Source organism: Arvicola amphibius, unplaced genomic scaffold, assembly GCF_903992535.2.
Source record: "Arvicola amphibius unplaced genomic scaffold, mArvAmp1.2, whole genome shotgun sequence".
Taxonomy (NCBI): domain Eukaryota; kingdom Metazoa; phylum Chordata; class Mammalia; order Rodentia; family Cricetidae; genus Arvicola; species Arvicola amphibius.
In genome coordinates this window covers 124,808-196,896 of record NW_024582317.1, presented here as the reverse complement: position 1 = coordinate 196,896, position 72,089 = coordinate 124,808, and the positions used below count along the sequence as shown (strand labels likewise).

Below are 72,089 nucleotides of genomic sequence, written 5' to 3'. Positions count from 1 at the left end.
CTTATGTGCACATTCCATTACACACTCCCTTTCCAGTGCAGCCATCCCATTGCCTCAGAGATGGGAAATCCTGCAGACAAACACAGATCACATTCATAATGTAACTACTGTTACTGTGTAATTGTTGTTAAAGAAAAACAGAGCAGGAATTGGAAAATAACTGGGTCATGTTAGGGCTTGGAGGGAGCAAAGAGAATGTGAGTATGATGCAAGTATAATCTCAAAAATCATTTTGAAAAGTTGAAACAGCCTTTTTGGCCATGTGCTCCAAAGACTAGGGATTTGTATTAGAGCCCATTAAAGATGTCCTATATATTTTCTCTAAGATGAACATCTTAATCCAGAAAAGTAACAGTTCTGTTCAGCAGGACCAAAACATTTTACCCAGATCTTCTATTTTGCATGAGCTACTATAAATATAGCAATTAGGTTTAAAGATAAGGTCTGTAACTTACCCAGATTCTTGATTGCCATGGACAGTGCATGGCAAACAACCGTCAATCAGGATAATCATACCACATCTACAGTGGACTGCCTGATTCCACATAGGTAATCTCAACTACTATTGAAGGAGGAAAGCCCTTGCCCTCCATCCATCCTCTCCCTTTCTTCACTGTGTCTCCACAGCTTCAAAGTTGGTCAATGAGCTCAATTCTTGCACGGGTCCCTCTCTTCTTCTTAGTGCTCAATAAAATTCAGAATGATCAGCAGCCACTCATTATCTGTTCTATTTTTCTTTCTCATTGCTAGCCATGGCCAAACCTGGAAGAAGTTGCAGGACTGTTTTCCAAGCACTGGGCAGCAGAGGCAGGGATTAGGTGTTCAAAAATGATTCTCAGTTACCTAACATGTGGCAAGCCTAAACTAAAGGAGACATTTCTCTACACACAGAAATCAACAGTCAACATCATGAGCGAAATCAAATGAAGCTAGTAATGACTTAGAAACATTAGAGAACAGAAACAAATAGAGTTAAGAGCAGCAATACACTTAAATTAAATTTTTTTTTTTTTTTTGGTTTTTCGAGACAGGGTTTCTCTGTGGCTTTGGAGCCTGTCCTGGAACTAGCTGTTGTAGACCAGGCTGGTCTCGAACTCACAGAGATCCGCCTGCCTCTGCCTCCCGAGTGCTGGGATTAAAGGCTTGCGCCACCACCACCCGGCCCAGCTGCTAAGTCTTTAAGAATAAAAATAACAACTTATGGCAGGGTGATATATCGAGATTACTTTGGGGAATTGAATTGCCTCTGCATGGTGGAAGTGAGATGGATTATGTCTGGAATGCAGCAAATCCTTTGGGGTGTCTTGATGTGACATTGTACCTGTGATTAAAGTTAATGGGAAATGACAACAATCTAATACAAGAAGTATGACAAAGGTCACATATCCATCAGTGATGAAGGGATAGGTGGCTTCTCTAGGAAAAGGCCCAGGACCATGTGAAGTGCTTGCAGAGGGTGAAAAAATAGAGCATGTGTAACAGAGATGGCAGTTCTGAATACCATCTAAGCCACGTGACCATTGCAGAAAGGAGAATTTTAACTTTTGTTATATTTTGTTGATTATGCATTTGTACAGTTATTTCTATGTTCTTATAATTTTCTAAACATATGTTGCAATATCAACTATGAGTACATCTGTGGTTATTAGAAATAATTTTGAAATAATAGAAAAAAAGTGCTCCAAGAGACATTGCCACTATTCTAAATAGATAATGCATTTGCAATTGTATTTGGTATACTTATGCTTTGCTTAGGCATAATTACAACCTGGTTATTGATTTTCATTTGGAAATTAATAGGTTGATATGACTGTATGTCAAGTTGACAAGTGATAGATTATGAAAGCTCTTTTCGGTTGTTAACTTTACTACATCTGGAATGAACTATAATTCCAAAATGGAGAATAAAACTGTGATCAGGACCTTAAGGGAAGAAAATATGCCTTCGATCCAGATACTGAGAATGCAGACTCCTGCCTTTAATCTAGGACCTTGAGGCTGGAGGGCATACGTTTTAATCTGGGTCACACCTTCTGCTGGAAGGAATATAGGCTGTCATTTCTCTCTCTGCTTTCCCTCACCTTGTCAGCACTGTGTACTCATTGCCATTGAGTCTACTTCTTGGGCTTCCAGTATATACACCAAACAGCAGAAACACTCAGTCTTGTGGGCCAGAGTAACTACTAGATCTTTCACTTTCCAGTCACTGAGAGTAATTGTTGGAGTGCAGCCTTTAAATTATTCCAATTAATCCCCATATGCACACACACATAGACAGACAGACAACAGACAACAGATATATAGATGGAGAGAGAGATTTAGTCCTTAAGTTCTGTTACTCTAGAGAATCCTAACCAATATTCTGTGATTTTTAGGCCATTAAAATTTTAAACTTCTAGTTCCCATTTTTTTTATGTGTCAATTAAATTTTTAAACTTCTAGTTCCCATTTTTTATTTACTTTTAGCAAATACTTCAGTATCACATTATATACATATGAAGAAAATAACGTTTCATGCAGTACTAGTTAAAAGGGTATGGGAAAAATGAAGGGTAATATTGAGTGTTATTTCTGATGAAAAATTTATCAAACAGTATGAGCCATTAGATCTTTGGCAAGATTTAATCATTTATTTTGATCAAGTTGAAGGTGCTTGTTTGTAGAAATCTATTTATCTTTCAATTTTATGTTGCTGTTGTTTATTCAAGTCCATTAAAATTTAAAATTAAGTAAATGGATGCTTGAAATGGATATACCACCATTAAAGCTTAAACCACAGTAAGGTAAAACCCACTGACATTTTGTATTGAATGTGTTGAATTAACAATCTGAAATTTATTTCTGAGATAGATTTTACTCATAATTTCTCAAGTCCCTAGCTAGTAAATCATTGTACATTTAATAAAAACACTTTAAGATTATTTTAACAGGCTCACTTATTTAAAAGAGTGAAAAGTGCTTAGATCATATTTCTCCATTTGAGAATTATGAAGTTAGAATCTACAATAAGTGCTAATCAGTTCTCCATTTTTATTTTGGGTATTGGTTTCAGCATTTCCAAACAAATGGGTAGATATTTGTTAGGTTTAAGAAACATTAAAAAGGTCCTAAGGCCATCCACCCAAAGGGGTCAGACCCTGGCCTCCAGGCAGGTCTGAGGATTCCTGCAAGGGAATGGGGCTCCTTCAGATTGTGCCACAAGGAATAGCTCCTGCTCTGACACTGAGGAGATCCAACCAGATTCAGTCACAGCAAAGATTGGTCTAGGACAACAAGCACCTCCTGGCTCCATTTGAAGGAAGAGATGGGCAGGCGCCAATGCAAGAACTCCTCCAACAACATGAAAGGCAACATGACATCAACAGAATCCAGACATCCCGAAACAACCAGAATTGAACACCCTACTCCAGAAGATATAGAAGAAACCGACCTTAAACTGTACTTTATGAAAATAACAGAGGACCTTAAACAGGAGGTAAAAAAACTGCCATAAAGGTCACGTGATGGGGCCATCATTTTAATAAAAATAAAATATAATAAAAATAAAAATTAAATAAAATAATAAAAAAAGAACAACCCACTAAAGCCTTGTTGGCCAGAGAAGGGTGATGTACACCTTTAATCCCAGCACTTGGGAGGCAGAGACGGGTAGATCTCTGTGAGTTTGAGGCCAACCTGGTCTACAAGAGCTATTTCCGGCCAGGCTCTAAAACTATCTGTAACCCTGTCTTGAAAAACAAAACAAAACAAAAAAAAAAAAAACCCAAAACTAAAACAAAAACAAAAAACAAAAGACTTCAAAGATACAAAAAACCCTATCTTGAGAAAGTGAAAAGTAAACAAAGCAATAAGTGAAGAAACATAAAAACTGCAGTTTAAGAAATATACTCATGATCCACTGGACCCTGAATTCTACAAGTTCCACTCTGCCCCAAATCTCCTATTACACCCCTACAAACACCCTGCCACAACCTCAATGGAACTCTGAAACACAGCTTGCTGCTACACAGAGGGGATGAAGAGGTGAGTGATTACCCATGCAGCAGGACGCCCCACTCTCTAGGCCCTCCACACAAGAACAAAACCCCAGGACCTGCCCTCAGCTTCCCTAGCCAGCTAGCCTGTGAGCTTCCTGAAAGGAGGCTGCTCCAGCACCCCCATCCCATCATTGAACCGTGAAAGCTACAAGTCCCACTCTGCCCCAAGCTCTCCTATCCATGCACCTCCAACCTAAGTGGTACTCTGCAGCACAGCCTGCTATTACACAGAAAGGACCAAGACGTGAGTGATTACCCACCCAGCAGGACAACCTCTCTAGGACCTCCATACTGGGGCAAAACCCTGGACCCAAACACCAAATGCTTCAGTTCTCTAGCCAGCCAACAGGCAAGTTTCCTCCAGGTATGCTGCTCAAACACCCCCACACCATCCATCAGACTCTGGAAGCTACAAGTCTCACTCCACCAACAAAACCTTCCATGCTACCTCCGAGGCCCCTGCAACTTCAGAGGAACATTAAAACACAAGATGCACCTTCACAGGGTGGACACAGACAGGGACCCTGAAGCATAAGCTGTGACTGCACACACTGTATCAAGAGAGTGACCAAAAGAGCAGGTGAAGATCGAGGGCAAAGACAGACCTCAGTGGCATTGCTTTCTGAAACACAGTGTAGGCCAAGGGCAGGTCTCAAAGACCAAACAGACACTTTAAGGATTGGACCAAGAGACAAAGACCCTGCTGGTGCCAATCGAAGGATGCGATGGGTAGGCACCAATGCAAGATTTTATCCAACAACATAGAAAACAGCATGGTAACACCAGAACCCAGTGGTCATACAAAAGGAAGACTTGATCATCCTAATGCAGGAGAAGCAAAAAACCATGATTTTCAATGAAGCTTTGTGAGGATGATAGGGTCCCCACTGTAACTTTAGGAGGATGATGGAGGAAATAAAAATTCCATTAAAGAAATCAGGGGAAAGACAAACAAAAATTGGAAGACATCAATAAATCTCTCAAAGAAACCCAAGAAACCAAGCAAAAAAACAATCAAACAGAAGAAACAAACAGCTGCTGAAGACTGAAATAGAGGCAATAAAGGAAACACACATGAAGGGAATCTGTATATGGAAAATCTGGGTAAACAAATGGGGAAATACAGTGGGAAGTGTAACCAACAGAATACAAGAGATAGAAAAATCTTAGATGCTGAAGATACTATATAGAAAATAGTTTAATTGGTCAAAGAAAACAATAAATCCAACAAATTCCTTACACAAACAACCCTGGATATCTGGGACACCATGAAAAAATCCAAACCTAAGAATAATAGGGATAGAAGAAACAGAACACCTATTCAAAGGCACAGAAAATATATTCAACAAAAAAAAATCATAGAAGAAAACTTCCCAACCCAAATAAAAATATCTCTATGAAGGTACAAGAAGCTTAGAGAACACCAAATATACTGTACCAAATAAAAAAAGTCCCCCAACATATAATGATCAAAATGAAAAACATATAGAATGAAGAAAGAATATTAAGAGCTGCAAAGGATAATGGTCAAGTACACTATAAAGGCAGACCTATCAGAATAACACCCAAATTCTTCATGGAAACCATGAAACCAAGAACACCCTGGACAGATGTGCTGAAGCCACTGAGAGACCACAGACACCAGACCCAACAAAGCTTTCAACCACCATCAATGGAGAAAACAAGTTATTCCATGTCAAAACCAGACTTGAACAATACCTATCCACAAATCCAGTCATACAGAAAGTACTAGAGGGAAAACTCCAACCAAAGGAAGCTAACTGTAAATACAGGAAATAGATAACCTCACACCCACAAACCCCAAAGAAGGAAAACACACAAATACCACTACTGAAAAATAACAGGAACTAGCAATCACTTGCTATTTATATCTTTTAATATCAATAGACTCAATTAACCTATAAAATGGCACAGGCTAAGAAAATGGATACAAAAGCAAGATCCATCCTTTTGCTTTACAAAAGAAACACACCTAAGCCTCAAAGAAAAACATTGCTGAAGAGTAAAGTGTTGGGAAAAGATTTTCAAATCAAATGGACCTAAGCAACAAGCAAATGTAGGTATCCTAATAGCTAAAGAATAGACTTCAATGTAAAGTCAATCTAAACAGATCATGAAGGACACTTCAGACCCACAACAGGAACAATCTAACATGATGAAGTCTCAATCTTGAATATCTAGGCTCCTAATATAAGAACACCCATACATGTAAAAGAAATATCACTAAAGCTTACATTTCACATCAAGTTTCATACAAGAATAGTAGGAGACTTCAACACCCCACTCTCTTCGATGGACAGGTCATCCAGACAGAAATTTAAGCAAAATAAGACAACTAACAGATGTCTTGACTTAAATAGTTTCAACAGACATCTACAGAACATTCCACACAAACAGAAAAAATATACTTTCTTCTCAGCACCTCATGGAACCTTCTCTACAATGGACCACAAACATGGTAACAAAGCAAACTCAACACACACACACACACACACACACACACACAAATGGAGCTCCTTGTGTCTAATCAGCTCACAATGTTTTAAAGTTAGGCTTTAACAACAACACTAATCACAGAAAGCCTAGCAACTCATAAAAAATGAACAATGTTCTATTAAACCACGCCTAGGTCAAGGAAGAAATAAAGAAATTAAAGACTTCTTAGAATTCAACAAAAATGATGGCACAGCATACCCAAATCTATGGGACACTATGAAAACTGTAGTAAGATGAAAGTTCATAGATGAAAAACACACCAGTGACTTAAGAGCACACCTGAAAGCTCCAGGACAAAAAGAAGCAGACTCACCCATGAGGAGTAGAGGACAGGAAATAATCAGATTGAGGGCTGAAGTCAATAAAATAACAAAATAAATCAAGACCAGATGAACAATTTAAATTAGCTTATAACCTGCAAGGAAAGAGAAGTTATCAAAAGCCTTCCAACCAAAAAAAATCCCAAGGCCAGACAGTTTCAGTGCAGAATTCTATCAGAACTAAGAACTAATAACTATGATGGAGGATTCCCATTGGCTAATAAAGAAACTACCTGGCCCATTTGATTGGCCAGCCCTTAGGTGGGTGGAGTAGACAGAACAGGAAGAAGGAAGTGAGGTAGATGGCTCAGTCAGATGCTACGCCTCTCCTAAGTTAGACAGACCGCTGTGCCTCTCCTCAGAGAGATGCCAGACACGATGAAGCTCCAGCCCAAGATGGACATATGCTAGAAACTAAACGGTAAGGCACCACTTCGTGGTGCTACACAGATTATTAGATATGGGTTAATCAAGATGTGAGTAAGAGGCTGAAAATAATGGGCCAGGCAGTCTTTAAAAGAATACAATTTGTGTGTTGTTATTTCGGGGTACAAGCTAGCCGGTGGCCGGGAGCTGGGCAGGATGAAAAGCAGGAAGCTGGCCCGCAGCTCCCCACTATATAACTATACTCCTCAAAGAGTTCCACATAATAGAAACTGAAGGAACATTGCCAAACCCCTACAGTTACCCTTATGCTAAAACCACACAAAGGTTCAACCAAGAAAGAGAATTACAAACCCATCTCACTGATAAACATAGATGCAAAAATACTCAACAAAGTACTGGCAATAAAATCCAAGAGCACATAAAAATCATCTACCATGATGAAGTCAGCTTAATCTCAGAGATGCAAGAATGGTTCAACATAAAAAAAAATCTATTAAGTATCCCACCATCTTTAAGTTCCTTCCCTGACACCCTTTAATAGTGAACAACAATATGGCAGTATAAGCCAAATTAACCCTTTTCTCCCCATCTTTCGTTTGGTCGTCCATCACAACAACAGAAACCCCAATTAAGAGACCATGTTTGGCTGATATGTGTATGAGAGACCTGCTCTTTCCTAAAGTTAAACAAAACAGAGAGATTTGGGGGAAGATTGGGACTAAGAGCAACAGTGGGAGGAAACACTGCAGTCAGGATGAAAGAAGAATAAATAAAAGATAAATGAAAGAAAGGAGTGTGGAAAACTGAGGGAAGATTGGGTCAAGAGCAGATACAAATTCAGCAGGGCAAACGACAAATCCTGTGCCTCTATCTCGGGTACATGGGCTTCATTTTCAAAGGTCTTAGAAAACTCTATCCCTGCTGAAGCATTAATCTAACTGACATTTAACAATAAGAAATCAGGAGTCAGAGAGCAGGGTAAGAAACTGAAAGATCAGAGAAGCATTTAAGCAGCCACCAATGACTAGTAGTTTCTTATTCTTTAGTTTCTCCATGTTAGTAAAGTGCTAATATTCTCTTAGGCCAGCCTTAGGAATCTTGACTCCTATCTGTCCAGAGTCCTCCAAACCTCTATGGTAATTTTTGGTCAGGTAGTGATTAACTCTGCTGTGACTCTAAGCAAGCTTTATTGTCAGAATATAATCAAAATATCACACTTTTCCCTATTTGTCTATTTAAAAAGTGAAGGTTTTAACTAACACAGTAAAGCTATATACACTAAATACAATAACTATATAATATATATATATATATATATATATATATATATATGGAAGATTTACATTAACAATATCCAATTCATTGCATTTGGTAAATTTCGAGAAAATGTTTTATCATCTATCCTATCTTAGTAAGCCCAAGTTATTGTACGTAAAGTATTTTTTGCTAACTTGTATGAGCAACCTTAAATAATCTTTCTGTCTCTTAACCTTATATACATTATACATTTTTGAGTGTATTTTTTTCAATTTGGTAGCATGCATAATTACAATTATTGAGTCTTTAGCTCCATCAGAGAACTCATAACGATACAATATTACCTGAGTAAACAGGAATTATAAAACAAACAACATTTAAAATGAAGAAACAACATCACCTGTCTATTTAAAATAAATTTTTGCCAGGCTGTGGTGGTGCAGGCCTTTAATCCCAGCACATTTACAGCAGAGGCAGGTATATCTCATTGAGTTAGAGGCCAGAATGATCTACAAAGTGATCCAGGAAAGCCAGAGCAACACAGAGGAATCTGTCTTGAAAAAAAAAAATGGAAACAAAATGTCTCTTTGTTTCACCTTGAAAACATACCTAATATGATAATAAGCATGATTATAATAAGTGATTGTTAGGCCAATTTATTGTTTTGGAGGAGGAAATTTTATTTGGATGATACGTTATTTTTTAGATGTCTCAGTTGTCCAGTGGTTTTTAGATTCCTTGGTTTGATGTTTTCATGCTTTTGTAAAGACAAAACAAAACTCCACCTCAACCCTAACTTTATGGAGTTTTATTTTTGGAAATTATATGTAATCAAAAGAAAAACATCTGTTCTTCTTACAAATTAATTAAGATTGAATGGTAATGCTCTCTGATGAACTATTGTCTCATTTATGCAAAAGATCTTTTTGTTTGAATCTAATCTTTAACGATTTTCATGGTCTCTATAACTTTATTCCCCAATTTAATACATATCTTGGTTTTTATTGTGAACTCAGCACATGCATAAAGCATACAGCTTGATTTAATTTAGCAGGTTTTCTTTATTATTTAATGCTCAATAGATAATAAAGCTGTCATTCAGCTGCTGTTTCCTTTTTATTAGCATTTAAAAATTTAAAAGAATAATCTATTCTGTAACCTATCTCTATGGGCCTTAATTACCCCCTTTCATTAACTGGGCATATATTTTAAGATGCCTGAGAAAGTGTTAATCTAATTAATCCTTATCAATAAAAGTTCAGATATGGGGATATGAACCTGAAGGATCAGGGAAGCAGCAGAGCACCACCACTGACTTCAACTTTCTCCATCTAAAAAACAGAAAGATCCCCTCTCAGCCCCACTTATCTACTTCCTGTCTCTTTTCAGTTCACAGTCCTTAGAATCTCTATGATGTTTTCTTCAGCTAATGGCTAGCTCTGATCTCTGACTACAACCAAAGTTTATTACCAAAATAAGGTCAAACTATTACACAACACCCTGCAACTTCTCATATATCTCACTCCATTGCTACTTCCATTCCTCATATGCAGGCCTCCATGACAGATGTCTCATATCTTGGAAATTTTAACATCCTGGGGTCTTAAATGTAACCCATCTTCATCTTCAACACTTAATGCAATGAACTCCCACATTCTCTTCAAAAGGGCTCTGAATCTCACAATCATACATGACTACAATTGTGGTGAAGAGACCACAGAAGAAGAATCCATGACCTTTACATTTTGCATCTTTCTTATTTCCAGAATCAGGAAAACATAGGTGATCCTGCCAAGATTTGATGAACCCTACCAAGCTTGGACTAAATTTACTGCAGGTTCAGTATGATGTTGCTCCTGCAACTGATGTGGGAGTGCCCTCTGTGTGCTGTGATTTCCATTAATGAATAAAGAAAATGCCTTGGCCTGCTTATAGGTCAGAACTTAGGCAGGCGGGGAGGACTGAACTGAATGTGGGGAGAAAGAAGAGAGGAGTCAGGAGATGTCATGGATCCCCCACCAGAGATAGATGTGCTGAAATTTGCTGGTAGACCATGAACTTATGGTGATATACAGATTAATGGAGACGGGGAAAATTAATATGTAAGAGTTAGCCAATAAGAATTTAGGGCTAGACCAGAAGAGCCATCCGGAGAGGTGAGTGTGTACCCGATTGGCCGGTGGGACTCCCTGGAAAGGGAGCACAGGCACCGTCCAATCCCCTAAACTTTCTGGCCATTCAGTGGGGGCTTCTCTCCTTTCTCTCCTTATCCCATCCCAGCCTGCCCCCAGGCACCCCTTCCCATCTGTGGGGTCATAGGATCCCGCATCTCAGCCTGCTGCAGGGCTGAGAGTCTGGAGACAAAGTGGAGAGGGCAACTGCTGCGGGAGTTTCTTTGTTGCACTGCGCCTGCACCCAGCAATGCTGCCCTTTTGTCTGCGAGTTCCCTGGCCAGCAAGTGGCCTGGATCCTGTAACAGAAGAGCCATCCAGAGAGTTCCCTGACCGGCAAGTGGCCTGGATCCTGTACCAGAAGTTCCATTCAGAGGACCTACTTCAGAGTGGAGAGGGACTGAGAGACAACTCCAGTGCTGAGGGGACCTAAGAGAGGGCAGACCAAAAAAAAAAGCCAAGTACACAGGTAACCACAGCAAAGATTGGACCAAGCTGCCAAGACTCTCCTAACAGCATTTGAAGGAAGAGATTTGCAGGCGCCAAGGCAAGAATTCCTCCAACAATCTGAAAAACCACATGATAACACCAGAATCCAGCGAACACACAACAGGAAATCTTGAACACCCTAATCCAGAAGTAGAAAAAATAGACTTTAGAGCTCTTTGCCATCCTTGCTCCGGCTGGGCGGCAGCTCTCATCATGAAGGTCGAGCTATGCAGTTTCAGCGGGTACAAGATCTAACCTGGACACCGGCGGTGCTATGCCAGGACGGACTGGAAGGTTTTCCAGTTTCTTAATGCAAAATGTGAGTCCGCATTCCTGTCCAAAAGGAATCCTCAGCAGATAAACTGGACTGTCCTGTACAGAAGGAAACACAAAAAAGGACAGTCGGAAGAAATTCAAAAGAAAAGAACCCACCACATAGTCAAATTCCAGCGGGCCATCACTGGGGCATCCCTTGCTGATATAATGGTCAAGAGGAATCAGAAACCAGAAATTAGGAAAGCAAAGCGAAAGCAGGCCATCAGGGCTGCCAAGGAAGCAAAAAAAGGCTAAGCAGGCATCCAAGAAGACTGCAATGCCTACTGCCAAGGTCCCCACAAAAGCAGCTCCTAATCAAAAGATTCTGAAGCCTGTGAAGGTCTCTGTTCCCCAAGTTGGTGGAAAATACTAACCTCGTAGATTATAGATCAAGTTTTGAATGAAGTCCATTTCAAAATCTAAAACAAAGAAATAGACTTTAGACATAACATTATGAAAATGTTAGAGACCATTAAAGAGGATGTGAAAAACTCCTTTAAAGAAATGGATGAAAAGACTAACAAAAACTTAGAAGAAATGAATAAATCCCTCAAAGATACCCAAGAAAACGAAGAAAAAGCAATCAAACAGGTAAGGGAAACAGTTCAAGACCTGAAAACTGAAATGGAGCCAATGAAGAAAACACAAACTGAGAGATGGCAGGAAATGGAAAATATGGGTAAACAAACAGAAACTACAGAGACAAGTATAACCAACAGAATACAAGAGACAGAAGAAAAAATCTCAGATGCTGAAGATACTATAAAGGAAATAAATGCGCTGATCAAATAAAACAGCAAATCTAACAAATTCTCATCACAAAACATCAAAGAAATCTGGAGCACCATAAAAAAAAAAACCCTAAGAACAATAGGGGTAGGTAGAAGAAGGAGAAGAATTACAGCTCAAAGGCCCAGAAAATACATTAAACAAAATTATAGAAGAAAACTTTCCCAACCTAAAGAAAAATATTCCTATGAAGGTACAAGAAGCATACAGAACACCGAATAGACTGGATTAAAAATAGGACAAAGAAAAAAAAAAAAAACATCCCATTGGCATATAATAATCAAAACACAAAACATACAGAATAAAGAAGGAATATTAAGAGCTGCAAAGGAAAAAGGTCAAGAAACATATAAAGGTAAACCTATCAGAATTACCCCTGACTTCTCTATGGAAACCATGAAAACCAGAGTCTTGGATAGATGTGCTGCAGAAACAAAGCGACCATGAATGCAAGCCCAGACTGCTACAAGCTTTCTTTCACCATCAATGGAGAAAACAAGATATTCCAAGATAAAATCAAATTTAAACAATAAGTAGCCACAAACAGTGTCTTACAGAAAGTAATAGAAGGAAAATCACAACCTAGGGAACTCAACAACAACCACAATAACTGAAACATCTAACAACCCTCCACCAGCACAACTCAAAGAAACAACTCAACTCACACACAAATTCTACCACACACAAAAATAACCAGAGTTAACAACCACTGGTCATTAATATCCCTTAATATCAGTGGATTCAATTCACCTATAAAAAGGCAAAGGCTAAGAGAATGGATGCAAAAAAACAGGATCCACCATTCTGCTGTTTACACCTCAACCACAAAGACGGATATTTACTCAGAGTAAAGAGTTGGTTAAAGATTTTTCAATCAAATGGGCCTAAGAAACAAGCCAGTGTGGCTATACTAATATTTAACAAAATTGACTTCAAACTAAAATCAATCAGAAGAGATGGAGATGGACACTTTATACTCATGACAGGAACAATTCATCAGTATGAAGTCTCAATTCTAAACATCTAAGCCCCTAATATAAAAGCACCCACATATGTAAATGATATGTAACTAGAACCCAAAGCGTACATCAAACCTGACACACTAATAGTAGGAGACTTCAACACTCCTCTCTTACCAATAGGGAGGTCAATCAGACAGAAACCTAACAGAGAACTAAGAGAACTAATGGAGGTAATGAATCAAATGGACTTAACAGACATCTATAGAACATTCCACCTAAATAGGAAAGAATATACTTTCTTCTCAGCATCTCATGGAACCTTCTCAAAAATTGATCACATACTCGGTAACAAAGCAAACATCCACAGATACAAAAATATAAATTTAATAACCGCATGTGTCTCATCAGATCACCATGGAATAAAGTTAGAATTTAACAACAATTTTACGTCCAGAATCCCTACAAACTTATGGAAACTGAGAAGTCAACTATTGAACCAAGCTTGGGTCAGGGAAGAAATAAGAAAGAAATTAAAGTCTTCTTTGAATTCAATGAAAACAAAGACACAACATACCTAGACCTATGGGACACTATGAAGGCAGTGCAAAAAGGAAAGTTCATAGTGCTAAGTGCCCACATTAAAAAAAATGGAGAAAACTCACATTACAGACTTAAGAGCACAGCTGATAGCTCTAGAAAATAAAGAAGCAGACTCACCCAGGAGGAGTAGAAGACTGGAAATTGTAGTGTGAAGCAGCGGGGCTGCATCCCGCCACCCGGCCGCCGGCTAGCTTTACACCCGAAATAATTACACGGAAACTGTATTCTTTGAAACACTGCCTGGCCCATAGTTTCAGCCTCTTATTGGTTAATTCTCACATCTTCCTTTAACCCATATTTAGTAAGCTGGGTAGCACCACGAGGTGTGGTTTACCAGGAGAGATCTTAACCTACGTCCATCTCGGAGAGGAGCTGCATGGAGACTCCCTATGGAGACTGCCTGAAGCGTCTCCCCAACTCTACTTCCTTGTTCCCACAATTCTGTTCTGTCTACTCCACCTACCTAATTTTCTGTCTCTTAAAGGGCCAAGGCAGTTTTCTTTATTAATCAACCAATGAAAGAAACATAGACAGATAACTCTCCTCCATCAGGAAACAATCAAACTGAGGGCTGAAATCAACAAAATAAAAAGACAGAAAACAATCCAAAGAATCAATGAAACAAAGAGCTCGTTCTTTGAGAAAGTCAACAAGATTGACAAACCCCTATCCAAATTAATCAAAAGACAGAGAGAGAACAGGCAAATTAACAAGATCAGAAATGAAAAGGGGGACATAACAACAGATGCTGAGGAAATTCAGAAAATCATTAGGTCTTACTATAAAGGCCTACATGCCACAAAGTTGGAAAGTGTAAAAGAAATGGACTTGTTTGTAGATAAATGCCTTATACCGAAATTAAATCAAGACCAGTTGAACAATTTAAATAGTCGTGAGGAAATAGAAGCTGTAATAAAAATCCTCCCAACCAAAAAAAAAAAAAAGCCCAGAACCAGATGGGTTTATTGCAGAATTCTACCAGAACATCCAAGAAGAGCTGATACCTATACTCCTTAATGTGTTTTACATAATAGAAACAGAAGAGTCACTGCCAAATGCTTTTTATGAAGCTACAGTTACCGTGATAACAAAACCACACAAAGACTAAACAAGAAAGAGAATTACAGAGCAATCTTGCTCATGAACATTGATGCAAAAGTTTTCAATAAAATACTGGCAAACCGAATCCAAGAACACATCAAAAAATATCCATGATGATCAAGTAGGCTTCATCTCAGAGATGCAGAGCTGGTTCAACCTATGAAAATCTATCAATGTAATCCATCATATAAATAAACGGAAAGAAAAAACCATATGATTATTTCATTAGATGCTGAAAAAGCATTTGACAAAATTCAACACCCCTTTAAGATAAAGGTCTTAGAGAGGTTAGGGATACAAGGATCATACCTAAATGTAATAAAAGCAATATACAGCAAGCCAACGGCTAATATCAAATTAAATGGAGAGAAACTCAAAGCCATTTCACTAAAATCAGGAACAAGGCAATGCTGTCCACTCACTACATACCTCTTCAATATAGTGCTTGGAGTTCTAGCAATAGCAATAAGACAACATAAGGAGATCAAGGGGATTTGAATTGGAAAGAAAGAAGTCAAACTTGTTATTTGCAGATAATATGACAGTGTACATCAGTGACCCCAAAAACCCTACCAAAGAACTCCTACAGCTGATAAATACCTTCAGTGATGTGCGCAGGATACAAGATCAACTCAAAAAAGTCAGTAGCCTTCCTATACACAAAGGGCAGAGAAACAGAAAGGGAAATCAGAGAAACTTCACCTTTTACGATAGCCACAAATAGCATAAAATATCTTGGGGTAAATCTAACCAAGGAAGTGAAAGATCTATATGACAAGAACTTTAAGGCCTTGAAGAAGAAAATTGAAGAGGAAAAGAAAATGGAAGGATCTCCCATGCTCTTGGAAGGATAGGATCAACATAGTAAAAATGGCAATTCTACCAAAGGCAATCTATAAATTCAATTCAATTCCCATCAAAATCCCAACACAATTCTTCACAGACCTTGAGAGAACAATAATCAACTTTTTATGGAAAAACAAAAAACCCAGGATAGCCAAAACAATCTTATGCAATAAATGAACTTCTGGAGGCACACATCCCTGAATTCAAACTCGATTACAGAGCTTTAATATTGAAAACAGCTTGGTATTGGCATAAAAATAGAGACATCAACCAATGGAATCAAAGAGAAAACCGAGATCTTTACCCACAAACCTATTAACACCTGATTTTCAACAAAGGAGCCTAAAAGTATACAATGGAAGAAAGAAAAAAAAGAAAGAAAGCATCTTCAACAAATGGTGCTGGTATAACTGGATATCAACATGTATAACAATGAAAATAAATCCATATCCATCATCATGCACAAAACTTACATCCAAATGGATTAAAGACCTCAATATAAATCTGACCACACTAACCCTGATAGGAGAGAAATTGGGAAGTGGCTTGCACAGAGACCACTTCCTACATATAACCCCAGTATATAGACAATAAGAGCAACATTGAATAAATGGGACCTCCTGAAACTGAGAAGCTTCTACAAAGCAAAGGACACTGTCATTAAGACAAATAGGCATCCTCCTGAATGGAAGAAGATCTTTACCAACCCTTCATCAGACAAAGGTCTGATCTCAAAAATATATAAAGAACTCAAGAAACTAGACATTAAAATTCTAAATAGCCCAATTAAAAAATCGGATCCTGATCTGAAGAGAGAATTCTCAACAGAAGAAGTTCAAATGGCCAAAAGACACTTAAGGTCATGTTCAACCTCCTTAATGATCAGGGAAATGCAAACCAAAACAACTTTAAGATTCCATCTTACACCTGTCAGAATGGCTAAAATCGAAAACACCAATGATATCCTATGCTGGAGAGGATGTGGAGTAAGGGGAACACTCATCCATTGCTGGTGGGAATGCAAATTTCTGCAACCACTTTGGACATCAGTGTGGTGGTTTCTCAGGAAATTGAAAATCAGCCTACCTCAGGATCGAGGAATACCACTTTGGGAGTATACTCAAAAGATGTCTAATCATAATACAAAAGCATTTTTTCAGCTATGTTTATAGCAGCATTATTTGTAATAGTGGAAACAACCTAGATGCCCTTCAATGGAAGAATGGATAAAGAAAATGTGGAATATATACACATTAGAGTACTACTTAGCAGTAAAAACAATGACATCTTGAATGTTGCATGCAAATAGATTGAAATAGAAAACACTATCCTGAGTGAGACCACCCAAACCCAAAAAGATGCATATGGTATATACTCACTCATTAGTAGACTCTAGGCATAAACAAAGGACATTAAGCCTATAGTTCACAAGCCGAGTGAAGCCAAATAACAATGTCAACCTAAAGAAAAACATGTACAGATCCTCCTGGAAATTGGAAGCAAACAAGATTGCCGGGCAAAAGTTGGGAGCATGGGGGGTTAGGGTAAGGTTGGGAGTGAGGGTAGGGAAAGGGGAAAGGGGGAGAAGGGGGAAGGGAAAGACTCGGGAGAGCTTGAAGGAATGGGAGGGTGGAGATGGAGGAAGGGCTGATATAGGAGCAGGGAAGAAGATATCTATGTTAAGGGAGCCATTTTAGGGTTGGCAAGAGACTTGGCTCTAGAGGGGATCCCAGGTGTCCACGGGGATGTCCCCAGCTAGGTCCTTGGGCAGCAGAAGCAAGGGTGCCTGAACTGTCCTTGCCTCACTATCACACTGATGATTACCTTGACTATCACCATAGAATCTTCATCCAGCAACCGATGGAGATAGAGACAGAGACCCTCATCAGAAAAACGGACTGAGCTCCCAAGGTCCAGTTGAAGGGCAGAAGGAGGGACAAGATGAACAAGGAAGTCAGGACCACAAGGGATTGGTCCACCCACTGAGACAGTGGGCCAATTCTAATGGGAGCTCACCAAATCCATCTGGACTGTGAATGAGTGAACATGCAATCAAACCGGACTCTCTGATTGGGGCTTACAATGGGGGCTGACTGAGCAGCCACTGATAAAGGCACTGGGACTTGTTTCTACTGCATATACTGGCTTTTGGGGACCCTAGTCTGTTTGGATGCAGAACTTCATAGGTCTGGATGTAGGAGGGAGGGCCTTGGACTTTGCACAGGCAGGGTTCCCTGCCCTCTTTCAAGCAGGGAGGGGAATGGAGGAAGGGGTGGAAGTGTAAAATTTTGAATGAAAAAAAAAAGAAAAACTGATAATAAAATAGTTAGTGCTAATGGGCCAAGTAGTGATTTAATTAATACAGTTTCTATATGATTATTTTTGCGGTCTGGGCAGCTGAGAAACAAGCAGCCAAGTGGCCTCCCTCCAACAGGAGACAAGGAATTACTTTGTGTGTTCATTCCATATATTAAGGACATAATTGGATAGATTCTTAGACTTAGGGTACCTTCCTAAACTTTAAATGCACAGCAAGGGCCTTCCTTTAATGGTGCTAAAATCCTTGAAAATCCCTGTTTATTTTTCACCACTGGACTGCCATCTGAAACTACCTAGTGCTTTTATTATCGGGGACACAGAAAAATTCAGATGGATTTTCAGCCAAAATATCACACAAATGATCTCTAGTTAAATGTTGTTATGAAGTCTTCTAAGCACCTGCACTTACTTACAGGCAAAGATCACGTAATAGAGCCACAATGAATGAAGCCAGGCTTAGGCTGGAGAGGTCATAGCAAGAAAACGCTATGACTGCTTATGGAGAGCAATCAGACTTTTTATATCTTTATCAGAAATAGAAGATAGTAGAGATTACCAGGATCAATAGAGTGCAGTTGCCAGGATATCATGAAGACTGCAAGCTATACAGGGAATACAGGATAATTGTCTCAAACCAATTGTCCCGTTGATTATATGTGTACAGAAATTAAATAAACACAAACTGTACAACTTTCACAAAGATATATCAAAGTGACCCTTACACTGTTGTTTCTGACCCCCAGTTACTGATGTGTCTTTTAAAGACAGAAGCCTCATAATATAGATGTTCTCTTTGCAAATAGAGAAGATCTCTTGCTATAGCTCTCCAGATCCTGTGCTATCTTCTGGTTGAAGGTAAACACAGTCCCACTGATGTCCAATCCCAAAACTACTTAATAAATGATTTAAGATCTGCTTCCTGATACATGGCCTATGGCAGAATATGTGCATTGTGCCCTATCTACCTATCTAACACAATGCACACCTGAGAAATCTCTGTAGATCAGAAAATCCTTTTGTCCCCTGGTAAGCTTCACTGGATCACACCAGTGTGGTGTGTGGCAGAATCATGTTAAAAACATTCTAATCAAGTATTGATCTACCAGTTCCTAAACAATTCGTAATCTTTAGAACAGAAACTGAAATTGGAATGCAATATTCAGAACATCTAGAAATTAAACCTTCAGTTTTTTATTCTCTCTTCCTACTGCACACCAAAATCAGTGCCCATGTGCATACTCTAGACAGAGATATGACCAGTATTATATCCTTCCATTCCAGCACTGCAGAGTCTTCTTTTTCCCAGTAAATCTAGAAACAAGGAGGCTCAGAGAATAAGGGCCACTGCCAACATGAATCACATGGACCAACATAACTACAGTCTGGTTCATGGTCTTTCCAAATCACAGCAGAAATGACAGTTCAACAGACCTGCTCTGGACACCCTCCACTCACTGTGGGATAGTTTGTGGTCTTCCTCACAACTCCCTACAGCAGTGACAGAAGAGAATCATGGAAAGAACCTACAAACTGTCTGCAACTAGTACTCTTGATTGCTAATGCTTCCCAGAATCTCTCATTGGCTGGGGCCTCCTAGCTGGGCCTCACAATATTAGCAGCTCCTCTACTGGAGGATCAGAGATCAAATGACTCAGCACAGTCCTCCAGTTCTTCCCTTCCAGCCGAGCAGAAGTGCCCCAGTTTAGAAAGTCTGTATTTAGTACACATTATTCCACTCTCCTACAGCACATCCTGTTCCTCATCCAAAGGACTGGGTCCTTTGTGTGCACATTCCATTGCACACTCACTTTTCAGTGCAGCCATCCCATTGGCTCAGACATAGGAAATCGTGCAGACAAACACAGGTCACCCTCATGAACTAACTACTTTTACAGTGTAAATGTGGTTACTTTGTATGTATTGTTAAAGAAAAACAAGCCATGAATTAGAAAACAATCCAGCATATTAGGACATGCAAGGAGAATGTAAATATGATGTAGTTTTTAATTTCAAAAATTAGTTTGAAATCTTGAAACAGCTGTTATGGCCATGTGCTCCAGAGAGTAGGGATTTCTATTAGAACACATTAAAGATTTCTCATATATTGCCTCTAAAGATGAATGTCTTAATGCAGAAAAGCAATAGTCCTTTATTTTACTTTGCTTTAGTAAAACAAAAAAAAAGTGCAGAGTGGCCGGAATAATAACCATAGCTCCATATGGTGGGAAGATTTGGGTTCTTATGATCTGTAGCAACCCCTCCAAAAAAGCTTGGCACCAGACCATTACCAGCTCTGCAAAGCATATTCCTGATTTTAGAGAATGATATCTGTTTTATTATCAATACATCAGGTCCTTAGGCAAATTCACAAGGCTTAGTTCCCAGGCTGTTACTAGGTCTCCCAAAATTGTTCCTCCTCCCTGCATAAGGACACAAATAAAAGCTTTGATTAATCACATTACTCCAACACACGAGTGTTTTACATTTCAAATATATATCACGTGGTGTCATATTGTACATCTGGCAGAACTGTGCTTTTCTCAAAAAGAAAACTGGAACTTTAAGGCACATCAGGCCTGAAGTAGGTTAGCTTGCTAGAGGTTGTTCTTTGATATGGGGATGTGCTTGGTGTCTGATTTTAAATCAGTGGTGGCTTCTCTATAATGGTTTGGAGGCAATATCTGGATGATCCAGTTGAACAATGTGTACCCTAGCATCCTAATCTAACAGCCCTGATAAAAATACATTTATCTTTGGGTGTTTTTGAGTCAGTCCTCCCTCAGCTACTTTGTGAGACTTAACTATTTCCAAGGCATTGGCAAATCCTTCTTTATATCAGCAATTCTACTCTTTTACATTGTGACTTAGAAGTGCAGTGCTACCCAACAGGTGAGATGCCTTGATACCATCCACATAGTTCAATATAAATGGAGATTGAATGTAAAGGTTAAATGCAAAGTGCTCAGTATCGAGAAGATACTGGAGAAACTAGGCCTTTCTGAGTAAGGCATATTGAAGTTGACAAGAAAGATGTTTTTACACAGCATCCTGCTTCCAATTCTCTAAGCAGATTAAGGCACAGCACAGAGTTAGTCAGAGTTTTGTCCATAGGTTTATGAATTAACAAGAACCGCATGAGACTTCACAACACAGGAAATCTGGTGGCAGTTTCCCATACAGATCCCAAGAGGACACACCATGCTATCCCTCACAACTCATCCTCTGCTCTTCCCCATCTGGAGACAGTATTCCCTTGCTCACCATTTTGCTGTTTCCCAGCTCACCAAAGTTCTCAATTCATTATCTCCAGCAACAGCAACTTCACTATAGTAAAGGAAATGGAAGGCGCCAGATTTTCTGCAAAGCAAAGTCTGAATGCAAGTGCCCGCAAAAGGCCTGGACCACTTCTGACCGGCAGGTCAGCTGGAGGGCCTGATTGGCTAGTGCGGTCTGAGTGACAAGAACACTGTCTGAAAGACTATAGTGTGCATAAAGACGCAGCACAGAGGTTCCTCGTCGCTCACTCCTTCCACCCCAGTCAAAGATCTTTTGTAGATTGGCTAAAGAATGCATTTCAATAGCACTTGCCCTTGGCTACAAAAGCAGACACTATCATAATCTTGCACTCCATGGGAACTTTCCCTTTTTCCTCCAGGACACAATGAGGCTAGCTAGCTTGTACAGTGCACTGTGCTGTGCTAGGTGGGTGCAGTGATTTCCTGTCCCACAGGGGAAAGAATGCCCAGAATATTATCAGCTAAAGAGAGTTTTAAGGTCACAAAAAGATGATTGTTCGGTAGCTTCATGCTGAGGTCAGGTGAGATGAAGGTACTTTTTAAAGGATTTTCTCAGGGATTTCACACAACAGAAAAAAAGAACCAGATGTCAAACCAGATCTTTTCCCCAACAGAAGGCTGGATGATGGCGCCATTGATTTACAGGTTTTATTACTGAGATTCAAAGCAAACTCCAGACAAATGAATAAAAATAAAAGAGTAGCATTCATGGAAATTTGAATACATAAAGAATAATGGAGCTAGGAAAATTGTCTTTATGAGCACTATTGTCAGTCAGCACATCTCCCTCCATGGTCAGGTGAATAAAATATACAACTGTAGTTTTCAAGATTTTCTACATGAACAGGACAGGTAGAATGAATCTCACCAATAAAAAGTGGGATTATTAGAATGTCTCACAAGCTCCGGTCCATGTAATCTAAAAGAAAGCTACTTACAAATGGCTTTTGAAGGATCTAGTAGATCACTTCTCAGCCTTTTGTCAAAGATCAAGTGAGTAAGTCAGTAGTTTATCAGCCTATGAAGGTTGATGTCTCAGCTGGTTATACATATTCCCCAAAGTTTCAAAGAAGTAGGTTGTACTGCTAGTAAAGGAATGAACTTGGTAGCCAGAGCCAGAGCACTGAGGCAAAAAAGACTTTTCTTCTTCAATGTACTTTATATGTGACTGCTGCTACCAGAAGGTGAGATGGTTAAAGTTAGATTATAGACTTTGTTTGATTCAGATTTTTCTCTTTTGGTGATTTCAAAACAGGATTTTTCTGTGTAGTTGTGGAACTCATTCTATAGGCCAGACTGGTCTCCAACTCAGAAAATCCCACTACCTCTGGCTCATGAGTCATGGTGTTAAAAGTGTACACTGCCACCAAGCAGCTAAAGGTGGTCATATCATCTCAAATTATATAGATTAATGGAGGGTTTTCCCTTTAAGTAAAATCTTTCTCAGGTATAACCAATTTTTAGATAATCCCAGGGGTAGTCAGTCAGTTTGACTACCTCAAATCACCATCTCAACAGCCAAGACAGAAGAAATGAGAATAATTTCTTGTCTACAGGAGTCACAAAGCACATAGTAGTTATTTTCAAAGCAGTGTTTTTCCTCAACAAAGGAAGCATGGAGGTTTTAGTTAGGGAGTCTGAATGTTCTTCCTTTTCTTAAGCATGCTCAGTTAACAAATCCACTTCTGAACATGATCACAATTTAAAAACAGAGATATCTAGAGACATTTTTACCTCAAAGTCATGTAGGAACATATGTACATTAGAAAAATGATGGAAATAATGCCTCTGCCATGTATATGTTTTACCATAAGGTCTAGGGAAAACTCAAGTAAATGACACTGTGAAAAGTAGATTGTCAATCTTGATGTTTGATCTGAAAGATAACTGTACCAACATCATAGTTCTCACACACAGAAAATATAGAGAACACAAAACCAAATCGTCAAGGAAAAGTCACCTTACAGCCCTCTATACAGTGTTCCTGGTGGAACCATTATGACAACCTCTATTACTCTCAGAGTAATTTTGCTTTTGCTCTGAGCAAGATGAATAGGCAGAAGGCCACAGTTGCAGACAAGAAGGAGTTCATTTTAACTAGACCTGGCTTGATGTCTGTCTCAGGGTTGCCACATCACTGTAGAGGATTTCTTTCTTTTTTCTAACTTTAAGAAACACTTAGTTATGTGTTGTTTTGCCTGCATGTGCCTGTGCACAGTATCTACAGAGGGCAGATGAAGGGATGAGATACCTGAGATTATAATTTGAACAAATGGTGAATTAGCATGCAGGGTCCACCAATGGAATCAGGGTCTTCTTTGAAAACACCCAGGGCTCTAATTGCTGGGCCATCTATCTAGCCACTCCTTTTAATTTAAAATTAGTCTTCAAAGATTGTTAGTTATAAGACAATACATCATTATTTTTTTTTTTTGCTTTTTTTTTCAAGACAGGGTTTCCCTGTAGTTTCTAGAGCATGTCCTGGAACTAGCTCTTGTAGATCAGGCTGGCCTCGAACTCAGAGATCCGCCTGCCTCTGTCTCCCGAGTGCTGGGATTAAAGCATTTTTTATTTTGATCTCTTCATTCCATCCCTACCACAAATCCCTTTTAACTTCATCCTTGTTAAGTGTGGGTGAATAAGTATGCAGAAATACATAATCACAACCTCCTGCTTTCATTTTTGTTGGTTGTGTATGTAAGGATAATGGGCCCAATACTTTTTATTAGTTAAACAGGGAGCTCATCCCTTCCTAAGGCTAATTCTCTCAAATAGAGGAGAAATCTACATTTTCATCAACTTTAGGTTTCTGAGTGTGACTAGGCAACCTTGGACAGAGAACATAATCAACAATAGTAATCTTTGGGTGGAAAATACATTAGCAGTTAAGAGTGTTGCATATTTTTTCAGAGAATCCAGCTCCCATTCCCGTACAGACAAAATCTCACTAATATTTGTACTTCCCGTATCAGGGGTTCTAAAACCATCTCTTGGATTCCCTGGCCACCATAAGAAGAGTAGACTTGCACCACAAAAATTATTTCTCATGCTGAATATGGTAGTACATTCTTTTACTACCAGTCATCTGGACACAGAAGAAAGAAGATCACTGCGCTGAAGAAATGGAACAATATAGTGCCTCTTAAATTCATGCAAGTGTCTGCTACTGCTGCCCATATAATCATTTCCATAAATAAATATACTCAACCATGTTAGCATGTGCCATTAATTCCAGTCACTGGAATAAACTGAACATTTGACGGTGGGTAACCACCTTATCAAGTAACCTGAAATGCCCATCATGAGCTGGGTATTATTGGATCCATTAAGTTATAAAGTAGGATAGGTACAGCTGCAATCTGTTTTCAAATGGAAGTGGTATATAAGAAATCTGGACCAAGCAGTTCCTGAAGGCCCATGGAAGCTACCTGAAGAAGTAGCCAAATGCCAATGATTTCTACTTTGTCACAATACCTCTTCCTTTCAAGCATACACCTATAGCCAATTCCCTATGATGGGTTGAATGAGGAAGAGAAGACTAGGCCCTGACTGATGGCTCTATACATCATCCTGGGACCACCCAGCATTGGACAGCTGCAGGATTACAAGCCCTTTCTGGGACAAGCCTGAAAGATACTTGTGAAAGAAAATCTTCACAGTGGGCAGAAGTTCAAACAGTACACATTTTCATACCATTTATTTGGAAGGAGAAATAACCTAATGTGCAACTAGCAATGCACTGAATTATGGACTCTATCCAGTGGTTTGATTAGTCAGGAATTAGTAAAGATCATGATTAGAAAATTGGTGAGAGAAGAAATCTGAGGAAGAAGAATGTGGATAATCTCTACAAATGGGAAAAGGGTATAAAGATCTTGTATTCTATGAAAAAAGGTGAATTCAACTGAGGAGGAGTTCAGTACTCAAGTAGGCAGGATGATTCTTCTATGGACAGTCAGCCTCTTTACCCAGCTATTCAGGTCAGTGCCCAAGGGGCCCATGAACAAAGTAGCCATAGTGCCAAAGATGGGAGATAGGAATGGGACCAACAACATGGACTTGCACTCAGCATGGCTGGCTTGGCTGCAGCTGCTGCTGAGTTGCCATATTGCACATCAGCAGAGACCAAAACTGAGCCCCAGATAGAACACCATTGATGGAGTGATCAGCCATCAACTTATTGCCAGGCTGAATACACTGGACAACTTCCTCCATGGAAAGGACAAGTCTTTGTCCTTATTGGAGTAGATACTTACTCTGGTTATAAATTTGCCTTTCCTCCATGCAATGCTTCTGCAAAACCACCATCAATGCATTTGTAGAATTTTGTACTCAGCAGCAGTATTGCTTCTGACCAGGGAACTCACTTCACAGCAAGAGAAGCATGAGAATGGGGCCACAGTCATGAAATCTACTGGTATTAATATGATCTCCAGCATCCCTAAGTAGCCGGCCTGATTATAAAATTGAATAAATTTTGTTCTTTTGAAGAAACAGTTACAATACCAATTAGGTTTCAGCATTTTGAGGCCTCGGGCAAGGTTCTCCAGAAAGCCCTATATGCTCTCAATCAGCACACACTATATGATATAATTTCTTCTATAGTCAGGATCAAAGGCTGAGAGGGGAATATTTCCACTCACTATCCCACTAGTGACCCTTTAGGAAAGCTTTGCTTCCTGATTCTGCCACCCTAAGTTCTGTTGACCTAGAAGTTTAGGTACCAAAGAGGAAGGACTCCTCTCAGGAAACAGAGCAAATATTCTATTGACCTTTAAAGGCACAATGTCCCTTGGTCATTTCAGCTTCAAATGTTCTTAAACCAACAGACTTAAACAGGAATAAAAAAACCTTAGGCAGGGTGATATATCCAGATTACCATGGGGAAATTGGACTGTCTCTTTACAATAGAGATAAGAAGGATTATGTCTAGAATGCCAGAGATATTTTAGGGCATCTCCTTGTGATGCTGAGACTTTTAATTAAAATTAATGAGAAACAAGAACAATATAATCCAATAAGTATCACATATCCATCAGGAGTGAAGGTATGGGTCGCTTCTCTTGGAAAATATAGAAGACCTTGTGAAGTGTTTAAAGAGGTTGGAAGAAGTACAGAATGGGCAGCAGAGGATGGCAGTTCCAAATACCATCTATGGCCATGTAAAACTCTAGGATAACTCTGAAGCCATTTCTGAAAACTCAGGCCTCTCAGCATTAATGCTCTTCCCTCCCCTGGGAACCAAGTACCTAACAACTTCACATACATGTACTGGAATGTTGGGGATTTTCCACCTCCCTGTGTCCTTGTGGATGTTCTCCAGATAGAACTCAGTTACTGGAATTGGGGCAAGATAACCCTTAGATGTTGAATCAGTTCCTCGGCCTTGGTCAGGGGATGTTGACTCAGTTCCTCGGACACTGTTAGGATGACTCACAGATGTTTCCCCCTTACCCTGCCTGATATAGCAACCACTCTCTCGCCATGGCTAAGACCAATCATTGCTAGTAGCCCCTTGAATCAGCCAATCCTAATAGTTGGAAAAACAACCCCCAGACTCCCCCCTTGTTTCTGGTGCTTTTTACTTTAAAAGTAGCCTGTACCAGCTATTCGTGGTCTTTTGGCTTCTCAAATGCTGAAAGACCCTGTTGTGACAGAATTAATTAAACTCCTCATACTTTTACATCAACTGCAGTGTGAGAGTGGTCTCTTGGGGAGACTCCTCCTCAGTGACTGGACTTCAGGGTCCAACAGCCAGAAATGAGAATTTTAACTGATATGAGTGCTTCTGTTGTATTTTGTTGATAATGCATTTGTAATGCTGTTTTTATGTTCTTTGAATTTCCTTATATGTTGCAACATCAAATAAGAGAATATCTGTGGTTATCAGAAGTAAGTTTGAGATAGTAGAAAGATGTCCTCCAGGGGACATTGCCACTATTCTAAATATATTTGTATTTGGTATACTTATGTTATGTTTAGGCATAATTACAACCTGGTTATTGATTTTCATTTGGAAATTAATAAGGTGATATGTTTGTATTCCAAGTTGACAATGGATGAATTATGATAGCTGTTTTTGGTTTCAACTTTACTCTATCTGGAATGAACAACAATTCAGAAATGGAGGGCACAGTTGTGATCTGGACCTTAAGGCAAGAAGACAGCATGCCTTTGATCCAAATACTGAGGATTGGACAACACTTGCTTTTTATCTTGACCTTGAAGATGGAAAGCACACCTTTTATTTTCATCACACCTTCTGTTGGAAGGACAATAGAAGAAGGACAATGGAGTGTCATTTCTTGCTCTATCAGGGGCCCTTAAGAACCAGCCTCGTACACTGAACATGATAGAAGAGAAAGTGGGAAGTACTCTACAACACATGGGCACAGGAGACCACTTCCTATGTATAACCTCAGCAGCACAGGCATTAAGGGCAACATTGAATAAATGGGACCTCCTGAAACTGAGAAGCTTCTGTAAAGCAAAGGACACTGTCATTAAGACAAAAAGGCTACATACTGACTGGGAGATCTTCACCAACCCTGCAACAGACAAAGGTCTGAACTACAAAATATATAAAGAACTCAAGAAACTAGAGTTTAAAATGCTGGTAGAACCTGACAAGGCTGTGCTCCAGAACAGATGAACTGACCCCAGAAAGAGCCAGCATTCAAGGGGAAATCCCTGACATTCCAAGCATTAGATAAAGTTACTAAACGCGCCTGAATCCTGGATTCACCCATTCTTCTTATCAATTCTTTTTGCTGATAACCAGCTTTGGGCAGGCCCAGATTTGTTTGTTACCAAAGGTGGGGCATGATGCCTTCCCAGTCAGTGCCTGCCTATTATAGATATTTCTATGGTTTCTGTTAGCAGGTTATTTTGTGGATTTGGCTCTATGTAAATTTGATGGTTAGAGCAAAGAATTAATGTTATCGCCATAAGGCCATCTGGTGTGGGGGAATGGAGCAAGGTTCCTCGGTGACCCTGCAGAAGTCACACTGCTGTGATATTTTGGGGAAAAACAATTCAAAGGGAAGAATCATGGCTTAAAAAGGTTTCCACAGAAATTACAGTGACTTTTCCAAAACACAATTGTTCTCACAGCTCAAAAAATGGGTTGCTCTATGTGGACATCGATGTATACACTTACTTCCCTTGGGACTGCCTATTGGTCTGTCAGCTGTGCATTCACTGTATAGTTATGTGGGCTCCTACATCTCTCTGCATTCCCTCACCTTGTCAGCACATATATTCCTTCATTGTCACTGAAGTCTACTTCTTTGGGATTCTAGCATGTACACACAACTGCTGAGATACCCTGTCTTGTAGGACTGAGCAACTACTAGATTCTTGAACTTTCCATTTACTTACAGTCATTTTGGACTACACTCTGGAAGTTATTCCAATAAATCCCCATATAAACACAGATAGATAGATAGGTAGATAGATAGATAGATAGATAGAGACAGATAGATAGATAGATAGAGAGAGAGATAGATAGAGATAGATAGATAGATAGATAGATAGATAGATAGATAGATAGATAGATCGATCGATCGATCGATCGATCGATAGATAGATAGATAGATAGGCAGGCAGGCAGATATAGATACATACATACATACATACATACATACATACATACATACATACATAAATGACTTGGAGATTTAGTCCATAAATTCTGTGACTCTAGAGAATCCTGACTAATATACTGTGATTTTTCAGTCAGTTAAATTTTTAAACTTTATTTGCTGATTTTTCTATTTATACTTTAACTACACATCTGAAACACTTTTAGCAAATACTTTAGTATCACATTATATACATTGGAAGACAATAACCTTTCATACTGTAATAATATAAAGAATATGCGAAACAGTGGAGCATAGTGTTGAGAGCAATTTCTTTTTTCCTTTTTCTTTAAATGTTTATTTATTGATTATGTATACAATATTCTGTCTGTGTGCATGTCTGAAGGCCGGAAGATGACACCAGAACTCTTTACAGATGGTTGTGAGCCACCATATGTTTGCCGGGAATTGAACTCAGGACCTTTGGAAGAACAGACAATGCTCTTAACCACTGAGCCATCTCTCCAGCCCCCGAGAGCAATTTCTGATGAAATATTTATAAAGCCATTAGATCCATGGCAAGATTTGGTCATTTGTTTTGATCAAGTTGATAGGTAACTGTTAGTAGAAAACTATTTTATCTATTAGTTTAATCTTGCAGTCATTTGTTCTTTAAGTCTAATAAAATTCAAAAATTAAGTAAACTGATGCTTAAAAGAGAAATACCACCATCAAAGCTCCAACCACCAAAATATGAGAAAGTAAACTCTGTCTCCATTTCTAAAGTAACATGTAGAATTGTAGTTGAGTAATGGGGCTGGAGAGATGGTACTGTGGTTAGGAGTACTGACTGCCCTTCTAGAGGAACTAGTCTCAATACTCAGGACCCACATGGAAGCTCAACCCTGTCTGTCACTCCAGTTCTAGGGGACATGACACTGTTACACAGACATCTAAGAATACAAAACATGAATGCATATAAAATAAAAATAAATAAATTTAACATACTGAATGAAATTCAACATTCCTTTCTATATGGAGGCATCTTATGCTAGTATCATTCTAACTTAATGGATTTTCAGAGGTATGTGTGTATGCTTCATCTGCTACACCTGATGTTATAAAATTGGAATACAAAAGCTCTACAGGTAAGTGTTAATAATGACATTGGACTCAAAAAAACAATATACACAAGAAAGTTGTAAGATTTTTGAAACCAAATGAATTAATGAAATTTATTTTACATGTCATTGTAGCACAAACCCTAATTGTTATTAATTATAAAAAGAGTCAGATATTGGGATAAATGCTGAAAGATCAGAGAAATAAAGGAGTCAAACACCATAATGATCTTTATGTCTATTGAATCCTCAGAATAAAGTGGACAAGATCCTGTCTCCATGAATACTCAGATTGTATTCCATGGGCTCCTGTCTTCTCCCACAATATACTCTTCTCTCTCCCAAGCTATATGCCTTCATGTCTCCACTTTCCCAGTGCTGGATTAAATATGTATGACTACCAAATCCTGGGATTAAAGGTACGAGAATGTGAGCCATCACCACATGACTCTTTTAGAGTTCTGCTTTTAGACTGGATCAATCTCCTATAGCCCAGGGTGGCCTGAAACCCACAGAGAACCACCTGCCTCTACCTCCCCAATTCTTGGATAAAAGATGTGTGTGACAAATACCTAGACTCTATGGACAACTAGTAGCTTAGATCCATATTCCGATCCTCAGGCAAGCTATATTTGTTAGATCACAAAGAAAATATCACCAAATTTCCCTTTTTTCCTAAAATAAAAAAGGAGTTTATAACTAATATAAGAAAACTGTATAAGTAAAATAGCTATGTATAATATATATAGACAATAAATAAATCAACAATGTGTAGTCTATTTTCATTTGACAAATTCAGAGAAAATACTGCACTATCTGTCCTACCTTTGGTGAGTCCAAAGTCTTATACCTAATTCTCTTTATGTCCTAACTTTCTTTACTATCAAAACCAATCTTTGTTGTCTCTCAAACTTATACAATTTACACCTCTGTAGTGAGTTACTTTTCTTAGTCTGGTTAACAAAAAGGTATACTATAACAATAACTATGTAGTCTTCAATGGCCTCAGAATCCCAGGAGGGAAATAATGTTAATTAAGTAAACAGGAAGTGTAAGAAAGCAATTTCCTAAAAATGTAAGAAATGACAGAAATTGCTGTTGGCATGGACAGTCACCCAAGGTTTGGGCATCCACATTTGGCCAATAGGCCTAGAATGTTTGACAGACATTTTTATGAAGCAAGATTAATGAAGGACTGTCCTACCTTGTCTTGGCAAGCTTTGGTAGTTCTGCTAGAATTCTTCATTGAAACCATTCAGACCTGGATTTTTTGGGGGGGGTGGGATTTTGATGTCTGCTCTAATTTCTTGCAGGTTATAGGTCTATCTAAATTGTTTACCTGGTCGTGATTTAATTGTGATATGTGGTACCTATCCAGACAATTGTCCATTTACTTTACATTTTCCAATTTTGTGGAATACAGGTTTTGAGGTATAACATAAAGATTCTCTGGATTTCCTCAAAGTCTTATGTTATGTCCACTGCTGTGAGACAATGGTCTGTACCCTGTCACCTGTATTTTAAATGAATGCTGAATGGCCAGTAGCCAGGCAGGTAGTATAGGCAGGGCAATGAGAATTCCAGAAGAGGGAAGTTTCAGTTGACAGTCATTACCCAAGACAGACAGGAAGCCAGACCCAGAGCAAGCAAGATGTGACTGCCATGCTGAAAATTGTACCAAGTCACATGGCTAACACAGACAAGAATTATGGGCTAATATATGTTATAAGAGTTAATAAGGAGGCTTAGATACTAGGACAATCAGTTTATAATTAATGTATATCATTGTGTGATTTCTTTGGGACTTAAAAACTGCAGGAACCAGGAAGGACAGAAACCTCAGTAAACAGTCCATCTTTTCATTTATGATTTTGTTAATCTAAATGTTCTCTTTCTGCCTTTTGGTTAACTTCGATAAGGGTTTGTCTATCTTCTTTATTTTTTCAAAGAACCAGTTCTTTGTTACATTGATTATTTGTATTGTTTTCCTTGTTTTAGGTTATTGATTTCAGCCCTAAATTTGATTATCTCTTTTCATCTACTCATCCTGGGTAAGTCTGCTTCTTTTGATCTGAAGCTTTTAGATGTGCACTTAAGTTACTAGTGTGAGATTTCTCCACTTTCTTTATGTAGGCACTTAGTGCTATGAATTTTCTTCACAGCACTGCTTTCATAGTGTCCCATAGGTTTGGGTATGTTGTGCTTCATTTTTGTTGAATTATAGAAAGTGTTTAATTCCTTTCTTCCTTATCTCCTTCCTCTCTCTCTCTCTCTCTTTCTTCTTTGACCCACTGTGATTCAACTGAGCACTGTTCATTTTCCAAGAGTTTGTAGACTTTCTGCAATTGGTGTTATTGAATTCTAACTTTAAAACATGGTGATTTGATAAGACTCAGGTGATTTCAATTTTTTGTGTCTGTTGAGATTTGCTTTGTTACCACATATGGGGTCAATTTTAGAGAAGGTCTATGAGGTGCTGAGAAAAACCTTTTTTGGATGGAATATTCTGTAGATGTCTGATGTTTCCATGATATATTAATTCTAGCCATCTTGCTTTTTTTAAAAAAATATTTCTTGTAACCACCTTCCATCTGCCTTCCTGATGACCTTTCCCAAGCTTCTGGTCACCATAACTATGTCCCCAACTGCTAAGGGAACTTTTTTGAGTACAAGTGAACTCATGTGAATTTTGTCTCTTCATGCCTGACATTTTACTTTATGGTATCCATTAGGCTCAAATACACTGTTGAACGTTGTAGGCTTTCATCTTCTACAAGATGTTACAGTATTACTTTTTGTTCCTTATTCTGTAAAATTGGGAATGGTGTCTACCATTTATTTTCTGATTCTAAAAACATGAGTCTTTTTCTTCTAAAGATTTGCAACCTGATCATGGTTTTCAAAAGAATCCTGTGGTCTTATTGATTTCTTCATTATTTTTTCTGTGTTATATTGTTGGTTTCTGCTCCTATCTTCTTCCTTGCTATTGTAGACCAGTGCAAGGCAGGTTCAGCCAGGAATAGAGGTATTTTACTTGGCCCTGCCTTGCTTTTACACAGCAAGAAATTAAAGATACCTCAGGAATTCCCTATATCTAAATTTTAGATCACCCCCAGCTCCAACTATATTTCCTGGAATTACCATGAAGTTATTTCCTACGTCCACTTTCATATGTTATGGGAAGAGACTCAAGTTCCTTCTGCAGTCTCTGATCCATTCTGCACCTCCCAGTGCTCACACCTCACAAATCTTCTTATGGTCTGATGAGCTTGAGGAACTCCAAGTACATAAATCGAAGTTTTAATTTTAAGGTTCATCTGCTCATATTCCTCAGCAGCTACAATTCCAAACCCAGAGATTCAACTGGAATTCTAAGTCTTTTTTTGGGTACTCACCCTGGAAGAGTTATACTGCTATAGCAATTCATGCTGAATTCCAGGGACAACTTTCAAGAAGGTCAGTAGACTGTGATAATTGAACATTGCTTTTTGTGTTTATTATGAGCATACAAATGTCCTGTTTAGAAGCAAACTTTCACCTGTCTGCTATCAAAGTTTCTCATACCAATTGGGCTCATGTGACTTAAATTCCAGATTTGCATTCGACATAAGTTATCATCTTCAAGTCTGTTTTGGAGTCAGGCCCAAAGTTATACTGTGAACAATTTAAAATGTGATGGGAGAACACAGACAGTAGTATTGAATACCTTTAATCCCAGCATTCAGGAGGCAGAGGCAGGTGGATCTCTGTGACTTCATGGCCATCCTAGTCTGCAAGAGCTAGTTTCAGGAAAGGATCCAAAGCTACAGAGAAATCCTGTCTTGAAAAATGAAACAAAACAAAAAACTAACAAATGAAAAACAGGACATGAGAAGGCATGTCTAACCACTTAGGCAGATGGAGATTTACAAACCAAAACTATTTTGATATATTATCAATGATATAAAACAATATTTGATAATGTATGATGATCAGAAATTCAAAAAGAACCAAGTCAAAAATTTCTGGTGCTATCAATTTTTTATTTCTTCTGAGTCATCAAGCCTGAGAAAAAGATGAATTATTATACCAGCCTTTCCCACATCACTGTTATTAATGACATGTTCATGAGACTGAATAGAAGACTCAGCACCTGAACATTGAAGACTCATCCACAGGGCCTAACATTGAGATCCAGTACCCACAACTGTCTGTACCTCCAGTGGCAGGGGATTAGACACCGTCTTCTGGTCACCATGGGTACCTCGGATACCCTTGGTATATCCACTGGCCAAACTTCTACATCTAAATTTAGTTTCATTCTTTTCTAAGATATCAGGCAAACAAAAATACCTATTAAAATAAAGAGTTAAATACATAAACTGTCCTTTTAGCATTCGCTTATCTTTTGCCTTAGACTAGAATAATGTACCAGATTTTCAATGTCTGCAATGACAGGGAGTTCTGACCATGCAGATGTGGTGCTACAACTTGAACGTGGGTACCAGAGGATCAGTACTACTGAGACAACTCTCCAGTTCCCACATGTGTCATAAAGCTGAAGGTGAAGGAGTCCCAGGGTTCCTTCTGTCTCCTAGCACTTGAAGGATCTAAATGTCCTCTAGATGGTTGTCAAATGATTTCATGGACTGAATGTGAATGGAATTTCAACATTGCTTGTGGTTATTGTTATCACAGTTTTCAATATATGAGTAAAGATTAAAAAAAAAAATGTTGGTTGAGATCAGTCTGAGTCCAGCCAGATTTTATTAGTAAAAGTTACATAATCTGAGATAGGCTTTTTTTTTTTTTGGAATTTTTTGAGAAAGGATTCCTCCATACAGCCATGGATGCCAGGAATTTATTATGGGGAACTAGCTGGCCTCACTAAGATCAGGCCCACCCATAATCCTGTGTGCTGTAATTATAGCCATAGACCTCTGAGTCCAGTTGAAATATGTGCTTTTAAGGACTTCTCATTGAATCATAGAAATAAAATAATATATAAAAAGGAGCATCATTGTTTTGATGAATAGCAATGTTTCCTGAAATTCTATAATTTAAATGGCCAAATCATTTCATATGTTTTCAATAATTGGTTATTTTCTTTGTGTTGTTAATTCCATCCATTTAAAAATGTCTGAAGTGTGACTGTGTGAATACACCTGTGCCATGATGTGTATGTACCACTGACAGCAAAATTAACAGGGGTCTATGATCTACTCCCGCTTTGTGAGTTTTAATGATTAAACCTGTGGAGACATTTGACTACAAACGACCAAAATGGCACTTCTTTGGGTTTAAATATTATTCATGAATGAGCTGTTGGAGAAGTGTCTATGTGTCACTGCTGAAGTGAAGAAATGTGAGAAAATTTGTACAAGTATTGGACATAACCCAGAAATAGATTCCAGGTCATCAGACTTGGCAGCAGTGAACTTTAACTTTACTAAATGAGGCAATTTTTCTGATGTATAGTTTTGATGCTGAGAAAGTGTTACAAATAAATGTCTACTCCTCAAAATGAACAAATGTCACTGTTGTAATATTTCTTCACATTGACTTTGAGCACCAGTGAAATGGCTCAGTGGGAAAGCACTGTTGTGACCAAGAACAGAAACCTTACCTCAATTCCTATGGAACATCAAGCTATTGTATTACATATACAGATGTTTGCTGATTTTCATAAATTATTACATCCATATCAGATAAATGAAAATACTTCATTGAATACACACATGAGGTATTTAAAGTTTCTTATAATTTTTTATCAGTCATTTTAACATTAACATTGTTAAAATCTCTCAAAAACACAGTACAATGGGTGTTCATCATTTACCCTGGATTTGTACTCAAGAGTAAGACAAATGAGCATCATGAGTTCAAACGTATCCCTGAATCATTACTGACATCCAAGGTAAGATGTATATTAAACAACAAAATTTCAAGGAAATTTGTGGAAAGATGAAAATCAAAACTAGAAACACAATCCACTACCCTTATGTGAAAAGTGAGATCAAACATGGCCTGATATTTCAATAACCAGTGGGAAAGTTATATGATAGGGGCTCCATTATATACATTACAGAAGAAAAAACCTATCACAAGGTACAGGCACAACAGAAGGGGAACAAATGTCATAGAAGGAATATAAGGTCTACAAAATAAACTTCACTAAGTGAGTTTGCCACACATACAGCACACTCTAGTAACTACCTCAAATGTTTCAAAAGAGAAACCAAAATGCAATTATCTCCTCCATCACTCTTGACTAAACATAATACATAATTTATTTCCTGCAAGATTATGATGCAAATAATTTTTCTTGAACCTAAAGAAATCTGTGATGTTTAAAGACATTAACAATTTTTTTGTTGTGAACAGGAATTTCTTCTTTATGTATTTGTTCCAATTTTAGACTTAAAAGTGATCTAAATAGAATTTAAAACATTTAAAACACTAGAGTTATGGTTACGTGACTAAGAAATGTTCATTCCCAAAATAAGGTCAGATTTTTAACAGCTTGCTCTAATTCCTGCTAGAAGAAGATTAAAATTCTTAATTTTCTCAGGATACAGAATTCACATTCAAATACACACACACACACACACATACACACACACACCACATAATTACACCTAAAATAACTTTTTAATCAAATAAGTTTTCACTTATGAACATTTTTCTCCTGTAAGCATTCATTACTGTAAAAGAGGAGTCGAGGCATCTGACTGCTCACTTACAGAGTTTTTCTTCATGAATTGATTCATGTAAAGAGAAAGCAAATTTAAGCTTGAAGTAAGAGAAATTCGTCCTTCTAAATTGATGGTATCATTTGGGAAGATTTAGGACATGCTGAAGGAAATATGTCACTGAGAGTAGGCTATGAGAATTTACATCCATACACCAGTTCCAGTTCCCACTCTATGCATCATGAGGAAGATTAAGGATGTGAGTTCACAGGCTCCTGCTTCAGGTGCCATGTCTGACAATTTTTGCCATGGAACTTTCATGGTAATCCTTTTATCGTTTAGGACCAAGGGCCAAATTAAATGCATTTATACATTGAAATAGAGATTATATCACAACTAAAACACCACAGTACACATCCATAAATAGTTGTACCTAAATTATGTATGCCTTGCAATTGAAGAGAAGTATAAAATCTAAAAGGGTTCCATTACCATTCAAATTCAAAGCACAAGAGATACAGTTCTGGAGGGAAAGGTACCCTTACTGCCTGACATCAGGAAACACCTACAGTTGTGAAGAGAAAGGCACCCCACTAGATGAGGCAATAATGTTCCTCTCTGAGAGAGAGCCATCACAGCTGGGATCAGCTCCATTCTTCTAAGAGAGTTTCCCAGCACAAATGTCTGTTACTGATCTGCTCCAGTCCCCTAATGAAGTGCCTCAAAAGAGGTATCCATTGCTTCTGTGCTCCTCTGGGTTAAATGAGTTTCCAAGTAGAAGTATCAATTACATCTTAGTTCAATTCCACTAGGGAGTTTCTGATCCATTCCAGTGAAAGAAGTTCTTCACAGAAATCACAATCAAGAGCTTTATTTGGGAGGGAAGAGAGTGACTGCCTCTGCTACGGTGGAAAGGGACAGCTGCCAACTGAATGAGCATATGGCACATATAGGGCTTCTTAAAACCAGATCTCTTCTAAGGAGATTTTGAAGGTGGGAACTGGTCAGATTTCAATCCCTGATTTTGAACAACCTGAGAGTTGGGCTGGATTTAGTGCGCGGAGATTCATTGGTTTTGTGCTCTGTTTAACAAGGGTAGAGTGTGTTTTTTTGGTTCTGATTTGAGAGCCAAAGTGTGTTTCCTTCACTGGCTCTTTTTTTTTTTTTTTTTTTAACTTTTTGGCTCTGTCTTCAGGGTGATGTTGTCTCTATATCCAGCTCTAGATTCAGGCACAAAGTGTTTTCCTTCGGATCTCATTTCAGTACCAGGGCGTGAGTTTTTGACTGGCCCTTTCTCCTGCCCATAGGTCTTCATAAATTCAAGAATTATAAAAATTATGTTTTGTCCATTAGTTTGCTGGTGCACATATAAAAGGTATCATAAGAATGATGTTAGTTATCAGACTGTAAATGTATTTGCATAGGATTTTGAAAAATAATTTAGAATATGCCCTCAGGTTCTTCTTCAGGTACCCAAAGGCTATTATAATTTTCAAGAGCTTTAACAAATTGATTACACATAAAAAGTTTTGTTCCTATATAAATTATAAAACATTACCAAACTGAATTTATTCATAGAGTTTCACTGCACTATGATATTTTTATGTTTTTGAAGCCTACAGTCATTAAATTCATACTTTCTCTCCTGTATGGTTTATTGTGCCAAAGGATTTACCACATAGATTTCAATCATGGTTTTTCTCCTGTATATGTACTTTTATGCATTTAATGATGAATAAGACATAAGAAGGCTTTATCATACTGATTACATTCATAATGATTCTTACTCTTTTAAGCCCCTGAACATTACTGTGATCTGCAAAGTCTTTACCACACTGAATACATCAATGGGGTTTTTCTCTTTTGTATGTTCTTTTATGCCTTGGAAGATCACTGTGTTGTTCAAAGCCCTTACCACACTGATTACATTCAAAGAGTTTCTGTCTACAGTGAGATATTTTTATGCCTTTTAAGATCACTGTGAGCTGCAAATGCCTACCACACTGGTTGTATTCATAGGGTTTCTCTCCAGTATGTGTACTTTTATGACTTTGAAGTTGATTATGTGCTACATACAAAGGCCTTCCCACACTGAATGAATTCAAAGAGTTTCTATCTAGGGTGAGAATTTTTATGCCTTTTAAGATGACTGTAAGCTGCAAAGGCCTTACCACACTGATTACATTCATAGGGTTTTTCTCCAGTGTGTGTTCTTTTATGGTACTGAAGAGCACTGCACTGTGCAAAGGCCTTACCACACTGATTACATTCATAGGGTTTCTCACCAGTATGTGTTCTTTTATGCCTTTGAAGATGACCGTTTGTTGCAAAGGCCTTACCACACTGATTACATTCATAAGGTTTATGTCCAGTATGTGTTCTCTTATGGGTTTTAAGATGACTGTTTGTTGCAAAGGCCTTACCACACTGAGTACATTCATAAGGTTTCTCTCCAGTATGTGTTCTTTTATGGTTTTGAAGATTACTCTTAACTGCAAAGGCCTTGCCACACTGATTACATTCATAGGGTTTCTCTCCAGTATGTGTTCTTCCATGGTATTGAAGAGCGTTGTACCTTGCAAAGGCCTTACCACACTGATTACATTCATAGGGTTTCTCTCCAGTATGTGTTCTTTGATGTTTTTGAAGAGCTCCTTTAACTGCAAAGGCCTTACCACATTGATTACATTCATATGGTTTCTCTCCAATATGTGTTCTTTGATGGGTTTGAAGATGACTCTTAGCTGCAAAGGCCTTACCACACTGATTACATTCATATGGTTTCTCTCCAATATGTGTTCTTTGATGGGTTTGAAGATTACTCTTAGCTGCAAAGGCCTTACCACACTGATTACATTCATATGGTTTCTCTCCTGTATGTGTTCTTTGATGGGTTTGAAGATGACTGTGAGTTGCAAAGGCCTTGCCACACTGATTACATTCATAGGGTTTCTCACCAGTATGTGTTCTTCCATGGTATTGAAGACCACTGTACCGTGCATAGGCCTTACCACACTGATTACATTCATAGGGTTTCTCACCAGTATGTGTTCTTCCATGGTATTGAAGACCACTGTACCGTGCAAAGGCCTTACCACACTGATTACATTCATAGGGTTTCTCACCAGTATGTGTTCTTCCATGGTACTGAAGAGCACTGTACCATGCAAAGGCCTTACCACACTGAGTACATTCATATGCTTCCTTTCTAGTATGTGTTCTTTTATGGGTTTGAAGAGTACTGTGAGCTGCAAAGGCCTTACTACACTGATTACATGCATAGAGTTTCACTCCAGTATGTGTTCTTTCTTTCCATTTAAGGTGACTGACATGTGTCAAGGGTCCACCACGTTGAATATCTACTGAAAGTTTTTGTCCAGTTTGAATTCTTTCAATCCTGCAAGGAAAATTGACACATATAAAAGTTTTACCACATTCTATACACTGTTGTGCTTAGACATTGGTATGAATTAATTTTATAATATATTCCAACTATAAAGAAGAATCAGATACTAAGTTTTTATAACTCTTTCTAAACTCATGTTTTGCTCTATAATTAGACACTGTTTTGCAACTTGGAAGATACCTCCAATGGTAAATTCCTTTCTTTTATGGCTTATTTTTTTACCTTCACAAAAACTTTTTTCTATATGATATTTTACACATATGTGAAGAGAACTAGATAAACTCAGAGCTTTAACATTCCTGAATTCTCCTATACTGTGAATCATATTGCATATGCTATGTGAACTAGGACACCCAGAATAATTTGCACAGTTCTAGAACTCATAGGGCTTTTTTGCAGTGTGAGTTTGTTCATCTATTAACAATGAGGGTGGAAATCAATTACTGCCATACTTGAATCAAATACAACAAGTATACTCAACATGGGGACTACTGGTTATCTAATTGTTCTTAGACAGTGGTATCCTACATCTCTCTACATCCCTATGCTCATACACTTGTATCAAGAGTAATGTATGGTATACACAGTAAAGAAGAAAAACAAATAAGAGATTTCCACATTGAATTCTCAGGGTTTGACTTGCTGTTCCTCACAGACTGGTGGTATAGATATCAAGGTTCCTACAGAACAACTGCCACATCACTCAACTCTAACTGCTTCTATCACTAAAGTTAGCACAGTCACAAGAAGTGTACGAGTAATACAAGAGTTAGTATGGGCTATTGGTTTAGTACAAAGTGTTGCAGATATACTTATCATCTCTTCAATGTGTATACCTTTTGTATTAGGAGTAGCAAGAAAGAAATTTACTTGCAGATCTGCAACATGAGAGATCTGCTCTCATGGTCCTATGCCTCAAAAGGTGATTTTTTTTTAGCCATTGCTTTCTTGATTTCTTTCTTAAAAGAATGTCTTTCAAATGTCTTTTCAAATATATTTCACATATATGAAATATGGATTTGTGAAAATTTGATAACTGTCAGCACACTTAAAACTGCTTATTCACAGTGTTGCTTTAGACTAAATCTTTCAGGATGAAGAAAAATTTCATCGGAGGCACATTGTCATAACCTTGCACATGAAAATTACCTTTCATGTCTTCTAGAACATGGATAATGTTCTTCAGTATTATGGTCTTCCCAAATGCATCCTAAAATATAATGCCAGAAAATGTATGTTATATTATTGAAAATTGTGCAATGTTTAAGCTGTTATCTTAAGGGACCCTTAGAACTATGACTGCTTTATTCAACTCATTCTTATCCTTCTAAATCAAATTACAGAAGAACATCATTAACCAAGAAAAAGTTGTCCCCTTATTTTAAAACATGAAGAAAATTCATTTTTACCTATAGTAGTGAGGTTCCTGTAGGTCTCCAGCATCACATCTTTGTAGAGATTCTTCTGGGAAGGATCCAGCAAATCCCACTCTTCCTGAGTGAAGTTGATATGCACATCATCATAGGTCACGGCCTTCTAAAATATTTCATTCATGTGTATAACAGAAAGCAGGATGGTGACAAAATTGTAAATGTATACATCTTTGACAGTACAGTCATAAAATTCTGGTGTTCCCCACTATTATTACATGACACAGATAGTCACTTTAGAAGGAAATTGAATAGGAGACACCTCTGTCATTACTTTACTCTTTGAATGGGATATCACCTTACGAAAGAACTTTCTATTAATAGAGAGAGCCAAGGTAACAGATCAACAGGACATAGTACCTGAGAAAATTATATGAAAAAGTACTAATTACAAAAATACAGTGGAAAAAGTTATGTATATTGACTCATACCTTTAAGCACAGCACTCAGAAAGCACGGTTGTGTATATTTTGTCTCTGTGTTGAATGCCAGCCAAGTCTATGGAATCATGTTTAGGACAGGTGGAAGTGTACATTAAGACCCTAACACCATTGCAAAAATTAGTGAAACAAACAAATCAGATTGAAAAAATTCAGAAATATTTACTGAAGTTCCTACAAAGCATTATGCATTCACTCCATTTCTGTATTCATATTCCAGACAGCTGAAGTGTCCTATTATCAATTGCAATATCAAAAACATTTTATGAAAAGGCACTTCATGTTTAAAATAATTACAGATGAAAACATTAGCAATATAAATGTTGGGCAAAACAAATTAACAGAGGTCTGCAAATATAGCTGTGTACTACTGAGCTCTTCTTGGTCTTAAAAAGAGGTGGGCACAATTGTGAGCACTTACATGGGGATCACAACTATTTATTATTTCAAGTTCAGGATTTCTGAGAAGCTTTGATCACTCTGATGACCAAGTACCCATATGGTGCATGCAGACACATAAAATAGTCAAATTAAATGAAAAATTAAAAGCAAGCACAACAAGCAGAAAGAAGTTCATGCTCCTGCAATTCAATGACTCAGAATGCTCAGGCAGTATTAATGTCATGAATACATGGCATCCTAGGAATCAGAATGGTATCCCCTGTCAAATTTAAAATTCAAGATATGTGTGAAGCTGAGCACAGCAGCACATGCTTGACTTGTAAAAAGCCTACACTCCAGGGTCATCATCCAACAACATAAAAACAAATAAAATCAAGAATAAAGTCCCCCTGACTTTACTTTCAGGAATTTGGAGCCACACAGCAAAGGTTACTCAGACAAGCAAACAAAACAATTAAAACTGCAGGCTACCGAAATCCTTAGCACTGAACATCAACTATTTCTTCTATATTTTATGTGATTTACAGATCAAGCCTATAATGATGGTAAAAGCAGTTCAGTATGAGTGGGAAGCTGACTGAATAATTCTAACCACAACACAGTAGACATAAAAATCAGTCAATTAGTTAAGGATATTGAGACTCATCACATACAATGAGCAATTTCATCTAGAAAGGCCTTTCCTACTAAAGGTTCATAGGAAATTGAAAGGCCTCCAAGGAGAGAAACTTGTTCAATTACATGATCTTTTCGGGAAGGTTGTTCATTCAATGAACTGCACAGACTGGACCAAGAGAGCAAGTGACCCAGGAGAGCAGAACAAAAGAGCAGGCCAAGACAGAGGGTAAAGACAGACCTCAGTAGTGTTGCTCTCTGAAACACAGACTAGGCCTAGAACAGGTCTCAAAAACAAAATAAAGATAGGACCAAGAGGCAAAGACACTGGTGGCACCCATTGAAGGATGACATGGATAGGCGTCAATGCAAGAATTTAGCAAACAACATAGAAAACAACATAGTAACACTAGAACCCAGTGGTCATACAACAGGAATAGTTGATCATCCTAACTCAGAAGAAGCAAAAGTAAATGATTTTCAGTGTAACTTTGTGAGGATGATGAGAAAATAAAATTTCCCTTAAAGAAATTGAGGAAAACACAAACAAAAATTGGAAGACATCAATAAATCTCCCAAAGAAACCCAAGAAAAAAACATAACCAAAGAGGTGAAGCAAGGAACTTAAGACTTGAAGACTGGGGCTGGTCAGTGGTGGCGCACGCCTTTAATCCCAGCACTTGGGAGGCAGAGGGAGGTGGATCTCTGTGAGTTAGAATCCAGCCCGGTCTATAATAGCTAGTTCCAGGACAGGTTCCAAAGCTACAGAAAAACCCTGTCCTGAAAAATAAAAAGACATGAAGCCTGAAATAGAGGTAATGAAGAAAACACAAATGAAGGGAATTCTGTATATGGAAAATCTGGGTAAGCAAACAGGAACTACAGCAGGAAGTGTAACCAACAGAATACAAGAGATAGAAGAGAGAATCTCAGGTGCTGAAGATACTATAGAGGAAAGAGATCCATTGGTCAAAGAAAACAATAACTCCAACAAATACCTTACACAAAACATCCTGGAAATATGGGACAGCATGAAAAAAATCCAAACCTACGAATAATAGGGATAGAAGAAAAGGAACAAAAGCTCAAAGGCACAGAAAATATAGTCAACAACAACAACAAAAAATCTTAGAAGAAATCTTTTCCAACCCAAGGAAGGATATACCAATAAAGGTACAAGAAGTTTAGAAAAAAACAGAAAGACTGGACAAAAAGTCCCCCTAACATATAATGATCAAAATACAAAATATATAGAATGAAGAAAAAAATATTAAGAACTGCAAAGGACAATGGTCAAGTACAATATAAAGGCAGACCTATCAGAGTGACACCCATATTCTTCATGGAATCTATGAAAGGAAGAAGGCCCCTGACAGATGTGCTGAAGACACTAAGAGACTAAGGAGTCTACTATAACAAGCAAAGCTTTCAACCAGACTACTATACCCAGCAGAGTTTTCAAACACTATCAATGGAGAAAAAAGGTATTCCATGACAAAACCAGATTTAAACAATACTTATCCACACAAATCCAGTCATACAGAAGGTACTAGAGGAAAAACTCCAACCCAAGGAAGCTAACTGTAAACACAGGCAACAGATAACCTGACATCACACCCAAAGAAGAGAAACACACAAACACTACTACTGCAACATAACAGGAGCTAGCAATCACTGGTCATTTACATCTCTTACTATTAATAGATCCAATTCACTTATAAAATGTCACAAGCTTAGAGAATGGATCCTAAAGCAGGATCCATCATTTTGCTTTAGAGAATAAACAGTCCTAAACTTCAAAGACAAATTACCTACGAATAAAGTGTTGGGAAAAGGTTTTCAAATCAAATGGACCTAAGAAACACACAAGTATAGGTATCCTAATAGCTAACAAAATATATTTCAAGGCAGGACTGTGAGGGGTGCATCCACCCACAGAGACTGTGGAACTGATCTCGTGGGAGCTCAGCAAGGCCAGCTGGACTGGGTCTGAACGAGCATGTGATCAAACCAAACTCTCTGAATGTGGCTGACAATGAGGCCAGATGGAGAAGCCAATGATAACGACACTGGATTTTGATTCTACTGCATGTACTTGTTTTGGGGAGCCTAGTATGTCTGGATGCACATCTTCCAAGGATGGAGTCGGGGCTTGGACTTCCCACAGGGCAGGTAGGGCACCCTGACTTCTCTTAGGATTGGAGAGCGAAAGGGAGTGGGAGGGAAATGGGAGGCGGGTAGGAGGTGGAAATTTTAAATTAATTAATTAATTAATTACTTAAAACAACAAAATAGCCTTCAAAGTAAAGTCATTCAGATTAGATGAAAAACACTTCATACTCATAAAAGGAACAATTCATTAGGATGAAGTCTCAATCCTGAACATCTATGCCCCAAATATTAGAACACCCACGTATGTAAAATAAACATTACTAAAGCTTAAAATGCACATCAAATCCCACACATTACTAGTAGGAGACTTAAACACCCTACTCTTCCTCAATGGACAGGTCAATTAGATAGAAACTTAACCGAGAAATGAGACATATGTCTTGACTTAAATGGACTCACCAGACATCTACAGAATATTCTACCCAAACACAAAAGAATATACCCACTCAGCACTTTGTGGTATCTTCTCTAAAATGGACTATAAATACGGTAACAAGGCAACTTTTGAACCACACACAAAAATTGGAATAACCTCCTGCATTTTATCAGATCACTATGGGTTTTTTTGTTTTGTTTTGTTTTGTTTTGTTTTTCGAGACAGGGTTTCTCTGTGGCTTTGGAGCCTGTCCTGGAACTAGCTCTTGTAGACCAGGCTGGTCTCGAACTCACAGAGATCCGCCTGCCTCTGCCTCCCGAGTGCTGGGATTAAAGGCGTGCGCCACCACCGCCCGGCAGATCACTATGTTTTAAAGTTAGAATTTAACAACAACAATACTCACAAAAAGCCTAAAAACTCATGGAGAATGAAGGGTGCTCTATTAAACGACCCCTGGGTCAAGGAAGAAATAGACATACTATAGAAAAAGCTGTTCCCCACAAAATTGGAAAGTTTAAACACATCTAAATAGGGTTAGTCAGCAAAATAAAATCAACCTAATGACAGCAGACAACTTATCCAATTGTTTTTGGCCAACTTCGATGAGACCTGATTTTGAAAATTGGGAGTCTAATTAAAAAGTGAAGGTTTTAACTAACACAGTAAAGCTATATACAATAAATAAAATAACTATATCTAATATATACTAGGAAGAATTCTATTGACAATGTCCAATCCCTCTGCATTTGGTAAATTTAGAGAAAATTTTTTATAATCTATCCTATCTCAGTAAACCCAAGGTATTGTTTGTAAATTTCTTTTTATCCTAACTTGTATTACCAACCTTAAATAATGTTTTTATGTATCTTCACATTATAATACTTTATACATTTCTTGAGTTCATTTTTTCAATTTGGTAACATGCATAATTACAATTATTGAGTCTTTAGCTCCATCAGAGTACCCAGAAGGAGATAATACTACCTGAGTAAACAGGAAGTGTAAAGCAAACAACATTTAAAATAAAGAAATTTTTATTTTATTTTAAATTTTCTTTTATTTTAAAGAAAATTTATATTCTTTATTTCTGTCTATTTAAAATAAATTTTTGCCAGGCTGTGGTGGTGCAGGCCTTTAACCCCAGCACTTTTACAGCAGAGGCAGGTATATCTCATTGAGTTAGAGGCCAGAATGATCTACAAAGTGAGTTCCAGGAAAGCCAGAGCAACACAGAGGAATCTGTCTTGAAAAAAGAAGGAAAATATCTTTTTGCTTTCCCTTGAAAACATACCTAATATGGTTATAATAAGTGACTGTTAGGCCAATGTATTCTTTGGGAGGGGATATTTTATTTGGATGATGTGTTATTTTTCTAGATATCTCAGTTGTCCAGGGGTTTTTAGATTCCTTAATTCAATGTTTTCATGTTTTTGAAAAGATAAAACAAAACTTTGCCTTAAACCTAACTGTATGGAGTTTTATTTTGGAAATTGTATTTAAGCAAAAGGAAAACATTTGTTAGTCTTACATATTAGTTAAGATTGAATTGTAATGCTCTCTGATTAACTAATTATCTTTTTTATTCAAGAGATCTTTTTGTATGACACTAATATTAAATGACTTTAATGGTCTCTATAATTTTATTCCACAATTTAATTCATATCTTGGTTTTTATTCTGAGGTCAACATATCTTTAAAGCATATATGTTGATTTAATTTAGTGGGGCATTTTATTATCTAATGTGTCTCCAGAATTGTTATTTCCTTTTCATTAGCTTTAAAGTTAATAATCTATTCTGTAACCTATCTCTGCAGGCCTTAACTACCCCTTTCTGTAAACTGAGCATATCTTTTAAGATACCTGATGGAGTGTTAATCTAATTAATTCTTATCAATAAAAAATCAGGAGTGAGATATGGGGGTATGAACCTGAAAGATCAGAGAAGCAGCAGAGCACCACCAGTGATTCTGACTGCCTCCATCTACAAGAGAGAAAGATCTTCTCTCAGCCTCAACTGTCTACTTCCTGTCTCTTATCTGTTCGCAGTCCTCAAAGTCTCTGTGATATTTTGTTCAGCTAATGGATACCTCTTATCTCTGACTACAAACAAAGTTGATTATCAAAATAAGATCAAACTATTACACCACCCCCTGCAATTTCTCATATCTCACTCTATTACTACTTCCATTCCTCAAATGCAGGCCTCCATGACAGAGGTCTCAATGCTTGGAAATTTCAACATCCTGCAGTCTCAAATGTAACCCAGCTTCATATTCAACACTTAATGCAATGAACTCCACAGGCTCTTCACCAGGGCTCTGAATCTCACAATCATAGATGGCTACAACTGTGAAGAACAGACCACAGAAGAATCCATGACCTTTACATTTTGCATCTTTTTTATTTCCAGAATCAGTAAAACATAGGTAATCCTGCTGAGAATGATGAACACTACCAAACTTTGAGTAAATTTACTGCAGGTAAATTTATGTATGGTGTTGCTCCTGAGACTGATGTGGGAGTGCCCTTTGTGTGCTGAGATTATCATTTATGAATATAGAAACTGTCTTTTCCTACTGAAAGCTCAGAACTTCAGCAGGCAGGGAGGACTGGACTGAATGTTGGGAGAAAGAAGAGCAGAGTCAAAAGATGCCATGGATCCTGCACTAGAGATAGATGTGCTCGAACTTTGCTGGTAGGCCACAAACTTGTGGTGATACACAGATTAATGGAGATGGGTAAAATTAATATGTAAGAGTTAGCCAATAAGAAGTTAGAGCTAATGGGTCAAGCAGTGATTTAATTAATATAGTTTCTGTGTGGTTGTTTTGGGCATGAAATGAACATGTGAAGTGGCCAAGTGGCATCACTTTAACATGAGACAAGAATTACACTGTATATTACTTCCATAAAGTAAGGGCATAGCTGGATAGAGTCTTAGGCATAGGGCACCTTCCTTTAATGGTGCTGAAAACCATGAAAATCCCTGTCTCTTTTTCACCACTGGACTGCCATCTGAAACTACCTAGTGCTTTCATTCTTCAGACATGGAAAAGTCAAGATAGTTTTGGGGCCAAATATCACACAAATGATCTCTAGTTAAACGTTTTTATGAAGTCTTCTAAGCACCTGCACTTACTAGCCCAAGATGACATAAGAGAGCCACAGGAATGAATCCCAGCTTGGGCTGGAGAGGCCACAGCAAGTTAAGCTATGACTGTTTATTGAGAGCAATCAGACATTTGATAACTTTATCAGAAATAGAAGATAATAGAAATTTGCAGGATCAATACAGGATAGCTGCTAGGATATCATGAAGACTGTAAGCTATACAGGGAATACAGTATTATTGTGTCAGACCAATTTTTCCATTGCTTCCAAACTTCCTTGACCACTAAGGGAATACTCAGAGAAACACAGATTAGCTTAGTGCCTAACTCAGCAACTGAAAGGCACACTGTGTCCTAGGAGCCATAGATTTTAAACTGAAAAAAAAACTAAGACAAACATCACTCAGGATGGATAGAACAATCTAACTCCTTTGTTCCCTGCAGAGCCTTTTGCCCACTAAAATGCTATGATCTTCACCTCCATTGTCCACCAGTACTCTCAACATTCCCATCTTTCAGGTTCTACAAAAACACTCAATTAAGCCGTGTAGAGTTTTCTGTGACTGACTTTTGCCATCTAAAGTCATGATATTTTGAAAATCCTTCCACAGTCAAGATTCCCACAACTTTAAGATACCATCTTACACCTGTCAGAATGGCTAAAATCAAAAATGCCAATGGTTGCCTATGCTGGAGAGGATGTGGAGTAAGGGGAACACTCATCCATTGTTGGTGGGAATACAAACTTGTGCAACCACTTTGGAAATTAGTGTGACAGTTTCTCAGGAAACTGGGAGTCACCCTACTTCAGGATCCAGCAATTCCACTCTTGGGACTATACCCAAGAGATGCTCAATCATACTACAAAAGCATTTGTTCAACTATATTCATAGCAGCACTATTTGTAATAGTCAGAACCTGGAAACAACCTAGGTGCCCCTCAATAGAAGAATGGATAAAGAAGGTGTGTGAGGGAAATGGGAGGATGGGAGGAGGTGGAAAGTTTTACTAAATAAATATAAAAAAGAAAAAAAACAATTAAGCTCTGTAGAGTATTCTGTGACTGACTTTTGCCATCTAAAGTCCCATTATCTTGAAAATTCTTCCACAGTCAATATTCCCAAGTCCACTGCAGCAATAAAATCACTTTTCAGGTACCTCTTTTGTTCCAACTTTCTTCTTTGTTGCTGTGATTAAATTACTTAACCGAAAGGAACTAACTCTGGTAATGAAGACATTTATTTGGTTATTGACTCCTATGTCAGGGTCCACCACTGTGGGAGCTTAGGATAGAAACTCTAGTTAATCACTGAAGGCAAAACATGCAGAACCATTCTTTCCTAATTTTCTCTTTTGCTTTGTCACCACTGTCTTGTGCTCAGTTAGCTTCCTTAATCAGCCCAGGCCCACTTGCTTAGAGACATTGCCAACTCAGGGGAAGACTCTTCTTCCAAGTCAATCATCAGTCAACACAATCTCTTTCAGACAGAAATCAGACATCTTGATCTAAGCAAAGACTCAATTGATGTTCCCTCAGATTACCGTAGGCTTTTTCATGTTGACAGCTGAGGCTAATTAGCACACAGACAATATTATATGGAAAGGTTTTTAAAAACCAAAAATAATGTATTATTCTTGTCAATCACTTGAGCAGCAAAGACCTAGACATGAGGATAACAACAACTGGAAAACACAGCTATGCCAGAAAATGAAAAGAGATAAGGATCTAAGATAAAGAAGAGAAAACTAAAACTGTCACTCCACAGAAACTATTCAAAACAAAAACTTAAGGTACCGATAATAGAAGGCATATTCTAAATACAAATTGGTGAAGGTCCATCATTTTTGGAAATTTAATGACATAATTAGATTACGGGTTATAAAATCCACAACATAGATGGCACCACTGACAAAACAGGCCTCAAAGACAGACCTTCAAATACATATTATGGTCTCTTAAACAAGAACTACAAGATTCTAATCAAAATCAAACTCTAAGAAATCACTGGCCGTCATTCATCCTGTACACTCCAGTTCTCTCCTTTACCAATAACAAAAAATGGGTTGGGGGAGAAGGGCTGTTCATCAAAATTTGCAAGATTCATTTGATGCCTCTGATATTTTTGCTTTGTGGAAAATAGTTTTGATTACTAAAAGTATCTCATTCTCTTATAATAAAGAAAATGATGTATGTTAGGATCACTTAGATACCATTTCATTTCCTACAATTGGGGAATGCCTCTAAGTCTGCATCAGAGTGAGGAATTAAAACTTTTTAAATAAAATTTCAGGAGAAAGATTTTTAAGGAATCAGTGTGCATGTGAAGTAACTTGCTTTACTCTGCTTTATAATCAAAAATAATTTTGAAGGCAAGGTTATTCCTAATTTTTGAGTTTGCTTAAGCATGAGACAAAATGCCTTACATATGTGTACATGTGATATACAAAAAAAGAGACTGTCAGATCCCCTGGATTGAGAATAGTACAGATTTCTTAATCTCCCAACATGAATGTAGGTTTAAACTCATGTCATCCACCAAAAAAATTGTGTTGAACTACCTGCTAAGAGACACAATACCTTTTACCAAATAAGCCAACTTTTTCTCAGATTAATAGAAACAAGAAAATCAAAAATAAATAAAGAAGTAAAGAAATGATCTTTGGGAACACGATGCATCAAAATTAAGATGGTTTGTAAGGTAAATTTACAGCACTAAATAAATACAATTCAATAACTTTGTCCAAGAATTTGTAACAGGAAAGCTTATCTCGAAGTTACATTCCATTGGAAACACTCAGAATGCTCATTGGGATTATGTGTTAATAATCCCAATTATTAAGTATAATACTTAATACTTAAGGAGCAAAGACTCAAATATGAAGACAGCAACAACTGGAACACAGAGATATGCCAGGATATGGAAAGAGCAGGAATCTAAGATAGAAAAAAAATAATCTCTGCATAGAAACTTCCCCAAAACCCAAAACTTGAGGAATTTATGATGTAAGAAATTTTCTGAATAAAATTGGAGAAGGTTCATCATTTTCTAGAAAATGAATAATATAATTAGATTACAGTTATAGATTACAGAAAAAATAGAATACATATTCACATAATTTGCTTTCTGTATTTTCCACAAAGATCCTTCAATCAAGAATGCGCCCAAAGTTTGTGAAAGAATAAAGGTGTTGAAGAGAAAAAGCCATGATCAAAAGCAGGAATATGTTGTCAATTTTTAATTAAAAGGTCAAAGTAATCCTAGGCAAGGAAAAGAGTGATCTTGACCCATGTTACCAAGCTATCTTTCATGATATGTCTATAGAAATTAAATAAACTCAACTGAACAACTTTCACAAAGATAACTCAAAGTGACCCTTAAACTGTTTTTTTTCTGACCCTCAGTTACTGATCTGTCTTCTGAGACAGCAGCCTCATGACACAGATGTTCTCTTTGCAAATAGAGAATATCACTTCCTACAGCTCTCCAGATCTTGTGCGTTCCTCTGGTTTAATGTAAACACAGTCCCAAAATGTCCAATCTTAAGACAAACAAAAAATGATTTAAAATCTACTTCTTACTACATGACATGTGGCAGAATATGTAGATTGTACCCTGTCTACCTGTCTAACACAATGCACACCTGAGAAATCTTTGCAAATAAGAAACTTCTTTTGTCCCCTGGTAAGCGTCACTGGATCACATCACTGTGGCATGTGGCAGGATCATGTTAAAAGCGTTCTGCTCAAGTATTTCTCTACCAGTTCTACAATTTGTAATTTTTTATTTTAAAAAAACTAAAAATGGAATGCAACATTCAGAACTTCTAGAATCTAGAACTTCACTTTTCTAATCTCTCTTCCTACTACACAACAAAAGCAGTGCCCATGGGTATATTCTGGACAGAGATACAACCGGCATCATATCCTCCATTTCCATGGCTGCAGAGTCCCACTTTCCCCAGTAAATGCATACACAAGGAGGCTCAGAAAACAAGGGTCACTGCCACCATGAACAACATGGAGCAAGATAACTAATGTCTGGCTTATGATCTTTCCAAGTCATAGCAGAAATGACAGTTCTACAGACCTGTTCTTGACACCCTCCACTCACTTATGGGATAGCTTGTGGTCTTCCTTACAACTCCCTACAGCAGAGACAAAAGAGAATCAAGGAAAGAACCCACAAACTCTCTGCCACTAGTACTCTTGATTGCTAATGCTTCCCAGAATCCCTCACTGGCTAGGGCCACCCAGCTGGGACTCACAATATTAGCAACTTCTCTACTGGAGCATCAGAGATCAAATGACTCAGACAGCATAGTTTTTCCATGCCTGCCCTTCCAGTCCAGCAGACAGGGCCCCAGTTCAGAAAGTTTGTATTTTAGTACATGTTATTCCACTCTCCTAGAGCACATCCTGTTCCTTGTCCAAAGCACAGGGTCCTTTGTGTGTAAATTCTATTGCACACTCACTTTTCAGTACAGCCATCCCATTGGCTCAGAGATGGAAAATACTGCAGACAAACACAGGTCACATGCATAAAGTAACTACTGTAATGGGCGTGGTCAGTCGGCAATTGGAAATAACCAAACTAGCCTTATATAAAATACTCAGCTTTAATAAAAGGAGAAAATGGTAGAAACTTACAGAGCCAGAGTTCCAGCAAAGAGCAGGGAACCCAGAGAGGCAAAACAAACAAATATGGATCTTTTAAAGGTATTTTATCCCCCTCCCACCCCCAGGGGTCACGCTCCTCAGACAAGGGATTGGTCAGTTTCCCCATCAAACTACTGTTACTGTGTAACAGTGGTTACTTTGTAACTATAGTTAAAGAAAAACAGATCAAGACTTAGAAAACAATCCAGGCATATTTAGGTTTGGAGGCAGCAAGGAGAATATAAATATAATGTAGATTTCATCTCAAAAATTAGTTTGGAAATTTGAAACAGACTTTATAGCCATGTGCTCCAGAGACTAGGGATTTCTATTAGAACACATTAAAGATTTCTCATATATTTTGTCTAAAATAAATGTCTTAATGCTGAAAAGTAAGAGTCCTGTTAAGCAGGGCCACAACATTTTACCCAGATCTTCTATTATAGATGAGCTACTGTAGATAGAGCAATTAGGATTAATTGCCCTGGTCTGGGGACTGCAAACGACGCTCAATTAAGACATTCATAAAACACCTACAATTTAACAAGTGGTGCTGGCATAACTGGATATCAACATGTAGAAGAATGAAAATAGACCCATATGTATAACCATGCACAAAACTTAAGTCCAAATGGATAACAGACCTCAACATAAAGCCAGCCACACTGAACCTTATAAAAGAAAAAGTGGGAAGTATGTTTAAACACATTGGCACAGGGAACCACTTCCTAAATATAATCCCAGAAGCACAAACAATGAGAGAAACAATCAATAGATGGGACCTCCTGAAACTGAAAAATCTTCTATAAAGCAAAGGACATGGTCAACAAGACAAAATGACAGCCTACAGAATGGGAAAAGATCTTCACTAACACCACATCAGACAGAGGTCTGATCTCCAGAATATACAAAGAACTCAAGAAATGGGACACCAAAAGATCATATAATCCAATAAAAAAAGCAGTGCAAAAACCAAAACAGAAAACTTTCAACAAAGGAATCTAAAATAGCTGAAAGACACTTAAGGAAATGTTCAACATCTTTAGTCATCAGAGAAATGAAAATCAAAAAGAATGGCCAAAATCAAAAACACTGATGACAACTTATGCTGGAGAGTTTGTGGGGAAAAGGGAACACTTCTGCATTGCTGGTGGGAATGCAAACTAGTAAAACCCCTTTGGATGTCAGTGTGGCGACTGCTCAGAAAATTAGAAAAAAAACCTTCCTCAAGACCCAATAATACCACTTTTGGGTATGTATCCTTTGGATACAATTATGCCACAAGGACATGCGCTCAACTGTGTTCACAGCAGCATTCTTTGTCATAGCCAGAACCTGGAGACAACCTAAATGCCCAACAATCAAAGAATGGATAAAAAAAAAATGTGGCACATTTACACAATGGAGTACTACACACCAGAAAAAATAATGACAATTTGAATTTTGCAGGAAAACAAATGGAACTAGAAAACCTTATTTTGAGTGAGGTAACCCAGACACAGAAAGACAATTATCACATGTACTCACTCATAGGTGGTTTTTAAAAATAAAGCAAAGAAAGCCAGCCTACAAACAACAATCCCAGAGAACTTAGACAACGATACGTACACTAAGAGAGACTTACATAGATATAATCTACATGGGATGTAGAAAGTATAGAAAGACAAGATCTCCTGAGGAAATTGGGGACCTTGGGGGAGGGTTGATGGGGGAGGGGAGAAGCAGCGAGAGGAGCAGAGAAAAATGTAGAGCTCAAAAAATATCATGGAAAAAAATAAAAAAGATATACTGTGGAAGGGGGAGAATCCCATAATTAATTGAGGAGGAACCTGTTCTGGGCAGTAGGGGAGGCCCAGGGAGTGGGGCGGGGGTGACATAGTCCCTCTGGAGATGTACCATGGACACTTCACAAATGTGTGACCTGCTCCCTGTTTCCCTGCTCCACTTCACCCTCCTTGGGCCTTTCTCAGGGGTAGCTGGGTACCTGTAGTAGAAGGGCTTTTTTTTTTTACCCAGAGCTCTGGAAGGGTACCAATCTGTTCAGCTTGTTTCCTTCCCTCATCTTCTCCCTGCCTTTTGCAGTCTCTGCCTGCTCCTGATTTACCAGGTCTAGGCACAATCTACTCTTCTTTCCTAGGGGGTCTTGCCCTTCCAGTTTGCCTGGTGAATTATTTTGTTTCCTTTTTTGTTTATTTTTTGTCTTGAGTGTCTTTCTTTGCAGGTTTCTGTAGCAGAAAAGACCTCACTCCCAGTGGATTCAGTGTAAATTCCACTTACCTCTGGGAAAATACACTAATTTGTGTTGGGAATTTTTGCAGTGTTTATGTTTATCTGGTGTTCTTGTTTTGTTTTTTATTTTTACTTTACAATTTTCCCTTTTGTTCAGAGGGAATAGGAAGAAGTGGGAATAAGTCCTGGTGGGGGTTGGATTTTGTTTTTTAAAAACTCATTTACAGGGGACAAGGTTTTTGAAAATAATGTATCATGAAGAAAGTTGTTTATTGAAATAAAATTGATTTAAAATTTATTTTCTGCTACATGGATTATGGCCCAAGATGTGAACTGTGCTCTATCTACTTGCCCAACACAATGCACACCTGAGAAATCTCTGCAGATCAGAAACTACTTTGTCCCCTAGAACTAAGATTCACTGGATCACACCATTGCAGCTAGTGGTAGGATCACATTAAAAGCATTCTAAACTTGCATTGCTATAAGAAAATCAATATCACCATTTTCCTACCAGTTCCAAAACTATTTGTGATCTTTATAACAAAAACCTGAAATTGGAATGCAACATTCAGAACTTCAGGAATCTAGACCTTCAGTTTCCTAATCTCTTTTCCCACTGCACACCAAGAGCAGTGTCCATGTGTGTACTCTGGACAATCAGCATCATATCCTCCAGTTCCAGAGTCTCCCCTGCCCCTGTAAATTCATATACAGGGAGGGTCAGAGGACAAATTCACTGCCAACATGAACCACATGGACCAACATAACTTCATTCTGGCTCATGATCAGTCCAAGTCACAGCAGAAATACAGTTCAACAGACCTGAACACCCAACACTCACCACAGTATAGCTTGTGATCTTCCTTACTACTCCTTACAGCAGAGGCAGAAGAGAATCATGGAAAGAACCCACAAACTGTCTGCCACCAGTACTCCACATTGCTAACCCTTCCGAGAATCCCTCAATGGCTAGGGTCACCCAGCTGGGACTCACAGTATTAGCAGCTCCCCTATAGGAGGATCAGAGATCAAATGACTCTGACAGCACAGTCCTTCCAGTTCTGCCTTTCCAGCCCAGCAGACCAGGCCCTAGTTTAGAAAGTTTGTATTTAGTACACATTATTTGACTTGCCTACAGCACATCCTGATCCTCACACAAAGTACAGGGTCCTTTGTGTGCACATTACATTGCTCACTTTCCAGTGTAGACATCCCATTCACTCAGAAAAGTAAAATCCTGCAGACAAACACAGGTCCCATTCATAAAGTATCTACTGTTACTGTGTAAGTGTTGTTAAAGAAATACAGTCCATGAATTAGAAAACAATTGGGATCATGTTATGGCTCAGAGGGAACAAAGACAATGTGAATAGGATGTAGTTTTAATCTCAAAAATTATTTTGAAAAGTTGAAACAGGCTTTATGGCCGTATGCTCCAGAGACTAGGGATTTGGATTAGAGCACAATAAATATATTTCATATATTTTCTCAAAAGATGAAGATCTTAATCCAGAAAAGTAGCAGTCCTATTAAGCAGGGACACAGTATTTAACCCAGATCTTCTATTTTGGCTAACTATTGTATATATAGCAATTAGGTTTCAGGAGAAGTTCAGTCCCTTACCCCGATTCTTGATTGCACAGGTCCATGGACTGCAAACACTGGTCAATCAGGACCATCACGTAGCATCTACAATTGACTACCTGATTCCACATAAGTAATCTCAGTTGAAGGAGGAAAGCTCTCATCCTCAGGCCAACCTCTCACTTCCTGCACGGTGTCTCCACCAGGTTCAAAGTTGGTCAATGAGTTCAATTCTTATACCAATCCCACTTCATTTCTAAGTCCCCAATAAAAGTCAGAGAGAATAGCAGACACTCATTAACTGCTCTATTTTTCTTTCTCTCTGACTAGTCAAGGCCAAACCTGGAAGGAGTTGCAGGACTGTCTTCCCAGAACTGGGCAGCGGAGGCAGGATTAGGTGTTCAAAATAATTATCAATTACGTAGCATGAGGCAGGCCTAAAGTATAGGAGGCATTGCTCTACACAGAAATCAGCATAACTTGAAAGAAATGAAATGAAACTATTAATGACTTAGAAACATTGGAGAACAGAAACAAACAGAGATAACAGCAGCAATACACTTAAAGAAAGTATTTGAAAATGACACCAAACAGTGGTTTTTAAAGTGATGATAAAAATGCACTTTTAAGATTAAATAAAATTTTCTATATTGACTTTGAAAAACGAGTAGGCCCTTCCGTGAGAGATGGGATGTCATTAATATGAGATAGATTGATGGTGCCCATATACATATATTGACTGCTGAGATCTGTAACATGACACATAGAGTTAGTCAATGGTCTGTTTCTCAAATCACTGAGCTGATATAACTGTGTCAAGCAGGACTGATCATATCTGCAGAGGATAGTTGCCTAATTGCAAATTCATGTTCCTTGAGTCAAGAAAACTTCCCAATCTGGACAACCATGTACTCTGGTCTGTGTTCATTCACATGACAATAATTTAAACATGGTGGGAAATTACAAACCACTCCCACTACCACAATTGTGCCCTTTTTTTTTATAATGATGGCTCTAATAGCTGATTGCCTATGCTGTGTCCCCGGTAGTGTACATAATAAACTCTTCCCCCTATTGTGGTCTGAAGACAGAAGTGGTGATCCATATGCAAATCCTTTCTCTCTGAGTGCATTGGATAGTCAACTACATGACTCAAATGCATAATTTTAAAACTGTGAGGTGCTCCAGTCATTTAAGAATTTTGAAGGTGTAATATAGAGGACACTCAAGGTCATTGCCCTGGAAAGCAAACAACAGGGACTGAGGCCACCTGAGTCAACATAAGAGAAGTTGTCTAAGAAAAAATTTTTCTATTAGGTTAGAAATGCAGCAGTTCTAGAATATGTCTTTCCACTGAGAAATAACTTCACACCCTTGGGAGATTAATAAATGAATGTCTCTTTAATAATGGCATGTGTCAATCTCTGGCCAATGCTCAAGGGGAACCAGGGTAGACAGATTTTGCATTTAATATGCTATTATCCTTAAGTATCCCTTAGGTTCATGATCCAGATTACACTTTGAACAATTGAAATAGAAACAGGCAACTTTCCAGTCTAGACATTTAGGGATTTGGCAGAATTACACAGCAAAAATATTCCAAGAATATTTTAAGTACACCAGTGACATGTTACATCAGGTCATTCTTCACTGACAATGTTCTAAGGTGAAGTTCACAGCGGATGACAAAGATAGGACAACTAAAAGGTAAAACACACAGGGAAGGTGTTGCAGAAGATAAGTCCCATGCCTAGTAAGCTTCTGAAGAAAAATAGCATTTGCCAGGTGGTGGTGGCAGGTACCATTAATCCCAAGACCCAGGGGAAGAGCCACGAGCTTCTCTGTGAGTTTAAGGCCAGCCAGGTCTACAGAGTTCCAGGATAGTTAGAACTGTCCCAGAGGATCTCTGTCTCAGATAATGAAAAAAAATAGAAGATATCAGCTAGCATTTTATATACTACTTCCAGAGGAAAAATGAAAAAAATTATGAAGTCAGTAGAAACTATCATCCAATGAGACAAATTTAGGAGGAGGCTTGTCCAACAATTCTATACAGGTATTTCAAAAACTTTGTTTAGTGAAGAGTGGCTTTGGTACTGATATCCACAGCTCTGAGTTGGGTTCTCCAGAGCTGAGGCAACACCTCCACAAAGTCCTTGACACCAGACCATTACCAGCTCCAAAGCATATTTCTGCTTTGAGAAAAGAATCTATGTTTGATTATCAATACATAAGGTCATTAGGTAAACACACAAGGCTTATGTCTCAGGCTGTTTCTAGATCTTCCAAGAGTATCCCTCCTCCCTGCCTGAGGTCCTAAATGAAAGCCTTGATTGATCAGGCCAGTCACTCACACAACAGTGTTTTACATTTCAAATATAAGTCAGCTGGTGTCATATTGTCCATTTGGCAGAACTGTGCTTTTCTCAAAAAGAAAACTGGAACTTTAAGGCAAACCAGGTCTTAAGGTTGGTTATGACCCTGTAATGACTCCTTGAACAGCTTGTTAAGAGGCCTGTTATTTGATATTTGGATGGGCCTAGTGAATTTTTTTAAAATCAGTGATGGCTTCTTTGAAACAGTTTGGAGCCAAGTATCTGGGCAATCCTGGTGAAGAATGTATACCCAAGCATTCTAATCTCTACCAGCCCTGATTAGCATATTCTCAGCTTTTGGGTCTCTTAGACACAGTCCTCCCTCTGCTAAATTCTACTTTGTGAGACTTAATTACTCACTAAGCATTGGTAAATCCTTTGTACCACCAATTCTCCTCTTCTACATTATGGTGTAGTAGTGGATTGCTACCCAACACCTGAGATGCCTTTGATAACCTCCACAAATTTAAATATGAATTCATATTATTATTAAGTTGGGGGCATAGCCCCAGCCCCTGGCCTGGGAGTTGCTTTGCTCTGAACTCCAAATCCCAGCTTGCAAGGTCCTGACCCTCCACACAGGGAAGGGTCAGGATCACTCCCACATGGTATTTAAGGGGCCTCTTAGAGGAGAAACACGTGGTTTTGGAGTCTGCATGAGCTCCTTGCTGTCCTGTCTCCCCACCATGTGCTCGCCAACCTGAGATAATCTTACTTAATAAAACAATGGGCATTTTGATTTGGTTTGATTGGATTTCTTGCATCGGCAGGGCTGTTTTTGTTCTTAACAATTATATTTAAAGGCTAAATGCACAGTGCTCAATATTGAAAAGATACTGGGGAATGTAGGCCTGAGTTTGACAACTTGTTTCCATGGATGCAACAAGCTTGTTGAAGTTGACTAGAAAGGTGTTTGTACACACAGCTTCCTGCTCCCAATACTCTAAGCAGATGAAGCCACAGATCAAAGTTATCCAGAGGCCTGCCCCTAGGCCCATGAATTAGCAGGGACCACGTGGGACTTCACAATACAGAGAATATGGCGGCAGGTTCCCACCCAGATCCTGGGACGACACACCATGCTGTCTCCCGCACCTCACCCTCTCCTCCTCCCACCAGGAGACAGCATTTCCCTGCTCACCATGATGTCCTTCTCCAGGTCGCCAAAGCTCTCAGTTCATCATCGCCCAGCAGCAGCAACTGCTCCACAGCACAGGAAACCGTGGCCACACAGACAGATGCCCTTCAAAGTGAAGCCTGAAGGCGCCTGCCCGGAAGAGACCTGCCCTGCTATGACTGGCAGGTCACCTGGAGGATATGATTGGCTAGTGAGGCCTGAGTGGAGGAAACACCTCCCATAGGGCTATAGTGTGCTTAAAGAGACAACACATTGGTTCCTGGTCATTCCTCCCACTCCATCAAAAATTCTTTTCTAGATCTGAGAACATATGCATGCACTTGCCTCTTGCTACAAAAGCAGTCACTTTCATCTTCTTGCACTCCATAGGAACTTTCCCCTTTTCCTCCTGGACACAAAATAGCTAGCTTGTTTGTACAATTTACCAAGCTAGCTGGGTGGAGTAATTTTCTGTCCCACAGGGGAAAGGATGCCCATAATATTAACAACTAGAGAGATTTTTTTATACACTTTATTGTTTTGTTTTGTTTTTGAGATGGGATTTCACACACTCCTGTATGGCCTCAAGGTCTCTACATAGCTGAAGATGACTTTGAGCTTCTGATTCTCCTGCCTCTACCTCCTGAGTACTGTGATTACAGGCCACCACTTCAGATTGTATTTGGTGCAGTAATTCAAATCAGAGCTCTATGCATGATAGGCAATCATTCTACCAACTGGGAAATCACCCTAACCTTGTTTCTGAAAATAGCCGAAAATCAAATGTTTCTAACTCTAATCTTTACTAAAATGGTAACTTAACATTTACTGAAATTATTTTCCAATGCTTTGGTCTCAGAAAATCTTTATACTCTTAAAAGTTACTGAGGACCTAATGGTATTTTAGGTAGATATAGGTATAATAGAAATTAAAACAGAATATATTGAAAATTGCTTTTAATTAAATTTTATTAAAAATTTCCACCTTCTCCCCGCCTCCCATTTACCTCCCCTTCCCCCTAGACTCATCCTCCTTCTCCTGTCCAAAGAGCAGTAAGGGTTCCCTGCCCTGTGGGAAGTCCAAGTTCCTCCCCCTTCCATCCAGGTCCAGGAAGGTGAGCATCCAATCAGGCTAGCCCCCACCCCCACCCCAAAGCCAGAATGCATAGTAGGAGCCAAATCCAGTGCCATTGTCCTTGGTTTCTCAGCAGCCCTCATTGTCTGCCATGTTCAGGGAGTCTGGTTTTATCCCGTGCTTTTTCAGACCCACTCCAGCTGGCCTTGATGAGCTCTGATTACATCAGCCCCACAATCTCAGTGGGTGGGAGCACCCCTCGCAGTCCTGACTTCCTTGCTCATGTTCTCCCTCCTTCTGCTTCTCATTTGGACCTTGGGTGCTCAGTCCTGTGCACCAATGTGTGGCTCTGTCTCTATTTCCATCCATCACCAGATGAAGGTTCTATGGTGATACGCAAGATATTCATCAGTATGACTGTAGGATATGGCCTTTTCCGGCTCCCTCTCCTCAGCTGCACAAGGAACTAGGTGGGGACATCTCCCTGGATACCTGGGAACCTCTCTAGAGTCAAGTCTCTTGCCAACCCTAAAATGGCAAGATTTTAATTAATTAAGATATATACTTCCCTGTTCCCATATCCACCCTTCCTGTATCCCAACCATCCCATTTATCCACGCAATCCCCATCCTCCCCTTCAAACTTTTCTATCCCCATCTCCCCTTACCCCCATCACACCCCATGCCCAAGATCCCAATTTTTGCCCGGCAAACTTGTCTACTTCCAATATCCAGGAGGATAACTATATGTTTTCCTTTGGTTTCACCTTCTTATTTAGCTTCTCTAGGATCACGAATTATAGGCTGGATGTCCTTTATGTATGGTTAAAAACTGATTATGAGTGAGTACATCCCATGTTTATCTTTTTGGGTCTGGGTTACCTCACTCAGAATAGTGTTTTCTATTTCCATCCATTTGCATGCAAAATTCAAGATGTCATTGTTTTTTATCGTTGAGTAGTACACTAATATGTATATATTCCACAGTTTCTTTATCCATTCTTCCACTGAAGGGCATCTAGGTTGTTTCCAGGTTCTGGCTATTACAAAGAATGCTGCTATAAACATAGCTGAACAAATGATTTGTAATATGATAGGGCATCTCTTGGGAATATGACCAAGAGTGGAATTGCTGGGTCCTGGTGTAGGTTGATCCCGAACTTCCTGAGAAACCACCACACTGCTTTCCAAAGTGGTTGCACAAGTTTGCAATCCTACCAGCAATGGATGAGTCTACTCCTTACCCCACAACCTCTCCAGCAAAGGCTGTCATTGGTGTTTTTGATTTTAACCAATCTGACAGGTGTAAGATGGTATCTCCCATGTTGTTTTGATTTGCATTTCCTTGATAGCTAAGGAGGTTGAGCATGACCTTGTCTTTTGGCCATTTGAACCTCTTCTGTTGAGAATTCTCTGTTCAGTTCAGTGCCCCATTTTTAATTGGATTAATTTTAAAGTCTAGTCTCTTGAGTTACTTATATTTTGGAGATCAGACCTATGTCTGTTGTGGGGTTGGTGAAGATCCTTTCCTAGTCAGTAGGCTGCTTTTTTTGTCTTAGTGACAGTGTCCTTTGCTTTACATAAGCTCCTTAGCTTCATGAGGTCCCATTTATTCAATGTTGCCCTTCATGGGGTTATACAGAGGAAACATTCTCCTGTGCCCATATGTTGTAGAGTACTTCCCACTTTCTCCTCTATTAGGTTCAGTGTGTTCAGATTAATATTGAGGTCTTTAATCCATTTGGACTTGAGTTTTGTGCATGGTGATAGATACGGATCTACTTTCATTCTTCTACAGGTTGACATCCAGTTATGCCAGCACCATTTATTGAAGATGCCCTCTTTCTTCCATTGTGTACCTTTGGCTCCTTTATCAAAAATCAGGTGTTCATAGGTTTGTGGGTTAAGATCCGGGTCTTCTATTCGATTCCATTGGTCAACTTCTCTGTTTTTATGCCAATACCAAGCTATTTTCAATACTGTATCTCTGTAATAAAGTTTGAAGTCAGGGATGGTAATGCCTCCAGAAGTTCCTTTATTGTATAAGATTGTTTTGGCTAACCTGGGTTTTTTTGTTTTCCCATAGAAAGTTGATTATTGTCCTCTCAATATCTGTGAAGATTTTGATGGGACATTGATGGGGATTGCATTGAATCTATAGATTGCTTTTGGTAGAATTGCCATTTTTACTATGTTGATCCTCCCAATCCACGAGCAAGGGAGATCCTTCCATTTTCTGGTATCCTCTTCAATTTCTTTCTTCAAAGACTTAAAGTTCTTGTCAAACAAATCCTTCACTTCCTTGGTTAGAGTTACCCCAAGATATTTTATGCTATTTGTGGCTATTGTGAAAGGTGATACTTCTCTGATTTCCCTCTCTGCTTCCTTATCCTTTGTGTATAGGAGGGCAACTGACTTTTTGGAGTTGATCTTGTACCCTGCCACGTTACTGAAGGAGTTCATCAGCTGTAGGAGTTCTTTGGTGGAGTTTTTTTTTTTTTGGGGGGGGGGGTTTCGAGACAGGGTTTCTCTGTGGCTTTGGAGCCTGTCCTGGAACTAGCTCTTGTAGACCAGGCTGGTCTCGAACTCACAGAGATCCGCCTGCCTCTGCCTCCCGAGTGCTGGGATTAAAGGCGTGCACCACCACCACCCGGCTTTGGTGGAGTTTTTGGGGTGGCTTATGTACACAATCATATCATCTGCAAATAGTGAAAGTTTAACTTCTTCCTTTCCAATTCGAATCCCCTTGATCCCCTTATGTTGTCTTATTGATATTGCTAGAACCTCAAGCACCATATTGAAGAGATAAGGAGAGTGGACAGCATTGTCGTGTTCCTGAATTTAATGGGATGGCCTTGAGATTCTCTCCATTTAATTTGATGTTAGCTGTCGGCTTGCTGTACATAGCCTTTATTATATTTAGGAATGACCCTTGTATCCCTAATCTCTCCAAGACCTTTGTCATAAAGGCGTGTTGAATTTTGTCAAATGATTTTTCAGCATCTAATGAGATGATCATATGGTTTTTATTTCCTTCAGTTTATTTATATGATGGATTACATTGATAGATTTTCATATGTTGAACCAGCCCTGCATCTCTGGGATAAAGCCTACTTGATCGTAGTGGATAATTTTTCTTACATATTCTTGGATTCTTTTTGCCAGTATTTTATTGAGAATTTTTGCGTCAATGTTAATGAGTGAGATTGGCCTGTAATTCTCTTTCTTGGTTGAGTCTTTGTGTGGTTTAGTTATCAGGGTAACTGTAGCTTCATAAAAGGAATTTGGCAATGACTCTTCTGTTTCTATATTATGAAATACTTTAACGTGTATAGGTATTAGGTCTTCTTGGAAGTTCTGGTAGAATTCCGCATTGAAACCATCTTGTCCTGGGCTTTTTTGGTAGGGAGGTTTTTGATAACAGTTTCTAATTCTTTGCGACTAACAGGACCATTTAGATTTTTCATCTGGTCCTGGTTTAACTTTGGTATATGGTACTTATTTAAAACAATGTCCATTTCTTTTACATTTTCCAATTTGTGGCATACAGGCTTTTGTAGTAAGATCTAATGATTCTCTGAATTTCCTGTGTCTGTGGTTATGTCCCCCTTTTCATTTCTGATCTTATTAATTTGCTTGTTCTCTCTCTGCCGTTTGATTAGTTTGGAAGGGGGCTTGTCAATCTTGTTGATTTTCTCCAAGAACCAGCTTTTTGTTTCATTGATGCTTTGGATTGTTTTCTGTGTTTCTATTTTGTTGATTTCTGCCCTCAGTTTGATTATTTCCAGTCTTCTACTCCTCCTAGGTGAGTCTGCTTCTTTTTTTCTCTAGAGCTTTCAGGTGTGCTTTTAAGTCCCCAAGGAGTGCTTTCTCTGTTTTCTTTAAGTGGGCACTTAGTGCTATGAACTTTCCTCTTAGCACTGCTTTCATTGTGTCCCATAGGTATGAGTATGTTATGTCTTTGTTTTCATTAAATTCAAGAAAGACTTTAATTTCTTTCTTTATTTCTTCCTTGACCCAGGTGTGGTTCAGTAGTTGACTTTTCAGTTTCCATGAGTTTGTAGGCTTTCAGCGGTAGCATTGTTGTTGAATTCTAATTTTAATCCATGGTGATCTGATAAGACACAGGTGGCTACTAATATTTTTTTGTAACTGTGGAAGTTTGCTTTGTTACCGAGTATGTGGTCAATTTTTGAAAAGGTTTGGTGAGCCACAGAGAAGAAGGTATTCTTTTCTATTTGGGTTGAATGTTCTATAGATGTCTGTTAAGTCCATTTGGTTCATTATCTCCATTAAGTATTTTAATTCTATGTTAGGTTTTTGTCTGATTGACCTGTCCATTGGTGAGAGAGGAGTGTTGAAGTCTCCTACTATTAGTGTGTGTGTTTTGAGGTCTGCCTTGACTTCTAGTAATGTTTCTTTTACATAAGTGGGTCCTTTTATATTAGGGGCATAGATATTCAGGATTAAGACTTTATTCTGAAGATTTTTATTGTTATGAGTATAAAGTCTCCCTTTCCATTTCTTCTGATTGATTTTAGTTTGAAGTCAACTTTGTTAGATATTAGTATGTCACGATTGAAGTCAACTTTGTTAGATATTAGTATGTCACACCCACTTGGTTCTTAGGTCCGTTTGCTTGATAAACCTTTATCCAACCCTTTACTCTAGTAGATGTCTGTCTTTGTGGTTGAGGCATGTTTCTTGTAAACAGCAGAATGTTGGATCTTGTTTTTCTATCCAATCTCACAGCCTGTGCCTTTTTATAAGTGAAATGAGTCCATTGATATTAAGTGATATTAATGACCAGTGGTTGTCAACTCTGGTCATTTTTTTTGGAGTAGAGTTTGTCTGTTACCCTTCTTCTAGTTGTGCTGGTGAAGGGTCACTAGATGTCTGAGTTATTGTGGGCATTGTGGGACTCCTTGGTTTGTGATTTTCCTTCTATTACTTTCTGCAAGGTTGGATTTGTGGCTATGTATTGTTTAAATCTGTTTTTGTCCTGGAATATCTTGTTTTCTCCATCGATGGTGAATGCAAGCTTTGCTGGGTATAGTAGTCTGGGCTTGCATCCATGTTCCCTTAATGTCTGTAGCACATCTATCCAAGACCTTCTGGCTTTCATGGTTTCCATTGAGAAAGTCAGGTGTAATTCTGATAGGTTTCCCTTTATATGTTACTTGACCTTTTTCCTTTGCAGCTCTTAATATCTGTTCTTTATTCTGAATGTTTTGTGTTTTGATTATTATATGGCGTGGGGATGCTTTCTTTTGATCCAGTCTATTTGGTGTTCTGTAGGCTTCTTGTACCTTCATAGGAATATCCTTCTTTAGGGTGGGGAAATTTTCTTCTACAATTTTTTGAATATATTTTCTGGGCCTTTGAGTTGCAATTCTTCTCCTTCTTCTACCCCAATTATTCTTAGGTTTGGTCTTTTCATGGTGTCCCAGATTTCTTGGATGTTTTGTCTTAAGAATTTGTTGGATTTGTTTTGTTCTTTAGTCTGTGAGTTTGTTTCTTCTATAGTATCTTCAGAGTCCCAGATTCTTTCTTCCATCTCTTCTATTCTGTTTGTAATACTTGTCTCTGTAGTTTCTGTTCATTTACTCAGAATTTCCATTTCCATTCTTCCCTCAGATTGTGTTTTCTTCATTACTTAAATTTTATTTTTCAGGTCTTGTACTGTTTCCCTTACTTGTTTGACTGATTTTTCTTGTTTTTCTTGGGTATCTTTGAGAGATTTATTTATTTTTTCTACTTTTTTGTTTGTCATCTTCATTTCTCTATGGCAGTTTTTTACCTCTTGTTTAAGGTCCTCTATTATTTTCATAAAACACTGTTTAAGATTGATTTCCTCTATTTCTTTTGGAGTAGGGTGTTCAATTCTTGTTGTTTCAGGATTCTGGATTCTGGTGATGTCATGTTGCCTTTCATGTTGTTGGAGGAGTTCTTGCATTGGCGCCTGCCCATCTCTTCTTTCATATGGAGCCAGGAGAGACTTGGTGTCTTAGTCCAATCTTTGTTGTGACTGAATCTGGTTGGATCTCCTTAGTGGAGGAGCAGGAGCTATTCCTCATTGAGTGGAACTCCTCAGCACTGAATCAGGGATACAGGTAGCCCCAGGACACTGCAGACAAAAGGGCAACCGACCTTGGTGGCGGGGTGGGGTCAAGTATCACACAATGCACCTTGCAGCATAATCTGAAGGAGCCCACACTCCCTTGCCAGAATCCTCAGTCCTGCCTGGAGGGCAGCCTCTCACCCCTCTGCGTGGATGGCCTTGGTACAGGAGCAGGACACTTGAATACCTTAGGGAAGTCTTGAGAGAGGGAGGGACATGTGTACTTAAGACACTCCTGCTCCAGGAGCTGGGGGAGGGGGCTGAGCTCTCTTCCAGTCCAGGTTGCCCCTGGATAGCACAGGCTTACCCATCCAGATGGAACTCCACCTAGAGAGAGTTTTAAAGTTACAAAAGGAGATGCTTATTCTGTGGATTCATGCTGAGGTCAGATGAAATGAGGGTACTTTTAACATGGCTTTCACAAGGATTTCCAACAGAAAAAAAAGAAAAGCAGGAACCAGATCACAAACAAGATAATAGGACTTGCCAGGTGGTGGTGGCACAAGCCTTTAATCCCAGTTTTCGGGGGGGGGGGGGGGGGATGGGAAGGAGGCAGATGCAGGCAGATCTCTGTGAGTTCGAGGCCAGCTTGTTCTACAAGAGCTAGTTCCAGGCCAGGTTTCAAAGCTATACAGAAACCCTGTCTCAAAAAAAAAAAAAAAGCTAGATCTTTCCCACATTGAAAAGCTCGATGATGGCTTCATTGCTTTATCGGTTTTATTCCTAAAATTCAAAGCAACCTCCAGACAAATGAATAATAATAAAGAGGGTAGTATTCATGAAAATCGGAATATATAGAGAATAATGGAGCTAAGAAAAATGTCTTCATGAGTGCTATTGTTAGCTAGCACGTCTCCCTCCAAGATCAGGTGAATAAAATATACAACTGCAGCTTTCAAGATTCTCTACATGAACAGGATTGATAGAATGAATCTCACCATTTAAGTAGGAAGTGGGCTTATTAGAATGTCTCACAAGCTGTGGTCCTGGTCACCTAAAAAATAGCTGCATACCAATGGCAATGGAAGAATCCACTAAATAACATACAAGAAAAGGAGCACTGCAGAGTTGTAATAATATAGTCCCTCTTAAATTCATTTAAAGTATCTGCCACTTTTGCCGATATAATCAATTTCAAAGATAAATATAGTGAATCATATGATCATATGCCATTAATTCCATTCACTGGGAGAAAATGAATATTTGACAGAGGGTCACTAGCTTACCATGTGACCTGAAATGCCCATCATGATCTGGGTATTATTGGCTCCATCAAGTTATAAATTAGAATATGTACAGCTGCATTCTGTTATCAAATGGAAGTGGTATATAAGAAATCAGGACCAAGCAAGTCTTGAAGGCACAAAGAAGCTATATGAAAAAAGTGGCCAAATGCCAATGGTTTCTACTCCTGTTACAATGCCTTCTGATGCCAAGCATACACCTATAGTCTCATGAGGTATTTAATCCCTAAGCTTGGTTGAATGAAGAAAAGAAGACTAAGGCCAGGCTGATGGTTCCATATATCATTCTGGAATTCAGCAGAAAAGTACAATACTCAAGTAGAAGGGATGACTCTGCTGTCTTTACTCGGCCTCTTTTACCAACTCTTCATGTCAGTGTTCAATGGGTCCATGAGGAATAGGGCCGTAGTGCCAAAGACGAGAGATAGGTATGGGTTCAACAACATAGACTTGCACTCATCATGGCTGACTTGACTACAGCAAGTGGTGAGTTGAGATGTTGCACATCAGCAGAGACCAAAACTGAGCCCCAGATATGACACCATTGCTGGAGTGACCAGCCATCAACCTACAAGCAGGTTGACTACATGGGACAACATCATCCATGGAAAGGACAAGTCTTTGTCCTTACTGGATTATATGCTTATTCTGGTTATGGATTTATCTTTCCTACATGCAATGCTTTAATCCATTTGCAGAATTTATTGTTCAGTATTACTTCTGACCAGGGAACTCTCATCACAGGCAGAGAAACATGAGAATGGGCCCACAGTCATGGAATCCACTAGTACTAACATGTTCTCCAGCATCCCTAAGAAGCAGGCCTGAGGGCTGGAGAGATGACTCAGTGGTTAAGAGCATCGCCTGCTCTTCCAAAGGTTCTGAGTTCAATTTCCAGCAACCACATGGTGGCTCACAACAATCTGTAATGGGGTCTGGTTCCCTCTTCTGACCTGCAGGCATACACACAAACAGAATATTGTATACATAAGAAATAAATATTTAAAAAAAAGAAGCAGCCCTGATTATAAGATTAATGGACTTTGTTCTTTAGAAGATAAAGTTTTAAAACCAATTAGGTTTCAGCATCTTGACAGCTGGGGCAAGGTTCTCCAGAAAGCCCTGTATGATCTGAATCAGCACCCAATATGTGGTATGATTTCTCCTATTGCCAGTGTTGATGGGTCTATGAATCAAGAGCTGAGAAGGGGAATAATTCCACTCACTATACCTACTACTGACACTCTAAGAAATTTTTGTATCCTATTTCTGCCACCCTAAGTTCTGTTAACCTAGAAGTTTTGATACCAAAGAGCAAGGCTTCCTGTTAAAAACAGCAAATATTCTATTGAACATTAAATGCAGAGTTTCCCCTGGCCATTTGGGCTTCAAAGGCTCTCAAAAAGAAAGATTAAGAAAGAAATAACAACCTTATGCAGGGTGATATATACAGATTAGCATGGAGATATTCGATTGTCTCTGCACAATAGAGATCAGAAGGATTATGTCTGAAATGCAAGAAGCCTTTAGGGTATCTCTTTGTGATATTATGCCTTACAAATAAAACTAATCAGAAACAAGAACACTATAATCCAATAAGTATGACAAAGGTCACATGTCTCTCAGGAATGAAGGTATGGGCCACTTCTCTAGGAAAAAGATGCAAAATCTTTGTGAAGTGCTTGCAGATGTTGGAAGAAATACAGAATGTGTAGCAGAGGGTGGCAGTTCTAAATACCATCTAAGGCCATGTGACCATTGTGGAAATGAGAGTTTTGACTGATATGAGTGCTTGTATTGTATTTTGTTGATAATGTATTTGTAAAGTTATTTATATAATCTTTGAATTTAATTATTATATGTTGCAACATCAATAAGAGAATATCTGTGGTTATTAGAAGTAAGATTGAGATACTAAAAAGATGTCCTCCAAGGAACATTATTACCACTATTATAAATTTATAACACATTTGTATTTTATTTACTTATATTTAGCAATAATTACATCCAGTTCATTGATTTTCATTTGGAAATTAATAAGGTAATATGATTGTATGTCAATTGACAAGGTGTGGATTATGATAGCTGTTTTTGTTTGTCGACTTTACTATATCTGAAATAAACTACAATTCAGAAATGGAGGTCACAGTTGTGATCTGGACCTTAAGGTAAGAAGATAACATAACTTTGATCCAAATACTGAGGAAAGATGACACATGTCTTTAATCTAGATCTGGAAGCTGGAGGACACACCTGTAATATGTATCACACTTTCTGCTGAAAGGACAATTGAAGAAGAAAAGTGGGGTGTTATTTGTCTCTCTATCTGGTGCCTTGTATATCATCCTCAGTACCCACTTGGGTCTCAGAACTGGATGTCTATGGCAGGCAAGGATCTGAGTGTAAAAATTAACCTTAAGTTCATTAACTCAGCATCTTCTTTATTTTTTATGCAGTGGGAAAATGAAGTGAAAGGGACACAGTGGAGAAAAACAATAAGCAGAAAAGAAAGGAAAGAATAAGGAGAAGAAAGGAGAGTAAGGGGAAGAAGTAGAAGTAGTGAGGAGAAGAATAAGTAATAAGTAATAAGGGCTGATCTCCATGAGGTTTTTAGTTTTTACAGACTTAGTTGGAATATTCCACAGGTAAGCACAATGATAATATGCGTATCAAAATCACAAAAGGGACAGGTAGAACCTGACAAAGCAGTACTCCAGAACAGGTGACCTGACCCAGGAAAGAGCCTGCATTCCAGGGGAAGTACCTGACATTGCAAACAACTAGATAAAGTTAATAAAACACACCTGAATCCTGGATTCACCCATTCTCCTTATCTAATCTCTTTGGTGATAACCAGATTTGGGAATGCCAAGATTTGTTTGTTAGCAAAGGTGGGACATGCCGCCTTTCCACTAAGTCCTGTCTTCTATAAAAATTTCTGTATTTTGTTAG

The 72,089-nt window shown here is 38.5% G+C and overlaps 1 protein-coding gene and 1 pseudogene across 1 annotated transcript; one reads left to right on the top strand and one right to left on the bottom strand.

Annotated features, from left to right (window-relative positions):
- Positions 1 to 11,391: 11,391 nt before the first annotated feature.
- Positions 11,392 to 11,866, top strand: LOC119805828 (annotated as a pseudogene).
- A 23,837-nt stretch (positions 11,867 to 35,703) lies between these two features.
- On the bottom strand, positions 35,704 to 60,824 carry LOC119805830 (zinc finger protein 431-like). The gene is made up of 4 exons (XM_038317622.1): positions 60,723 to 60,824; positions 41,597 to 41,723; positions 41,337 to 41,397; positions 35,704 to 40,178 (listed from the first exon to the last, which is right to left on the bottom strand). The coding sequence occupies exons 1-4, from the start codon at positions 60,723 to 60,725 to the stop codon at positions 38,894 to 38,896; spliced, it is 1,476 nt and encodes a 491-aa protein (XP_038173550.1). The 5' UTR covers positions 60,726 to 60,824; the 3' UTR covers positions 35,704 to 38,893.
- Between the last annotated feature and the right edge of the window lie 11,265 nt (positions 60,825 to 72,089).

Coding starts and splice junctions, on each gene's coding strand:
- LOC119805830 (XM_038317622.1), bottom strand. Junction 41,398..41,596: donor CAGGAACCTCACTACTATAG/GTAAAAATGAAT, acceptor ATTATATTTTAG/GATGCATTTGGGAAGACCAT. Junction 40,179..41,336: donor TGTTCTAGAAGACATGAAAG/GTAATTTTCATG, acceptor TTTTCCTTGCAG/GATTGAAAGAATTCAAACTG.